The sequence below is a fragment of the Primulina tabacum genome, chromosome 1, assembly GCF_025594145.1.
Source record: "Primulina tabacum isolate GXHZ01 chromosome 1, ASM2559414v2, whole genome shotgun sequence".
NCBI classification, from domain to species: Eukaryota; Viridiplantae; Streptophyta; class Magnoliopsida; order Lamiales; family Gesneriaceae; genus Primulina; species Primulina tabacum.
In genome coordinates, this window is record NC_134550.1 from 31958329 (window position 1) to 32030417 (window position 72089).

Consider the following 72089-nt stretch of genomic DNA (forward strand, 5'->3'; position numbering starts at 1 on the left):
TATTAGAGGCATTTTATGTCTCAATTATGTCAAAGGGAATACAAAAGAAAAGAGTATGCAAAATGTTTGATTTAATGCCCAAAAGAGAGTTTAAATGATTTATTGATTGATAGATACATAGTCAGAGATTGCATGCAATTAGTTGATCAACGACCATAGACTTGTATCCCAACAGAGTATCGATTTATATCGATGGCATATAGGTACAGAGACAGAGATACTATTTAGATATCAATCCATCAGAGAAAAGAGAAATACCATCGTTATTGTTATTCATGCTATGATATTTATGTTTCAGAGTTGATGGTATTTAATGTTTTCAAAGCCATGTTTTACAGAGTATGATATGTATCCATTGCTATGTAAGAGTTCCACTTGCTGAGTTTTATACTCATTTCAGTTATTCATGTGATGCAGATAAGAGTGACGGGCCAGGACGTTGATTGGAGCCGAGGTCATCTGCATAAAAGAGGGAAGAAAGAAGGCTATTTTGTTAGCATTTTGGACATGATCAAAAACGATATTTTGTATTTTGATGCTGCATTTGATTGATCATGTTTATATTTTTAATTGTAAATGTTTTATGTCAAGAGAATTTTAAATCCTTCCTCCCTTCAAGTAAAATTTTAGTATTCCGCTGCTATTTTAATAAAACTGGTCAGAGGTGTTACATTCAGTGCTATCAGAGCAACGTTCTTCGGACCAATGCATATGACTTCGTCTACTTTCAACAGTCCGGGTATGCCTTCTTCTACATCTATTTATTGTCATTGGTTGATATGTACTATGTGAGCATATTGTAGGAGTTAATGCCTCATAAGAGAAAATCTTCAGAGGGTGAGGATAGCTCCTCATCAAGAGTTGTCGGCGAGTTCGGCAAGTTATTGAAAGAGCAAGCCAAGGTTCACAGTGAACAGATTCAGCAGTTGCACCGTTTGCAAGGTACAGGTCAAGGTAGAGGCCAAGGGAGAGGCCCAAGTGGCTCAAGCAGTTGGAACCGATGGAATCTTTACTGCTTTCAAGAGGATGGATCCGCCTGAGTTTGCAGGAAGCACTGATCCATTGGTGGCTGTAGAGTGGATCAAAGCACTTGAGGCGATTTTTGATCATCTCAAATATGAAGACAAGGACAGAGTTGATTGTGCAGTATTTATGTTAGTCAAAGCTGCACGTATTTGATGGAATGCTACCAAGGTAAGTGTTGATGTTCCGGCATTGAAGTGGCAGGATTTCACTAATCTTTTCTATGACAAGTACTTCCCAGATGCACTTCGAGCTCGGAAGGTGACTGAATTTTTAGAGCTTCGTCAAGGAGGTTTGAATGTCGATGAGTACATTCTGAAGTTTGAGGAGGGCTGTCTGTTTGCCCCATATATTGCCTCCAATGACAAAGACAAGGGTGCTCATTTCATTAGAGGTCTTCGAGCAGAGATCAGAAGGGACATCAATATGTCTAAGGCGGTGACATTTAAAGAGATTGTGGCTAAAGCCTTGTTAGCCGAGCAAGATGAGAAAGATATTGCAAGAGAGAGACATGCGAGGCAACAGGCTATTGCTCAAAGAGGTCAGGGTTCGAGCCAAAGAGGGAAAGGCAATTTCAAGGGGAAAGGCAAGATAGAGCCGAGTTCTAAAGCACCGACAGTCCCATTTGATCCAGAGAAGCCGTTGTGTCCCAAGTGCAGTAGGCATCATAGGGGAGAGTGCAGATTTGGTACTCACACTTGCTACCGATGTGGCACTGCAGGCCATATTGCCAAGGACTGTCCGAGAGGATCGAGTAAAGAGAAGGTGCAGGGTCGCATCTTTACCATGACGAAGGAAGGTATAAACCATGATTCTTCTGTGATCTCTAGCACTGTTTTAATTTCAGGCAGAGTAGCTACGACATTGATTGATACAGGTGCTAGTCATTGTTTTATGTCTGAACTATTTTTGAGATCTTTGGGCTTAGTTCCTTCTGTTCTTCCCCTCCAGTTTAATGTTGTATTGCCTTCGGGAGATGTGTTGTGCCCGACGTCTATTGTGTATGCGTGTTCTGTTCAAATTGATGGGCGAGTGGTTTTTGCCGATTTGATTGTTATTCCGATGGTTGCGTTTGATATTATACTTGGCATGAATTGACTATCAACCTATTGTGCAGTGATTGATTGCGTTGCTAAGACGGTGAAATTTGCAGATGATGGAAATAAGGAAGGTATGCTTGCCAGTGCAGGTACTTCGCTGGTCCTACCTTTTATTTCGTGTCTTGAGGCTAAGAAGTTGTTGTTTAGAGGTTGTGATGAGTTTTTGGCTTCGATTGTTGATATGGATAGAATGGTTAAGTTGAATATTGATGATACTGATGTTGTGAGAGAGTTCCCTGATGTATTTGAGGATGATGTGTCGGGTTTACCGTCGGACAGAAATGTAGAGTTTGTGATTGATATAGTTCCGGGTACGGTTCCTATTTCTAAGGCTCCGTACAAAATGACCCCGACAGAGATGAAAGAGTTGAAGACGCAGTTTTCTTGGTTTGGCGGGTTATTATTGTCGTTTTATTTCAGATTTTTCCAAGATTGCCCTACCGTTAACCAATTTGACGAGAAAGATTGTGAAGTTTGAGTGGTCCAATGAATGCCAAAGTGGATTTCAAGAGTTGAAAGATAAGTTGACGTCAACTCCTGTACTTGCATTGCCCAGTGGTTCAGAGGACTTTGTTGTTTACACCGATACGTCGAAGAAGGGCCTCGGTGCAGTGCTAATGCAACGTGGAAAGGTTATAGCTTATGCTTCTCGTCAATTGAAAGATTACGAGAAGAATTATCCTACGCATGATCTGGAACTGGCAGCTGTGGTATTCGCCCTGAAAATCTGGAGACACTATTTATATGGCGAAAAGTGTGAAATTTTCACGGACCACAAGAGTTAAAATATTTGTTTTCCCAGAAAGAACTCAATATGCGTCAGAGACGGTGGTTAGAGCTTGTCAAAGACTATGATGTGACGATTAGTTACCACCCTGGGAAGACGAATATTGTAGCGGATGCATTGAGCCATAAGTCGAGTTCTTCTTTGAGTTCTATGATCCATAAGCCATTGTTGTTAGTATTGAAACGAGAGGAGATAGCTTTGGTAGTCCCAGAAACTATTGCTCGCTTTTCAGCGTTGGTCATTCGGGCTACATTGACGGACAGAATCCGTAGAGAGTAGGCCATTGATGTTCAGTTGATAGAGATGAGAGCCAGAGCAGAGGAGAGAGGTAATTCAGAGTTTGGGATGAATAGAGATGGTTTGGTGACACTCAGAGGCCGTATATGTATTCCTGCTGGTGATGATATTCGGCGAGACGTATTGACAGAGGCACATACCGCGCCATATTCGATACATCCAGGTAGTACCAAGATGTATCAGGATCTTCGTAGACTCTATTGGTGGCCAGGTATGAAGAAGGATATTGCTATGTTTATTTCTCAGTGCCTAACTTGTCAGCAGGTGAAAATTGAACGTCAGAAACCTGCTGGGACATTGCTATCATTGCCGATTCGTCAATGGAAATGGGAGCATATTACGATGGACTTCGTGACTGGTCTTCCCAGAACGCAGAAAAGTTTTAACTCTATTTGGGTTATTGTTGATCGATTGACCAAGTCAGCGCATTTTCTTCCAATCAAAACGACGTATTCCATGAACCAGTATGCCGAAGAGTATATAGCAGAGATTGTTAGACTTCATGGTGTTCCTGTGTCGATCGTGTCTGATCGTGACCCTAGATTTACTTCAGAGTTTTGGAAGAGTTTGCACAGAGCTATGGGTACACTGTTAGCATTCAGTACAGCATATCACCCCCAGAGTGACGGTCAATCAGAGAGAGTTATTCAGATTTTAGAGGATATGCTCAGAGCTTGTACTATCGACTATCCTGGTAGTTGGGATTCCAAATTGCCTCTTGTTGAGTTCACGTACAATAATAGCTATCAAGCGACGATTGGCATGGCACCGTATGAAGCACTTTATGGCAGAAAGTGTAGATCTCCCTTGTATTGGGACGAGATTGGTGAGAGAAATATGTTGGGTCTAGAGTTGGTCCAACAGACAGCTGATGTTGTTGCTGTTATTCGAGAGAGAATGAAGACAGCACAGTCGAGACAGAAGAGTTATGCTGATGTACGGCGAAGGCCGTTGCAGTTTGAGGTTGGCGATCACGTGTTCTTGAAGATTGCACTTCTTAAAGGTGTGATGCGGTTTGGTAAGAAGGGAAAGTTGAGTCCAAGATTTATTGGCCCATTTGAAATCTTGGATAGAGTTGGTGATCGAGCCTACAAGTTAGCCCTACCGCCAGATCTTGATAGAGTTCATAATGTTTTTCATGTCTCCATGCTCAGGAAGTATATTGCGAATTCTTCCCATGTTCTTCGCCACGAGCCATTGGATTTGACGCCGAATTTAACGTACCAAGAGATTCCAATTCAGATTCTGGATCGCAAAGTTAGAGTGTTGAGAAATAAAGAGATCGGCATTGTTAAAGTCCTTTGGAGGAATCAGTTGATTGAAGAAGCCACGTGGGAACCAGAGGATGAAATGAAAGAGAAGTATCCTGAGTTGTTTGCGCAGTGACGTCAATTTCGAGGACGAAATTCCTTTAAGGAGGGGAGATTGTAATAGCCAAGCTTGGTGAACGGTACAGTTTAAGATTTAATATATGTTTATTGACTATTTGGTTAAGTTTAAGTATAGTTTTGATGTTAAGAGTTGCGATTTATGGTTTATAGTATTGTTGGTTATACGTGTTATGTGGTTTTATTGTAGCGTCGTTGCGATTTAATTCATGGTAATTTGTATGTTGAGCCAATTGGTATGAGGTCAATGAGAGTGGTTAGATATGACATAGAGGTTCAACTTTCTTGTGGAGAGTGTTGCCGGATTATGAGGAGAAACGGCGTTGCGATTCGATTTTTAGATGCAAAGTTTGTTGTGGCTACAGAGGTGACCGCATCCGCGGTCAGTTAGACACCGCACCCGCGGTGTTTGGGCAGAGACGACACCGCACCCGCGGTCCAAGAGGCAGCGCACTCGCGGTCGTTCCTTACGGATTTTTGTATGTTGTCTAGTACACTCAGCGCACCCGCGGTGATGAAGCTAGCGCACCCGCGGTGCATGTACAGTAAAAGCGTGTTTTCGAGATTTAAGTGATATAAGACAAGAGTTGGCTCATTATTTCCTCATTCTCTCCACTCTTCTCGGTTTGCAGCTCAAGGACGAAGTTAGGGTTCTCAATTTCTTTCTTTCCTTTCTTTGATTCAAGCTTATTGTTGGATTATTGAAGTGAGAACAAGGTTCTTTTGGGTTCAAGGAGATAAGGTAAGCTTGTGGTTTTGTTTATTCTTGGATTGATGTCGGGAAATCATGGGTTTGTTGATGGTGTTGATTTTATGGCTTTTATGATATGAGTTTGTGATTATTGGGTTGTTGATGGTTCTATTTATGGTTTATTGTTGTAGGAATTCAACCAAGAGTTCAGAATCAAGGTTTCCAAGTGTAGTAAGTGGAATTCATTTCCTTGTGCTCACACGATAATATATGTATGGTGTTTCAGTGGTTTTAACATGTTATTCCCTTTCATTTGATTTATGCTATGTATTAATACACTTTGTTGTATATTAGAGGCATTTTATGTCTCAATTATGTCAAAGGGAATACAAAAGAAAAGAGTATGCAAAGTGTTTGATTTAATGCCCAAAAGAGAGTTTAAATGATTTATTGGATTGATAGATACATAGTCAGAGATTGCATGCAATTAGTTGATCAACGACCATAGGCTTATATTGAATGGGATCGATTTTAGGTGCCCGAATTCGCAACGGAAGCAACAAAATTTTTGAAAATCATATTTTCTAGGATAAAATTTCGAGCACCTCTAGGACTAGTGTGTAGCAAATACAAAAACAAAAAATATGACATTCATAGTGTGTTTAGAAAATATACCTATCAATCTTAAAAGATTGATGATGGCTCCAACTTAGTTGTCAAACAACTAAGCTCTTCAAAGGATGACAATCTACAAGCTTACCCTTGTTCTTGAATCTTTCCTTCAAAATTAGGTCCACCACCAACAAGCTAGAACCACTCTAATTTTGCACTAGAAAAATTAGAGCATTTTTCATTGAGAAGTGTGTGCTTTCATCAACAATTGAAGAAGCAAAAATGGAGGAGAATAGGGCAAGAATTTTCGTCCATGGTGAGGGGAGGAGAGAGGGAGGAGTGTTTTTCTTGGTTGTGAAAAAAGTTAAAGCCAAAAAGTTGCATGCCAAGCCTTGAACATTGAAAAAGTTGTCTGCCAACTCTTCACCTCCCCATGCACATTCTATTTGGGCTTATAACAATTACAAGGCCCATGGACTTTAATTTAATTGTCTCAAACAAATTTGAGACCAATTAAATCTTACTTGATTTTACTCAAGCCCACTAGTTTAATAATTATTTCTAATTGGGCTCTATAAGGCCCAATGTTGTTTAATTAATCCAACACTTGAATCAATTTAATTATTTGGACTCTACTAGGTCCACTAGTGTTTAATTAATTCAACACTTGAATTAATTTAATTTAGTCCATAATAATGTATATGAAAATCACAATTTTCAAATACATTACTCGTTAGGCCAACTTTTAATTTAGGAACACTTCCTCAAATTAAAAGTTACATTCTCCTTATAGAAGTCATACTTCTATTTTATTTACACTTATAAACTCCTTTATAAGCCGTTCAACACATTAAACTATTTTACTTCTCAACGTGATCTAGAAAGTTAGCACTTGTGTGACCCTCAATGGTTCATTGATACAACTAGCCGTGGGTTCCCATCTCCATGTGATTCGGACTAAACTTGTCCTTATTTGAGCATACCCCAATTGCTCCATTCTTACTTATCAACTCCTTGATAATAAGAACGTCAGAACTCAAGTCTGATAGTACCCAACCAATCATGTTAAACGCCTAGCAGCATCGCTTACATGATTCCCTAGGTATCAAATGATAGTGCCTGCAAGAACCATTCAATTATGGTTAGCGTAAAGTACGGTCCCTTCAACTCATATATCCCGACCGATTCGACAACCATTGGTATATCGAGAGTTGTCAATGAATCGATACTATGTGTCATGTTGTAGTTGCATCGATGGTGTAATTTATGAAACCCCTTTACTAATTACCACCATACTCTGATCAGAGATTTCATACTACATACACATAGGATATCCATACCCGAAGGTAAGCGGTGAATCCTCGACTACAATGCATCGACTCCTATATGTTTCGACAAAACACCCAACCTTGCCACCTGATGACCCCTTGAGAGTTGGTAAATAAGTCAAAGAGTAATGCTAGCACATAGAGTCTCAATGTTGTCCCGGGTCATAAGTACTAATGGTGTACAACCATAAACTAGGACGTTTCCACTCGATAAGTGAGAACCACTTGGAAAGTCCTTTATGGAGGGTTGTTCAGTGCACTCTACCAGGAGCACCTATCTGCATGCTCGGACATCACAATGTCCCCTACCAATGAAACATGGTACTCACATCGCAGATACTAGTCTCGAACTCGAGCGGCCTATATCCTTCTTAGCGGCGGCTGAATCGACTAAGCACCTATCTGCATGCTCTGACATCACAATGTCCCCTACCAATGAAACATGGTACTCACATCGCAGATACTAGTCTCGAACTCGAGCGGCCTATATCCTTCTTAGCGGCGGCTGAATCGACTAGGAACTGTTTAGAATATACAGTATTCCAAATATGAGTTTCATGATACTCATCATATGAGCATCTCATATTCTTTCTACTATTTGTACATTCAAGGGCTTTATCTATGCAACTAGCATGTGTATACAGATAAAGATGTGCCAAAATATTAATTTCAAATATTATTAAAATAAAGATTGTTTATACATAGAGTTTCATTGTGAACACTCGGCCAACACTTGGCTCGATGGGCACCTACTCTAACAATCTCCCACTTGCACTAGAGCCAACTACCCATATGCTTCAAACCCATCAATTCACGATGCTACTCGAATAATGGTCCAGGTAAAGGCTTAGTTAGCGGATCAGCAACATTATCTGCGGAGCCGACTTTGTCAATCGAGACATCTCCTCTTTCCACAATCTCTCAGAGGATATGGTACTTTCTCAATACGTGTTTGGATTTCTGATGAGACCTTGGCTCCTTTGCTTGAGCTATAGCTCCCGTGTTGTCACACAACACCAAGACAGGAGCAACTCCATTAGGAATGACGTCCAACTCTTGGACAAAATTCCTTATCCAAACAGCCTCCTTTGCTGCATCTGATGCAGCAATGTATTCGGCTTCAGTGGTGGAATCCGCAGTACTGTCTTGCTTGAATACTTCCAAGAGACAGCAGCACCATTGAGCATGAATACGAACCCAGAGGTTGACTTCGAGTCATCGATATCGCTTTGGTAGCTAGAGTCGGTATAGCCTTCCAATTTCATTTCTCTACCCCCATAGACTAAGAATAACTTATTGGTCCTTCTCAAATACTTGAGGATGTCTTTCACAGCTTTCCAGTGTGGAAGACCAGGGTTCGATTGATATCTACTCACTACACTTAGTGCAAAAGCCACGTCAGGACGTGTAGATATCATCCCATACATGATGCTACCAATAGCAGATGCATAAGGAATGCGTGTCATCGCCGCTATCTCTGCATCAGTCTTGGGAGACATAGACTTGGATAGGGACACGCCATGACACATTGGTAGATGTCCTCTCTTGGACTCATCCATCGAGAACCGCTTCGCGATGGTATCAATGTATGTGGACTGGGTGAGACCAATCAATCTTTTCGATCTATCTCTATAGATCTGTATTCTCAATACAAAAGATGCTTCACCCAAGTCCTGCATCGAGAACTTACTCGCTAACCATATCTTAGTTGATTGCAACATTCCTACATCATTCCCAATGAGTAGAATGTCATCAACATAAAACACCAGGAATGTCACAGCACTCCCACTGACCTTTTTATACAGACAGGGTTCCTCTGGATTCTTAGTAAAACCAAACTCTTTGATTGTACTATCGAATCTAAGTTTCCAACTCCTAGATGCATGCTTTAGACCATAAATAGATCTATGAAGTTTGCATACCATATGCTCACTTCCGACAGATATAAACCCTTCAGGTTGAGACATGTAAATCTCTTCCTTAATATCCCCATTAAGAAAGACTGTCTTGACATCCATCTTCCATATCTCATAGTCATACCATGCAGCTATGACTAGCAATATCCTTATGGACTTGAACATTGCAACTGGAGAAAAGGTTTCCTCAAAGTCAACTCCTTGTCTTTGAGTATATCTTTTTGCCACCAATCGCGCCTTGAAGGTCAATACATTCCCATCCGCCCCAAGTTTCCTCTTGTAAATCCATTTAAACCCTATAGGAACAATTCCCTCAGTGGATCCACGAGATTCCACACTTGGTTCAAATGTATGGAATTCATCTCAGATTCCATTGCTTCAAGCCACTTGGATGAATCGGCATCAGATAACGCTTCCTTGAAGGTCCTTGGATCACATCCATGGTTAGGCTCATCATGGCCCTCTTCAAGAAGCAGACCATACCTCATAGGTGGTCTCGAGACTCTCTCGAATCTTCTAGGAGCTTGTATCTCCTCTCTTGGCTCCTCGGGTGTGGGTTCTATAACTGTGGGTGTCTCTCGAACCTCTTCGAGTTCTATCATCTCTCTTTTTCTATCCAATAGAAATTGCTTTTCCAAGAAGGTTGCATTCCTAGAAACAAACACTTTTGTTTCTTGGGAATGATAGAAGTATTATCCAACCGAATTCTTTGGATATCCCACAAAGTAACATAAAATGGATCGACTATCCAATTTATCTACCACTACCTGCTTCACATAAGCAGACACCCCTATATTCTAAGATAAGAATACTTGGGAAGCTTACCCATCCATATCTCATATGGTGTCTTATCAACTGCCTTTGAATGGACATTGTTCAACAACAGTGCCGCTGTCTCAAGCGCATATCCCCAAAAGGATGGCGGCAACTCCGTGAACCCCATCATAGACCGAACCATGTCCATCAAAGTCCGGTTACGACGCTCCGAAACACCATTCAACTGTGGTGTAGCGGGCGGAGTCCACTGCGAGAGAATCTCATTCTCCCTAAGATACTCTTTGAACTCGGCACTTAAGTACTCACCACCTCGATCCGATCGTAGTGTCTTGATGCTTCGTCCCAACTATTTCTCTACTTCACTTCTGAATTCTTTGAACCTTTCAAAGGCTTCAGATTTGTATTTCATTAAATACACATACCCATACCTCGAAAAGTCATCGGTAAAGGTGATGAAGTAGGCATGTTCATGCTTAGTGGTGATGCTAAGCAGACCGCACACATCGGTATAGATCAAATCCAATAACCCTTTGGCTCGCTCCACATGGCCCTTGAAGGGAATTTTGGTCATCTTTCCTTTTAGACAGGATTCACAAGTCGTGAGAGCATTAATATCAGACATATCAAACATGCCCACTCCCACTAGCTTGTTCATCCTTCTTAGGAAAATTTGTCCTAATCGAGCATGCCATAATTGTGCCGAATTTAGAGTATCTTGTTTTCGCTTGTTTGTTGTTGTTATAGCTTGGACATTGTTTAGTGGAATATCTTTCAATTTTAAGTTATAGAGATCGTTTTCAAGTTCTTCAGTACCAATTAAACATTCATTCTTGTAAATGTTGCAAACAGAATATCCACTTTTATCTAGCATAGAAATGGAAACAATGTTTTTCACCAAATCAGGTACAAACAAAACATCTCTTAAAATCAACTTAAAATCATTGTTCAACAATAAGTAAACATTTCCCACGGCCTTGGCAGCAACTCTTGCTCCATTGTCCAACCTCAAGAAGGTCTCACCTTCTCTAAGCCTCCTACTTCTTCCCATCATCTGTAAATCATTACAGAGATGTGAGCTACAGCCAGTACCCAATACCCAAGAAGTAGAGTTAATTGAAATGTTTACTTCAATATAGAACATACCGTTTCCAGAACTCTTCTGGGCAAGATATTCCCTGCAATTACGCCTCCAAATGTCCAGGCTTCTTGCAGTGATGACAAACATCAACAGTCTTGTCAGCCTTTACTGGTATGGCTGCCACAACGGGATTCAGAGCTTGCCTCTTCAAGGGCACATTCTTCTTGGGACGTTGGAAAGAACGTTTCTTTCCCTTCCCAGGTGGACCAGTCTTCGTACCAGATGAAGAGCCCACATAAAGAACCGACTTCTCATCTTTCATAGAAGCCTGCATATGACACTTGGCTTTCAAGTCATGGTCACACCATTCCTTGTAAGTCTGCAATTCCTCAGGAGTGCAGTCAGTCGGAGCCTCAACAGGGGGCGACTGAGTAAGTGTATATGTTATCCTTTTCGAATTCAAAACGATTTTCAGATTTCTTAGCCAATTGAGGTAATTAGGTCCTGTTAATACGTGTTTGTCGAGTATTACAGATAGCGGATTGCGAATCGAAGACATTGTCAAAAAGTATTGAAAAGTAAAACAGATAAATGTTAATGACTATTTTAAAATATTTAGTAAGATATGAAGTATGGACTTTTACTTCATAAATTTTTACTCCCACTTTTTTGACATCTTTCACTACCCTCTAGTGAAAACGAGAAACTCCTTTCCTCAGTAGATACGCAAGGTCCAATTAGCGAATTATGATCCCGAATAATATCAGCCAATCACAATTCCTGAAAGGTAGTTTCCAATTGCATCTCCATGCAACCCTTTATGTAAACTTTTGTCTCACGTTTGATTAGGACCCAATAATATGACGTTGTTCATCTTTACGTGTCAAGCCTTACCCATCGATGTCGAACCTTAATGGACGGTCTCCATGAGTTCCCTCAATAATATGAGCCGAAATCATGGGAGTTCCACGTAGTTCACATCACCATGTCAATGGATGTCACAGCTTTCCGGCACCCAGGGCCCCCCAATAATATGAGCCGAGCCCCGAGCACGGGTAGCGTTCATCATGCACCCATTGTCGATGGAAGACATGGAAATTATAAACAACTTTATAGTTCCCCTTTTCGGGCTTGATATTAATTTTGAATCTTATTCAAAATGAGGGTTTTTAATTTTGAAAGGTCTCATCATTAATTTTATTTTAAAAAACTCGCCATGTTTGATCGTGTGTTTGCCAGATTCATGCAACTTTGTTATTATCATAATAATAACGCACATACTCATTATTTATAACATATCATGCATATATTATAAACAGTAAACAAAACAAGAATGATCAATCGCCCCAAAACTAACGGCCCGTGTGAGCTAAACACGGGCCTAGGTCCAATCCTAGGGAAATGCAAAGGATGCAAATGCAACTATTACATTAGCTTCCAATATTTACATGTCTTCGATCTTCATAATCATCATGACCACTATCTTCCAATCTTGATCATCCACTATACTAATATTTACAAATAAATATCCATGGCAAATAGGGATACATCTCATGGGGTGGGAACGACCATAAACCAAGCCCACTTGAAATTTGATAATTATTACAATCATTCAACACAAAATATCCTAGCATACACCTAGCAAATTGGGCTTGGGCTTTTGATCATCCTTCATGCATAATATCACATATCATACACCATCAATTAATTATCACAATAATTAATTGACTTAATATTAAATATCTTGATCCAATCACTAACCGTCACGATTATAAACTAAATTAACAAAGTATACAAACTCCTTTGTCTACTTTCTAATTAATTTATTTATAACCGAATTTCTTGTAAATCACCATTTACTATAAATAATTAAAGTCCAACTTCAATTATTTATTTTATGAGAAAATATTTGCAAATTTTGTAAATTTAAACTTAAGGGCCCAAAAAATTCATTTTTCACCAAAAATATTTTGGCCCATTTAAATTTACAAATATGTTAGCCATCTAATGGCCCAACAACTCAAGGCTCATGACACTTTGATATTTCAAAATACCTTTTGAAAACCCTAGTCGTCATCGCCGTCGCCGGAGCTCCGTCGTCGGATTCCGGCCAACATGCAAAATTTTTTTTTTCTTTTTCAAAGGGGCTTTTCGTGCAGCCCCTTGGGCTGCCTTTGCTGCCCGTTTCGGGCAGCCCCTCGGGCAGCCCCTCGGGCAGCCCGAAATGGGCAGCAACTTGCTGCCCAAAAATCGCCCAAATATGCCTTGATTTTTGTTGCAAAAATTTCATCTCATGCGGTTAGAAATCGACCTCAATATAATATTATGTATATGCTACAAAAACTAGTACCCCTTCGCTCTGATACCACTTGAAAAGGATCGATTTTAGGTGCCCGAATTCGCAACGGAAGCAACAAAATTTTCGAAAATCATATTTTCTAGAGTAAAATTTCGAGCACCTCTAGTACTAGTGTGTAGCAAATACAAAAACACAAAATATGACATTCATAGTGTGTAGAAAATATACCTATCAATCTTAAAAGATTGATGATGGCTCCAACTTAGTTGTCAAACAACTAAGCTCTTCAAAGGATGACAATCTACAAGCTTACCCTTGTTCTTGAATCTTTCTTTCAAAATTAGGTCCACCACCAACAAGCTAGAACCACTCTAATTTTGCACTAGAAAAATTAGAGCATTTTTCATTGAGAAGTGTGTGCTTTCATCAACAATTGAAGAAGCAAAAATGGAGGAGAATAGGGCAAGAATTTTCGTCCATGGTGAGGGGAGGAGAGAGGGAGGAGTGTTTTTCTTGGTTGTGGAAAAAGTTAAAGCCAAAAAGTTGCATGCCAAGCCTTGAACATTGAAAAAGTTGTCTTCAACTCTTCACCTCCCCATGCACATTCTATTTGGGCTTGTAACAATTACAAGGCCCATGGACTTTAATTTAATTGTCTCAAACAAATTTGAGACCAATTAAATCTTACTTGATTTTACTCAAGCCCACTAGTTTAATAATTATTTCTAATTGGGCTCTATAAGGCCCAATGTTGTTTAATTAATCCAACACTTGAATCAATTTAATTATTTGGACTCTACTAGGTCCACTAGTGTTTAATTAATTCAACACTTGAATTAATTTAATTTAGTCCATAATAATGTATATGAAAATCACAATTTTCAAATACATTACTCGTTTGGCCAAATTTTAATTTAGGAACACTTTCTCAAATTAAAAGTTACATTCTCCTTATAGAAGTCATACTTCTATTTTATTTACACTTATAAACTCCTTTATAAGCCGTTCAACACTTTAAACTATTTTACTTCTCAACGTGATCTAGAAAGTTAGCACTTGTGTGACCCTCAATGGTTCATTGATACAACTAGCCGTGGGTTCCCATCTCCATGTGATTCGGACTAAACTTGTCCTTATTTGAGCATACCCCAATTGCTCCATTTTTACTTATCAACTCCTTGATAATAAGAACGTCAGAACTCAAGTCTGATAGTACCCAACCAATCATGTTAAACGCCTAGCAGCATCGCTTACATGATTCCCTAGGTATCAAATGATAGTGCCTGCAAGAACCATTCAATTATGGTTAGCGTAAAGTACGGTCCCTTCAACTCATATATCCCGACCGATTCGACAACCATTGGTATATCGAGAGTTGTCAATGAATCGATACTATGTGTCATGTTGTAGTTGCATCGATGGTGTAATTTATGAAACCCCTTTACTAATTACCACCATACTCTGATCAGAGATTTCATACTACATACACATAGGATATCCATACCCGAAGGTAAGCGGTGAATCCTCGACTACAATGCATCGACTCCTATATGTTTCGACAAAACACCCAACCTTGCCACCTGATGACCCCTTGAGAGTTGGTAAATAAGTCAAAGAGTAATGCTAGCACATAGAGTCTCAATGTTGTCCCGGGTCATAAGTACTAATGGTGTACAACCATAAACTAGGACGTTTCCACTCGATAAGTGAGAACCACTTGGAAAGTCCTTTATGGAGGGTTGTTCAGTGCACTCTACCAGGAGCACCTATCTGCATGCTCGGACATCACAATGTCCCCTACCAATGAAACATGGTACTCACATCGCAGATACTAGCCTCGAACTCGAACGGCCTATATCCCTCTTAGCGGCGGCTGAATCGACTAGGAACTATTTAGAATATACAGTATTCCAAATATGAGTTTCATGATACTCATCATATGAGCATCTCATATTCTTTCTACTATTTGTACATTCAAGGGCTTTATCTATGCAACTAGCATGGGTATACAGATAAAGATGTGCCAAAATAATAATTTCAAATATTATTAAAATAAAGATTGTTTATACATAGAGTTTCATTGTGAACATTCGGCCAACACTTGGCTCGACGTGCACCTACTCTAACATATATCCCAACAGAGTATCGATTTATATCGATGAGATATAGGTACAGAGACAGAGATACTATTTAGATATCAATCCATAAGAGAAAAGAGAAATACCATCGTTATTGTTATTCATGCTATGATATTTATGTTTCAGAGTTGATGGCATTTAATGTTTTCAAAGCCATGTTTTACAGAGTATGATATGTATCCATTGCTATGTAAGAGTTTCACTTGCTGAGTTTTATACTCATTTCAGTTATTCATGTGATGCAGATAAGAGTGACGGGCCAGGACGTTGATTGGAGCCGAGGTCATATGCATAGAAGAGGGAAGGAAGAAGGCTATTTTGTTAGCATTTTGGACATGATCAAAAACGATATTTTTTATTTTGATGCTGCATTTGATTGATCATGTTTATACTTTTGATTGTAAATGTTTTATGTCAAGAGAATTTTAAATCCTTCCTCCCTTCAAGTAAAATTTTTAGTATTCCGCTGCTATTTTATTAAAAATGGTCAGAGGTGTTACATTTTTTGTTTTGTTTTACGATATTAAATCATTGTTTAAATTTATTCAATATCATCGTTCCGATCTTCCTCTTTTTCGAATGCAAAATCATCATTTTGAAGTTTTTTACTTCTGGATAGCAAATGAAGATGAAGTTTGATGTATTAGAATAAGTCATGTCATTTTTTGTTGAACTTTGGTTTAGGTTTATAAATAAATTACTTTTTATTTTTTTAATTGAAATTTTAATTTAAATCAAAAGATCAAAAAACTTAAAAACAATAATAAATTAAAGCTCCAACCGCCTAGGGCCGCCTAGACGGCCTTGTCGGCTAGGCTGGCCAACTAGCCTTTTTCTTAGGTGGTCGACTACCGATTTTTAGAATAGTGCAATGAGTGAGTAAAATTATTCTTTTTCTTTGTTTCTAAATTGATTCTCATATAGCATCACGATATTTTGATTTAATAATTATGTTTTCGAAAACAACACAATATTTAGATTTAATATTGAAACTTTAAAATTATCACAAATTTTAATTTAATGCTCTTTAAGTAGTAGCACAAGTGTTTTTATGTTGATGATATGGACATATCTATAACTTTAAATATCAAAATCAAATATTCATCAATTTTAGTGAAGAATACGATATAAAGTCAAGATTTATCTATATTTTTTATGAATATTTACATGAGATTTATAAAATATTCTTCAATATAAGAACAAATATTTGTCAATATTTTTTAAGAATATCAATTTAAGATCTAAATTTTTTCAATTCGAGTATTGAACTTCAATATTCTTGGGAAATTTTAATATAATGAAGCTGAATTTGGGCTAAGAAATATTATTTGAAGTAACAATATGAGATCATTAGGTGTCTTCATCATCTACTTTTCTATGAAGTTTGGTTTTCATGGCTTTGTTGATTTTGTTATTGGTTTCAAGATCTAGTTTTGTGACTAACAATGATTGCTTAATATTTGAGAAGATTTAGGTTGATTTCGTTGCATTTCAAGCCCTTTTGGAGTAGACACAATTTGATTTGATTATAAATTATGTTTACTTTTTTAAATCATAGTATTTGCCAAAATTAGAATGTTTTCATTCAAAGCAGTTAATAATATATATTAATCTAACATAATTTTTGTTTCATATATATCAAGGTATAATAAATACGTTATTTTTTAAAATATACACCATGAGTTTTGTAATTGTTCTCACAAAATCTTTTATGAGACTGTCTCACAAGTCAATTTTGTGAGACGGGTCTCTAATCCGACTCGACCTATGAAAAAATATTATATTTAAATATTAAATTTTAATATAAATATAAACCGAATCTACCCGTCTCACATATATGTCTCCCAAGACCTACTCTTGTTTTGTAGCTCAAAGTGGATTTGTGATATAATCTCTTTGCTATTTGCTTGAGGATATCATATGATTCAAGGACGTGGCTATTTGTGATAGTCAATATCAAATGGCACGTTTAAGAGGTAAATATTCTGAAATTTTATTAAATAACCGATACCTAAACGTTCCTTTCGATGATTTGATATTGTAGCCATACACCACAAAAAATTAAAAAGGGGTCGACGGTTTAAACCGTCGCTAAAACCATCGCAACACGGTTAAAGCGACGGTTCTAGCGAGGGGTCGTTGATCCGTAACCGGTGGGCTCGTCGCCTAACCCAAGCGACGGTTAAACAATAACCGTGACAATTTTGCGACGGTTTTGAAGATAAACAGCGACGGTAACATTAACACCGACGCTATTTGAAGCGACGGTTCATTTCAACTTGTCGCTATATTAAGCGACGGTTTTTCACACAACCGTCGCTTAATATAGCGACGGTGTTGACAACACCGTCGCTTTATATAGCGACTGTTGCTCAAAAATCGTCGCTTCAATTTGTGACGATTGTTTCACAACCGTCGCTTAATATAGCGACGGTTAGAAATGAACCGTCGCTAATCACCAATTTTATTTTTTTAAAAAAAAATAAAAATATATTAAATATATTGTGTTGTATAATTGAAAAAAAATTAACAAAAAAGTTTGAGAAATGTAATCATATTACTAAACTACAAATAAGGATAAAGTGTTTGATACAAATATTCATAAAAAAATTAAAAAAAAACGTAGCTACGGTGACTGAGTCTCGTCGTCGTCGTAGTTGTCGCCGTCGCTGTCGTCCTCTTCCCCGTACCCTTGCGTCGGAGGAATATAACTCTGTGATAATCTGTTGATACGAGATGAAGAACCAACTGCTGTGTCACGGGATCGACCCCTGTGAGAAGTGCCTGGTCCAGGCAGCGTGCGGCCTGATGTATGCGCAGTAGCTCCCTGTGACATGCCTGCAACCAGGACTCGGCCTCATGTGTTATATTTTGAAGCCTACAAGTGCTTAAATATTTATATTTAATTAAATTATATTATCAAAAACTATACAACGAAAAATTAAATAAGTATCTACAATTCTAACATAAAATTAATGTTACAATTAAAAAAAATCATGCATGATTTATTAATAATGTTACTTCGAAGTAAAATGCGTTTGGTTTGGCTTAATCTTGATCAAGAAGAATGTTTTGTGAAAAATAAATCTTGCAGATGTTGTATCTCGGTTTTCTACGCACCCAAACGCAACATAAGTTTTAAAATATTTAACATATTTTGACAATCAAAATATGTTTATGTTTGGGCACTTGTATGATTTTAAGATAAACATTCATAGGGCGTTATAATTGTTATACCTTTGGTGAATAAATCACGTGGCTCCAACTAATCCGGTATATACGGATTAGCTTTTGATGAATCCCTACGAACTTTCTTCGATGAACTCCTTGTTTGATCCTTCTATCAAGTCCACGACTAGATCGCTTGATCCTCTTCCAAATTGCACTAGAGAATATGAAAGATATTTTACGTAGGATATCAAAATATGAGAAGCGGCACAACCCTCTTTGCAAGGGGAAGTGGCCGAAAATATTTGAGGTGGAGGAGATGCAATTTTCAAAAATTGCTATGATTGTGTGCTAGGGTTTAGCTCATCAACCATTATTTATAATTAAGTGATGACCTAATTACCATAAAATAATATATGAGCTTTTTAATTAACATTAATGAGCTTGATTAATTAATTGAGCTAGTCCAACTAGTTTAATTAATTAATCAAAATCCATTAAGAACTTTAATTATTTAGTATGTTTGACTTGTACTCCTACAAGCCCATTAAACATACTTCCCACCAATTTTAATTTAATATTTAATAAACTCAACTTTTGAGTTTAATAAATTAAATCAATTATAAATTCAACATTTGAATTTATTATTTAAATTATAAATTCAACTACTTGAATTTTATCACCTCCAAAATTTAATATATAATAAAACCAACTTTTGTGTTTAATAAATTAAATTCTCAAATTTTATAAATTCAACTCCTTGAATTTATACTCTCAAAATTTAATTATAATAAATTCAACTACTTGAATTTACTATATAATATAAATTCAACTTTTGAATTTATTCTCTCAATGAGAACAAATGATCCAATACTTGTGTGACCCTCAATGGTTCAGGGATACAGCTAGCCGTGGGTTCACAACTCGTGATTTAGGACATAATCCTTTATGCGGGCTTACCCTTATTTGCTCTATTCTATGTATCATCAATTGATCATGAGAATGTCAGAAATCATATTTCTGATTAAACCCATCGGATCATGGTAAGAGCGTCTAGTAGCATCGCCCCATGATCCCTTAGGTATCACTGATAGTGCCTGCAAGAACCAGTCGATTATGATTAACGTACAGTACGGTCCCTTCATCTCATATATCCCGATCGAATCTGCAACCATTGGTTCATCGAGGGTTGCATATTAATTCGATCACTATGTGATAACTATAATAGTGGCATCACGTGTACTATTGAAGAACTCCTTCTCCAACGTACATCTCATACTCTGGCCAGAGATTCCATGCACTATTATTGCATCAGATCACATAGAATATCCACACCTGTAGGGGAGCAGTGAATCCCCGACTACAATGCACTGGCTCCTATATGTGTTGCAACTATACCCAACCTCACCACCTGATGACTCTGCTGGAGCTGGTAAATGAGTCAAAGCACAGCCCTAGCATATAGAGCCTTAGGGTTGTCCCGAGGCGTAAGGACTAATGGTGTACAATCATAACCACAGACTTATCCTCTCGATGAATGATAACCACTTTGAAAATCCGAGGAAGGGTTGTTCGGTATAATCATCATATGACTACCCATCTGCATGTTTGGACATCTCTATGCCCTTACCAAGAAATGCAGTACACAACATCACAGATGCTAGTCTCGAGCTCAAGCGACATTTATCCATGTTTTAGGCGGCTGAATCGATTAGGAACGAATTTAGATCATACAGTGTTTACAAACGAGTTCAACATCGAATTACGTTTCATTTGTATTAAAGTATAATCAAGGTCTTTATCTGTGTTTGATAACATGGGTATACAGATAAAGAAATAACAAACCATGAAATAATGAATTATATTAAAATAAAGATTGTTTATTACAACTGAGTCAATAAAATCCCTAGCCAATAGTTGGCTTGCAGGGCATCGACTCTAACAATCTCTCACTTGCCCTAGAGCCAACTACCCATAAACTTTAAACCCATTGCTTCGCGATGCTTTTCACACAATGGTCCTGGCAAGGGCTTCGCAAGTGGATCAACAACATTTTCTGCAGAGGGGACTCTTTCGACTGATATATCACCTCTTCCCACAATCTCTCGGATGATGTGAAACTTCTTCAGTACATGTTTGGATCGCTGATGAGACCTTGGTTCCTTTGCTTGCGCAACGGCACCAGTGTTGTCGCAGTACATCGGGACTGGATCAACTCCATTAGGAATAACGCCCAACTCTTGGACAAAATTCCTCATCTAAACTGCCTCTTTGGTTGCAGCAGATGTTGCAATGTAGTCAGCTTCAGTGGTGGAATCCGCAACGGTGTCTTGCTTGGAACTTTTCCAAGAGACAGCCGCACCATTAAGCATGAATACAAAACCAGAGGTCGATTTTGAATCATCTACATCACATTGGAAGCTAGAATCAGTGTAGCCTTCCAATTTTAATTCTCCACCCCCATAGACCATGACCAAGTTCTTAGTGCTTCTTAAGTACTTAAGAATATCTTTCATGGCCTTCCAAAGTAGTGGACCAGGGTTCGCTTGATATATGCTTGTAACACTCAAAGCGTAAGCAACATCGGGACATGTCGATATCATACCATACATGATACTACCAATGGCTGACGCATATGGAATACGTGTCATCATCTCTATCTCTTCATCGGTTTTGGGACACATTGCCTTAGATAGAGAAACACCATGACACATTGGTAAGTATCCTCTCTTGGACTCTTCCATAGAGAACCGCTTTATAATGGTATCGATATAGGTGGCTTGGGTGAGCCTCAACATCCTTTTTGATCTATCTCTATAGATTTGTATTCCCAATACATAGGATGCTTCACCCATGTCTTTCATGTAGAATTTACTTGCTAACCATACTTTAGTTGATTGCAAAAATCCTACATCATTCCCAATGAGCAAGATATCATCAACATAAAGTACCAAGAATGTCACTGAACTCCCACTAACTTTCTTGTACACGCACGGTTCCTCAAGATTCTTAGCAAAACCAAACTCTTTGATATTGCTATCAAATATGAGGTTCCAACTCCTTGATGCCTGCTTGAGACCATATATTGATCTCTGAAGTTTGCATACCTTATGCTCACTTCCAACTGATGTGTATCCCTCAGGTTGAGACATATAAATTTCTTCTTTGATGTCTCCATTGAGGAATGCAGTCTTTACATCCATTTGCCATATCTCATAGTCATACCATACTGCTATGGCCAGTAGTATTCTAATGGACTTAAACATAGCAACTGGTGAAAAAGTTTGCTCATAGTCAATATCTTGCCTTTGAGTATAACCTTTTGCAACCAGTCTTGCTTTGAAGGTCACTACCTTCTCATCCGCCCCAAGCTTTCTTTTGTAGATCCATTTTTATCCTATGGGAACGATTCCCTCAGGTGGATCCACCAATGTCCAGACTTTGTTTGAATACATAGAGTCCATTTCAGACTGCATGGCTTCAAGCCATTTGGTTGAATAAGTATCAGATATTGCTTCTTTGAAATTAATTGGATCACATCCAACACAATGCTCATCACGACTTTGTTCATGAAGAAGCGTATATCTTGCAGGTGGTCTAATAACCCTATCAGAATTTCTAGAAGCTTGTATTTCAACTACTGGTTCTTGGGAAATGGGTTCAACTTCTATAGTTGAGGGAGTATCTTGAATTTCTTCAAGTTCTATCATCTTACCTTTTCTATCTAATAGAAATTCTTTTTCCAAAAAGGTGGCATTTCTTGAAACAAACACTTTTGCTTCATTGGGATGATAGAAATAATATCCAACAGAATTCTTTGGATATCCTACAAAGTAGCACAAAGTGGATCTACTATCCAATTTGTCTCCCACTGTCTGCTTCACGTAAGCAGGACATCCCCATATTCTCATGTAAGAATATTTGGAAGTTTTTTCCATCCATATCTCATATGGTGTTTTATCCACTGCTTTAGTATGGACATTATTCAACAACATTGCCGCAGTTTCAAGCGCAAAGCCCCAAAACGATGTAGGCAACTTAGTGAATCCCATCATGGATCGAACCATGTCCATCAAGGTTCGATTTCGACGTTCAGAAACACCATTCAATTGTGGTGTTGCTGGTGGAGTCCACTGTGAGAGAATCTCATTCTCTTTTAGATAACCCAAAAATTCTGCACTTAAGTATTCTCTACCTCGATCAGATCGAAGTGCCTTAATACTTCTTTCCAGCTGATTTTTTACTTTAGATCTGAATTCTTTGAACTTTTCAAATGCTTCAGATTTGTGTTTCATCAAATAAACGTATCCATACCTCGAATGGTCATCAGTAAAGGTAATGAAGTAGGAATGCCAAAATTTTGTGCTAACACTTAGCGGGCCACAAACGTCCGTGTGGATCAAATCCAGTAGACCATGCACACGTTCCACGTTTCCATTGAATGGAGTTTTCGTCATTTTTCCTTTTAGACAAGACTCACAAGTTGGTAGAGAATTTATGTCTGACAAGTCAAACATGCCTTCTCCCACTAGCTTGTGCATCCTTCCTTGGGAAATATGACCTAGTCTAACGTGCCATATTTCTGCGGGATTTGGGTCTTCTATTTTTCTTTTTTTTGTTGTTGTTTTTGTATGCGCTTGGATATTGTTTAACGGAATATCTTTTAATTTTAAGTTATAGAGATCGTTTGCTAATTCTCCAGTTCCAATCAAACATTCATTCTTGTATAAATTGCAAACGCCTTTAGCAAAAACACAAGAATAACCATCCCTATCAAGCATAGAAATAGAAATAATATTTTTAACCAATTCAGGAACAAATAAAACGTCTCTAAAAAACAACTTAAAATTATTGTCCAAAATTAAAGTAACGTCTCTGTAGAGGCCCGTATTTCGTATTTGAAAATTTTGCGGAATAATTTAAAATTTTTCTCTTTAAATAAATAACATGCCTCATCCATAAATAAACCGATAAAAGATTTAATGTTTAAAGTAGCAGCAAAAGTAAATAATGTTTTCAAAACCACAACTTAAAATAATTCTTCAAAGTAAAAACTGAGTTTGGACAAAAATAGTAAATGATAAACATGAGGTCCTCGGATTCCTACTACTGCCGACCAAAGCTAGCTCACTGGTCCCCGCCCTCGGCCTCGACCTCATCAATACCTACAACAATCAAGTCTAGTGAGTCTAAAGACTCAGCATGCATATATCGTGAATAACAAGTAAAATATATCATAAAATTTCATGCCATGTAAAGATATCATATCGTAAAGCGTGAGGTAAAAATCCTGTCATGGATAATTATAAATACATGCATATTTGAAAAATCGTACGTAAAATGTTTGCTCGTAGAGCCCTATCATAAAATAGCATATCATAATTTTCAGTTGAGATAATGTTCTACGCAAGTGGCCCATAACATATCATAACATAACATGCACGTCTGATCAGACTAAACCAAAGTATACTGGGCGGTAGAGATAATCACAGCCCTTGGACTGGATATCCGTACCCATACATTAACATGAACCAATCGTAAGTAACCGGATGAAGTAATAATCCCATAAGCTGAATCCTATAAGCGTGAGGTGGCCACATGACATATCGCATATATCTCAAAAATAAACATTTTCTATTTTTTTTATGCACGTGATATAATTAAAATCACATTTTTGTATCGAATGAGTTGAATCGTTCCCAGGCTCGCTGCAACCTAATTCTAACATGAGACACATGCAAATAATCTCAACTTGACCAACAAATCATAACCGACCCAAAAACGAGACAATTACGCCCAACAAACTTAGTATCTAACCATGACTCCGTATCAACCCGAACAAACATCGAACCATCGTTTAGTCATGGAGGCCAAATTCATGAAATGCTCTTTGTGCATGGAGGCCAAAATCATGAAACGCTCTTTCGAGAGTCACTTTGGCACATCACACCGTAATTTCTCGTACGACCTCTAAACTAAACCAAATCACAAACGGCCAAAAACATGACCTTCCTAACCCAATGAGGTACTGTCTAGTCCAAGGCCATAGGCTAAAAGCCAACCAAGAACTCGGAACAAGCCTCTGAACCAAAGCCCAAGCTACTGTAAAAAAGAGTGCAACAGCAGCTGCTGAGCTTTCTTGCTTCGTTTTCAAGGCTATCGGCCATTGGGGCTTGAAACACTGACTAGAGCCTCTTACCAACATCCTATGGTATGGTTTGAACCATGGATAAGGTCTCTAGGCCAGCCAAAATCCAAGCCAACACCCAAGACAACCGAAACTTGAAACCGAGAACACCAAAAATCTGTACTATGATGCCTTGGTTCTCTTGCTGTCTTTCATCATTCCAGTGGCCATACGATTGACCATGTATCAATCTAGACATCATGAGGTATTGTGTGAACCATGGCTAAGGGCTAAAAAGCCAACCAAGATCCACACAAATCCCAAAAGTCGAAACCACAAACGCAGGAAAAGAAAGGGGATCGAAGGGGGCGCTTGTCTTGTTTTGTTTTAAAACCGATGAGACTATGAACCAAGCCATGAAAGGTCATCTTGGTCACGTCCTAGAAATGCTAAGGGAGGGTTCTAACCATGGCTACGGCCCCTAGTACAGCCATGGTTCGAACACACACCTTAGACAAGAACCATAGAAAAATCGAGACTCAAAAATGCACTATGGAGAGTTGCTGTCATTTCGTGTTGCTGGGGAAAAGGGGCTCAAACCAATGGGCTAACACCTTCCTAACACACTCTATAACGTGTCTAGATGCAGCCGTGAGCGCCTGGAACTGAGCCAGACCCTGATACCACAAAAACGATACCAAACGTGAAGTGCAAGGAAGGGCCAAAAATCTGTGCAGAATTTTTATAAAACGTGCAGTCAATTTTCGATTTTTGCTCCATGAATCATGATCATATTTTGTTTTAAATTATTTATATGGCTTGATTGAAGAGAAAAGAAACATATATACATGCCTGGAGTTTGTTTGCAAAGAAAACAAACTATTACGATGGACGCGGCGCGGCGGAGACGGAGTTCTCTTTTCTTACTTGTTTTCCCTCTTATTTCTCTAGTGTTCCTCACGATTTTTTTTTCTAAAGGTTAGCTACTGATATTTTCGAGAGAATGGAGAGGAAGGAAGGCTAGGGAATGAATGAGGAAGTTGCAAAATAAATGGAGAGTTCAAATAGCAAATCAAATCCTTCTATCCTAGTGCTTGAGAGATAAGGAAATTATATCATATATTGATGAATTGAGGGAGATTTGATGGGGTGATGACCGATTGTTTCTTATCAAAATTGGGTAGAATAATTGCTTAATTATTAATTATTGATGATTAAATGTGAGGGGATTATCTACCAAGAATGGATAAGAAAAAGAATAAAAGAAAATGAGTTGTCAAACTTAATCCAAATCCTTAAGGGGTGGCCGAAAATTGCTTAAATAAATGGAGAAAAATATTGTTTAAATTATGAATTTTAACTCTTTAAAGTTTTAAACACTTATTATGTATTTTAGTGAATTAATAAATTAATTTAGGATAGTAATTATCTTGCATGCATGGCTAATTCTTTAAAATAAATTACTAACATGTTAAGTTACAATTTTTTAAATAAAATAAGCCTAGATTAATTTATATCAATTGGTCATACATTTTAATTTAGGCTTTTAATTAAATTATTGGACATAAGGGAACTTATTTACTACTTAACTCCAATTAATTAATTAAATCCCTAAACATTATTTTTCATTAAAATAAATTATTCTTTATCTTAAATTAACTTCAGGAATATTTTTTTATTATTAAATTCTATCTCAATATTCCAACTCCAGCCTGACCTCGCTTATTTAACTGAAAATATAATAACTAAACTACTGCGTAAAATAAATAATCATAACTCAACCAATTTTAAAAGAATGAACATATATACTCATGCATAAAAAGATCATTTTAATTTAAATAATAGTAATTATGCATGGCTTATACGTAGTCTGGTTTAACAGGTTCTACAACTCTCCCCCCCTTAAAAGAAATTTCGTCCTCGAAATTAAAACTTACCGAATAACTCGGGGTACCGACTCCTCATCTCTGGCTCAGATTCCCACGTAGCTTACTCCTCTGAATGATTAAGCCATTTGACTTTCACTAGCTTCACCATTTTGTTCCGAAGCTCTTCTCCTGTCTGTCTAAGATCTGCACTGGTCTTTTTTCATAAGACAGGTTCGAAGTGAGCTGCAACGGTTCAAAATTCAGGACATGCGAAGGATTTTCCATATACTTCCTCAGCATAGAGACGTGGAACACATTGTGTACTCCGGCCAGATTCAGCGGAAGAGCAACAGGATAAGCTAACGTCCCAACCCTGTCGAATATGTCAAATGGTCCGATGAATCTCGGACTGAGCTTTCCTTTCTTCCTAAATCGCATGACACCTTTCATAGGTGCTATCTTCACAAAAACATGGTCGCCAACGGCAAACTCTAGATCTCTCCTCCTCTGATCCGCATAACTCTTCTGTCGACTTTGAGCAGTCTTCAACCTATCACGGATCTTGAATACTACATCGGCAGTTTGCTGAATAATCTCCGGACCCAATTCTGATCTTTCCCCTACTTCATCCCAATGAATTGGAGATCTACACTTACGACTGTACAGTGCTTCATACGGAGCCATACCTATAGACGACTGAAAACTGTTGTTATACGTGAACTCCACCAATGGCAACTTCGAGTCCCAACTCCCTGAGAAGTCGATGACACATGCACGGAGAAGATCCTCCAAAATCTGGATAACTCTCTCTGACTGCCTATCTGTCTCAGGGTGGAAAGCTGTGCTAAACAACAACTTTGTACCCATAGTCGAATGCAAACTCTTCCAAAATGAGGAAGTGAATCTAGGATCTCGGTCAGACACGATAGAAACGGGGATACCATGAAGTCTGACTATCTCTCGGATATACAACTTGGCATACTGAATCATGGTGAAAGTCGTCTTAATAGGCAAGAAGTGCGCTGATTTGGTAAGACGATTAACAATCACCTAGATAGCATTAGATCCTCTGACTGACTTTGGCAAACCAACAACGAAGTCCATGGTAACATTCTCCCACTTCCACTCGGGAATAGGAAGAGGCTTGAGTGTACCTTGTCACGCCCCGAGCCCGGGTCCGCGGCTGCGTGATTGCACAATGGGCCCCTATAGCAACTACTTCGTATTCGTCCTCGCTTTACGAAAATGATTAATCCAAGTTGCTATAGAAGTCCATTGTAAACCATTATAAACTCATTTTAAATCTTTCATTTTTCAGATGTGGGACAAAGGTATCACAATCACCCCTCCTTCAGAACGCGACGTCCTCGTCGCGGCCTGATCCCTTGATCCATCAGCGTCGAGCATCTAGAGGTGGCTTCTACAGGTTCAAGAGGTGGCTCCCGTCATGTAGCATTTTGCCCCGTAGGTTTAAGAGGTGGCTCCCATTCACGTAGCACTTTGCCCCGCATAGCACTTATTTCTCGGTGTTCCATGCCGGTGACCGGCTCTGATACCATTCTGTCACGCCCCGAGCCCGGGCCCGCGGCTGCGTGATTGCACAATGGGCCCCTATAGCAACTACTTCGTATTCATCCTCGCTTTACGAAAATGATTAATCCAAGTTGCTATAGAAGTCCATTGTAAGCCATTATAAATTCATTTTAGATCTTTCATTTTTTAGATGTGGGACAAGGGTATCACATACCTGCTGGTCGCTGATGCTCCGCTTTCACTAGCTGACACGTCAGACACTTGGATACAAAACGTCTGATATCCTTCTTCATTCCGGGTCACCAATACAACAACTGCAAGTCCTTGTACATCTTCGTACTCCCAGGATGAATATAGTACGGCGACATGTGGGCCTCTGATAAAATATCTGCTCGAATATAATCGCTGCTCGGAACCCACATTCTGTCTCAATATCTCAGAAACCGTTGCTAACTATATACAAGATACTGCCCTTGGCCTCATCTCTCTGCCTCCACTTTTCCAACTGCTCATCTGCTGACTGTCCACTGCGAATACGGTATAGAAGAGAAGACTGAATCGTCAAAGTAGATAGACGGGGAACTCTACCTCGAGGATATGTGTTGCGACTTTGATTGTTGCACTCCCAAGAGCAGGTTGTCCACAAGTAGTATAATTCGGTGAGTCTGAATATCGTATCCACATGGAAGCTAAGGTAATTACAAGTCCACTACAATGTCTTTTTGTTTTTGTTTTTGTTTTGAAATGTATTCCACTATTATTTTTTTATTTTCATAAGTACATTAACTATTCGTCTATAATTCTATGTAGGACATGACAAATTCTAGCTCCAGCTCTTACATCATCGAAAGATGACAAATGCTAACGCATAACGAACGTGAAAGGATACATTCTATGACCCAACAACGACGACAATCTTACCTTGCTCGACATCGATCAAATTACCAAATTAGAAGAATGGAATTTACTTCCTCTATTTCTACTTCAAACCAGAATGGTATAATACGTAGTTCAAAAAATATTTACATGGTCTATAAGTGATACTTTTGATGAGTGGTAGATGCAAAAAAAACTTACAAAATGAATATATTGTTCAACAGATCAGCAAATAAATTGGAGATTGGCTCAACGTACCAGACGAAAATCAATGAATGAGGATGCAAGGAACTTGGAATTGGCTAGCCGTCGTACAAATTATCGAAGGAGACAAGATAATGAAAGATCATCAATTCCAGATGAGTCTAATCTTGGTAGTAGTGATTTTGTTGCACCAACTACAATGATTCAAGAATCAACTCATAACATCAGTGAAAATCGTAAGTATCTTTTACAATATTTGGAATTATATTCACAATGTAAGGTTAAACAATATTTTCTTGGCAAAACAACCATTAATTTACTTTGATGTATTGTACAAAATATCCCAAATAGTTCTCATTCTCAAATACTACTACGAAGTTTAAAAAAGCTCCATATCTATTGTTCATGACAGTTGTTGATGTGACTACAGTGCGACAAACATATCGCTCAAAGCCAATATGTGGGGACCCGGACGCTAATTCATTCCTTAATCGTCTTTAAGAATCATTCAAACAATTATAATAAACAGGGTCTAAATTTTTTTTTAAAATACAAAGCGGAAACGTAATGTAATTCAATTCAAATTACATATTAAACATAAACATACAAATCTTGTATTGTCTACAAGAATTCAACTAGGTTCAACTATATGACAGTGCTGAATCCTAAGTTGCCTCAGAGCCCGGATCTCCACGCTATCTAGTCCAGCCTCGTTCTTTTATTGACCCTGATCCTATCCCACTTGTTGCCATGCACACATACAAACAAGACAACAGTCGGATAACTCCGGTGAGAATTACATTCTCAGTATAAATCATGTATACATGCAATCATAAAAACAATATAAACGCATATAACAGATATTTCTAACATGTATCCAAATCAGAATATAAATCAATATCAAGAATAAATCCTATTCTAAACATGTACCATCATCAGGAACATAATTCATCATGTACCATATTCAGGAACATAATCCACATAACTCAATATAAACTGTCAATTAGACTCATGACTCCACATTTTAGACTAGACTCAATCCTAGTCTAGGGATCCCGGTTCCAGATGTTAGCATTCCATATCGATCACCAGTAATAGAAGAAATATCGATTCTATCCACATCGATAGGGTATCGATCACCAGTAATAGAAGAAGCTCGGATTCTATCCACATCGGTATAGTATCGATCACCAGTAATAGAAGAAACTCCGATTCTATCCACATCGATATGATATCAACCATCGGTAATAGTAGAAGTTATGATTCTATCCACATCGATACGGTATCGATCACCAATAATAGAAGAAGCTACAATTCTATCCACATCGATAGCCAAACATCCGGTGACAGACTTTGGCATCCCGCCACTATCAGGCACTTCTGTCACAAGATTACTCGTCTAATACCTGCTATCTATAAATCAAGAGAACAAGTACATCAATCAAATCAATGCAATAAGGTAAAGCATGTGATTTAGGGAAACTCGAGCCAAACCTCACTCGAGTTGTGCAATCCCAACTCAACATTAATTTATACCTTTATCTTCTCGGTCCGACGAATATGATGTCCCGAATTCAACTCTGTCCATACCCAATCTGATAATGACAATCGAATAGATACAATATCAGTACATAACTCAGTTCAAAGTCTTTTCTGATCAATACTCAAATCAAAACATAATCGGATCAATGCCAATCGACATATGATACCACAATACCATCTAAATGAATACCGAATCTGATCAATATCAATCAACTGATGTTTCGACGGCATAATAATACAATCTCGATAACCCCGTCAATTTCAACATCACAGATATAATACCAGAACTCATAATTAATATCGGTAGAAATCAGAATCTCAATGATGATATAAATCTGATATCGATTCTCAATCAAATCGACTCCAAAATTCATAACAATTACATAAACAGTCTGTTTTTCATTCTGACTTCAAATATACGATGTCTACTGTATCAGAAACACCATATATGATTCCTATTCAATTCTGACAACATCATAATTTCAAATCGTATCTAAACGTAACAAAACTTACGTACAGTTGTAGCCTGCGTTAATAGGAACCCAGTACTAAAGTCGGATTACAATTCAGACGGGCGGATTGCTCGTAACTTAAATCTTCTATGAAGCTTCCCTCAGCTTTTCTTCTCTCAATTCTGAGGAATGAATTGCTTGTATATACATATATATATATACACGTTGCACCTAAAAAGACAAGTGGCTTGTTCTTGTTCTGCATGTCATGCGCGCATATGCGCCGGTAGTTCGAACCAGAATCTTTTGTCTGCTCGCGCATATGCGCTGATCAATTCCGCGCATATGCGCCGAACATTATGCCCATCACGCGCATGTGCGCCATCTACGTCGCGCATATGCGCCGAACTCTCTGGAGTTCTCCCTCGGCTCCTCGCATGGCTCGCGCATATGCGCGCACACTTTCCGCGCATATGCGCGAGACCTTCTGGTCACGCACCACCAGCACTTCACAATACAAAATCCAATTCCAACGTGTCCCATCTAAATCACATCAAGTAATCAATAAATCATTTCAGATTAATCTCAGATTACAGTAATTAAAATCTCGGGCCTTACATTTCTCCCCCTCTAAGATATGATTTCGTCCTCGAAATCACATACAATCAATTCAGATAAAGAAGAAATGTATAATAGAGATTAATTCAGGAAACTTATTCTATAAAATCATTTTGAAATCTTAATCTTATATCAGATTCTGTCTCTTTTAATGCCTTGCTAACTTTACCGTATTTCCAACAGCAGAATAGTCTTCATTTTGAATTTTCATTCTTTCACGCATTCTTGATTTCAATCTGAAGAAGAATTCAAGAAGTATAATATCATCATACTACTTAAGATCATTCTGATAAAATTAATTGCAAATACTGGCTATACAACATCCGTATATACCAATCAATAGCTCCTCAACTCAATCTCGGCTTCAAATACCAACAGTCATCACCTGACGTCGGCATATTTCATATCAAATTCCGAGCTACCTTCCTTTGCTTCTGAATCAGTTTCATTTTCTTTATCAGATCTCTGATCCTATCAATCCAATCTCAGGCATCACCGCAGTATCATCCCCATACGAAGGAAATCCGCAGTTTTCACAGTAAAATACCTCGACTAGAGCTATCTCGATACTCATCTAATAGCTATTATTGTACAATAATTCATAAGGTGACAAGACATCAGGTAACTAGTGCCAAAATCCAGCACTACAGTTCCTGGATATCCTCCAGTATATAGATAGTTCGCTCCGACTATCCGTCAATCTATAAACCATAGATAAAAAATCATGCTATACATTCTGCCAAAAGTATAAAATCAACCAAAATCACGGTATGATATAATTAACTCTGGCATTCAATACAATCTGACCCCTTTTCTGACATACCTCTCAGTCGTCTTGTCATATCTGTACGTCATCCTGTACAATATACATATGCAGATTTGAACAATCGTTAAATCATAACCACATCCTGGTACATTCTTGGCACGATTTCGGTAAGTCTATCACCAGATCCCTAGAATTATACTCCTATTTCTATTCAGGAATCGATAATCTGTATATTCAATCTCCTGGTTTCTATCTTCCTGTCCTCATCTGTCAGCGATTTAGACATTTCAATACAAATTCTGACATAACTGATTTCGTTTATTTACATCAAAAATGTCCGTTCGAATTATCACACATTTCCTGTTACAAGAATAATACTGAATCTACTACTGTGTGCCTCTGACAATACCTGTTATTTCAAATTCGAAATATCTGGCACAAAAAAATCAGCTAATTATATAAAATAAAGCATTACCTACCTGGTATTCTGATTGACACACTGTTCTGACTATCGAAATCAAGTTCTGAACAATCTGATCAAACTTCGGAACTGCTGTAATTTTCAACATCAGCTCAGAGCCAGCTTGAACGTTCTGAAGTTCTGCCATTATCAATGTCGTTTTCAGCCACTGATCACTGTCTCAACTGTGCTACAATCAATCAGTATACTATCTTCAGATATCACAGACTCTGAATACAATCTGTTGCAATCTGGATTCATAGCCGAACAATTCTGTATACAACAATCTCAGTTCCCAGAATATTCAATACAAATTTCAACTGTTCAATTCAATCAATCATACGCTGCGAGTATATCAAAATATCATAGATAAAACGAGCATAAGGTCATCAGAACACTTCGGAACACAGGATTTATCAACCCATACACAGAACTGAAGTATTTCCCAGAGAAACACATAATCAGATGTAACTCTAACTCTCAGGCAGTAAATCTTCTAACTGACATTTCAATTCAATCAATATCATTCTGTACAGAAGTCTAAAATGAAATCCATACCTGATATCAAATCAAGGCTGAAGTCGCTCTCCCTGATATAAGACAAACCCGGAATTTCATCTGGAACGACTATAGCAACTCTCCTGCTACTGACAAATCATTCCCAGATAGGCTTAACTTCAGTAATCAACTGAATACATAAGGAATTACTCCATTCTTTTCGATAATCATCGAATCATACATAATACGGATATCAAGGAATTCAAAATCGAGAATCCTTACCTCATATCATTCGTTCATCGGCCATTTCAGGTCCGAATCTTACCATTTCTGGCAAGAATCTATAATAGTTCTGTACTTGTTAGCATATTAATATCAATAATGTAGTCAGAATCAGATAACACAAGTACAATACAATCTAATTCAATCTCATTCTCTTTTTACTGCAGTACACAATATATCACAAAATTCACTGATATCAATTCCTCTCCCCAAAAGGTACAAAGATCAATACTACAGTAATACAGACCCAACAGGTACCACATATATCAATACAACTCAGTCAAAGATAATCGTAGGGAATGCATTAGTATATATCAATACATATGCAACATAATCATAAAAGATTATTACCTGCCACTATATCATCACGTGTGTCCTGGGTCTGTTCCTCGATCACTACCACCAGATGATTCTGCTCCCTGAAATCTTCGGGAACCTCTCTATGGACAGACTTTACCAAAGTGTCCTGGTTGTCGACAAACATGACAACTATCAAGTACACCTCGGCATTGTTCTGTGGGATGCCTTCCTCCACAGGTTCTACAATAAACTCCGGTGTAACTTGGGCTAGAACCACTGGAGCTAGATGAACCGCTCCCAAACTTCTTTAACTGTTTCTTTTGAGCTTTCAGCAAATCTTGCTTCCCACTCGTACTGCCACTATCCAATCGGAGAGGGAATTGTTGTGTCTGGGGTTGCATTGCACACAACCTTTCTTGTTGTCTAATCAGACTCGCCTCAGCTCTTTTTGCTTTATTCAAAGCATCAACAAACTGATGGGGTCGTTCTACCTTTATCAAGGCAATTGTCTCAGAATTTAATCCATTGATGAACTGATCAGCTACAGCTTCATCATTCCCAGCTATCTGAGGAACAAAACGCAGTAAAGTAGAGAATTTAGCAACATATTCTTCAATATTCAGTTGGCCCTGTTTCAAATTGTGGGGACCCGGACGCTAATCATCTTTGGGATTTAATTATCAATTAAGATAAACAGGGTCTAAAAATTTTTCTTTTTAAAATGTAAGTGCGGAACGTAATGGAATTTAACAAATATATATCTTAGTATAAAAGTACAATAATGTACAACAATTATTCAAACTAGTCTAAGGTTCAACTACTAAATTTCAAGTATTAAACCAAGTCTACAATAAGTCCGGAATCACCACTCTAACTCATCTTCTCTCATCATCTTCTTGACCCCGATCCTGCCCAACCTGTTGTCATGCACACATACAAAACAAGACAACAGCCGGATACTCCGGTGAGAATAAATCCCAGTATAAAACATGGTATACATGCATATACACAATATAAATCATAAAGCATATTATCATGCGTAAAATCAATAACAATAGGTTTCATAGTCTATGAAACCAAATCAAAATAAGCATGCAGTAACAATGGGTTCCATAATCTCTGAAACCAAAATAAAATAAGCATGCAACTCAATTCAATTCATATCTTAACTCAACTCAACTCTAACTCTAGGGATCCCTGTGTGAATAAGACGTCACTGTCTGTCACCTACCCTCCCAATCGGGGTGACTGTACGTCTTATTCCTAGACTTTGGCCATGTCTGTATCGAATATCTACAATCGGAGTGACTCTGATCCGAAGCATCGATACCACCGAACATCTAGTAATTTGGCGAATCTACCAAATGACTTTCCTATCTCAAATGCTTGAATATAAATCTATAAACAAAGCATAATCATATAAAAAGAAAAACAACAATTCTAGTATGTGATTTTGTTGGGAAACTCAAATTGAATCTCATTTGAGTTGTGTCTTCCCCAAACAAAACATGAATTATACCTTTGTCTTCCCGGTCTGACAAAGACGAAGTCTTGTATTCCAATCTGTCCATACCCAGTCTGGCAATGACAATCACATAAATACAATATCAGTATATAATTCGATTCAAAACCTGTTCTGATCAATACTCAAATCAGTATATAATCTGATCCATATCTGAACAAGGTACAATCTAATTCATATCAACGATATCATCGAAATCATTACTGAATCTGATCACTCTAAATCAACTGATGTTTCGACGGCATAACAATACAGTTTCGATATCTCCGTCAATCTCAACTTCACAGATATAATATCAGAATTCATATTCAGCATCAGTACAACTCATAATCTCAATATCTGTACACTTAAGATCAGTAACAACACAATTCTGATATCAAATCCCAATCAATATCTTTCGAAATTCATAACAATTGTATAAACAGTCTATTCTTTAATCTGACTTCAATTATACAATGTCTACTGTAGCAGAAACACTATATCTGATTCATATTCAATTCTGACAATATCATAATTTCAAATCATGTCTAAACGTAACAAAACTTACGTCCAGTTGTCGCTGTCGACGAGAGGAGTACAGTACCGTGTCCAGATTTAAAAACAAACGGACGGATTTTGCGTAACACTCAAATTCTCACCCGAAAGGACTTGGAGCTTCTCGACTTCCTCCTCTTTCTTCTGAAAATTGGCTTGTTCTTATATATATATACACCTACACGTCGCATATAGAGACCAAGTGTCAAACTTTCCTTCTTCATGCCTCGCGCATATGCGCGCCTAAGCCCCGCGCATATGTGCGAGATTTATTATCTCGGCGCTTGTGTCTCAACTGCTCGCTCATATGCGCGCCCATCGTCGCGCATATGCGCGAGACCTACTATCTCGTGCATCCACTTATTCGCGCATATGCGCGCCTTCCGTCGTGCATGTGCGCCGAACTCTCTGGACGTTCCGCACATGTGCGCGCATTCAAGCCGCACATGTGCGCGCATGGTTCTGTCTTCCCCACGCATGTGCGCCCATACATGTCGCGCATGTGCGCTGGGACTCTTCTTGCACCTCATGTAAAATCTTCTTTCGGCTCTCCCGGTCTGATCCGTTTCGTCTATAATCATCTCAATTAATAAATAAATCATTTCAGATTAATCTCAGATTACAGTAATAAAATCTCGGGCCTTACATTTCTCCCCCTCTTAGATCTGAGTTCGTCCTCGAACTCGCAAGTAATCAATTCAGACATATCAGAAGGAATGTATACAGAGTTTAAATCAGAAACTCATCTCAATGAATCCATTTTGAAATCTTAATCTCATGACAAATTCTGTCTTTCAAATAGTCTCTTTGATGCCCTGTCAACTTACTGTATTTTCAATAATAGAATAGTCTTCATTCTGAAATATCTTTCTTGTACGGATCTGTGATTCTAAATTGGAATAATAATTCAAGAGCATAATATCATAATACCCTTTGAAATAACTCTGAAAGAATCAATCTCACAATACTGGCTATACAACATCCGTATATACCAATCGTCACCATCCGACGTCGGCATATTAAGTCTGTTCATTCGAAGCTGGTTTTCATTCTTTTCTGAATCAGCTTCATTTTCTTTATCAGATTTCTGCTTTTATCAAATTCAATCTCAGATATCACCGTAATATCATTCCCATTCAGAGGAAATCCGCAGTACTCACTATACAATGTCTCATCTGTAGCTATTTCAATACTCGTTTGATAGCTATCATTATACAATAATTCATATAGTGACAATATGTCATGTCAACTAGTGCTAACATCCAGCACTACAGCTCCATAAATATTTTTTAATATTTGGATAGTACGCTCTGGCTATCTATCACTCAGTGGATAATATATGAATGAGTTCATGGTATGTTCTGCCACAATTACAAACTCAATCAAAATTCACAATCTGATATAATCTATTTCAACATTCTGGTCAATCTGACTATTTCTTTGACATCGATCTTTGTCATCTGGTCATGTGTGTACGTCATCTTGTACAACTACTAGATATAGATTGAACAATCTGTCAATCACAATCATATCATATCACCATCTGGAAAGTATTGTAGTGGTCTCATTACGAAATTCATCGAAATATACTCCCCATGTCTAGTAAAAAATATACCAATTCTGTAATAACTCTTCTGATTTCTATCTTTCTATCTTCATTTATTGGCGATTCAGACATTTCAGTACAAATTCTGCCAACATTTCAGTACAAATTCTGTCACAACTGATTTAATCTGTCTATGTCAAAACTATCTGTTCGAATATCATACATTCTCATCACCAAAATGAAAACTAAATCCACTATTGTGTGTTTCTGATATTATCTGTCATTTCAGATTCGAACTATTTGGTACAAACAAATCAGTTAATAATATAAATTAAAAAAATTATCTACCTGGTATTCGGTTCTGACTATCGATATCAAATTCTGTCGTGCAAATCTGACACATTTGACATCATACAATAATCATTCTCATACAGTAAAAATCACATATCTGTCACTCTGATCGATGCTCTGCTATGATTATCGAAATTAAGTTCTGAACATTCTGGTTAAATCTCTGAACTGCCGAATTCTCGAATTCAGCTCTGATTCGGTTTGAATAATTGATTACATCTTCACGTTGCTCAGATCAACTGCTATATTATCTGCAAAGATGATATGCCCCCAAACCATACAATCTGTATCAAATACTTATCTAGAAGCTAACAATTCCCAAGCAGTTCAAAACATAATCGGATAAGATAATCTGCCAACTCAGACAAAAATAAATTTCTGACATTTCTGAAATTTCTGATCTTTCTGATATCGGTATCGTTCTCAGTCACTGATCACAATCTCAACTGTGTCAAAATCAATCGGTATATAACTTCAGATATCGCTTATTCTGAATACAATCTGTTTCAAGCAAGATTCTTATCTGAATAATTTCTGTATACAATAATCACAGTTCTCAGAGTATTCAATACAATCTTCAGATGTTCGATTCAATCAATCAGATGCTGCAAATATATCAAAATATCATAGATACAAAGAGCATGAAATCATCAGAATACCTCTGAATACAAGATTTATCAATCTATAGACAGAACTGAATATTTCCAAGAGAAGCACTAAATCAGATGTAACTCTTGGTCAGTATTCTTCTACCGATATTTCAATTCATGCAGTGACATTCTGTACATTCAATATTATTCTGTACTGAATTCTAAAACACAAACAGTACCTGGTATCAATTCAATTCTAAAATCTATCTTCCTTATACAAAACAAATCTGGAATCTTATCTGGCAAACATCAGCCAACTCGTACATCACTGGCAAATCTGCCAACGCTAGGCTCGATTTCAGTACATCTACTGAATACATAAGGATACCATCTGCTCCTTTCTGTATCAATCGAGTCATAGACAATACAGATATCAAAGGAATTCTAGATCTAGAATCCTTATCGTGGAATTTCTACTCATCAGCCCTATCTGGTCTGAATCTTATATTTTTCTAGAAGGAATCTACAATAGTTCTGTACTTATTCTGCATATTAATATCAATAATGCGGTCAAATCAGAAACACAAGTACATTATCATCTAACTCGACCTCATTCTCATCTTACTGTAGTATACAATATTTCACAGAAATCTCTGATATCAATCTTTCTTTCCCAAAAAGTAAGGGAATCAATACTACCGTACAAACAGACTCAACAAATACAGCATGTCTCAATGCAATTCAGTCAAAGATAATCGTAGGGAATGCATTAGTATATATCAATACCTATGCAATATAATCATAAAAGAACAGTACCTGCCACTATATCATCAGGTGTGTCCTGTGTCTGTCCCTCGGTCTTTTGCTCCCTAAAATCTTTGGGAACTTCTCTGAGGACAAACTCTAGCAAAGTGTCCCGGCTGTCTACAAATATGGCAACTACCAGTCACTCCCTGGCATTGCTCTGTGTGATGTCTCCCTCCGCAAGTTCTGCAATATACTCCAGTATAACTCGGGCTGAAACTACTGGAGCTAGACGAACCACTCAGTCCGCTCCCTAACTTCTTAAGCTGTTTCTTTCGAGCTTTCAGCAAATCTTGCTTTCCACTCGTACTGCCTTTATCAAGTCTAAGAGGGAGTTGCTGTGTCGGGAGTTGAATCACATCCAATCTTTCTCGTTGTCGAATCAGACTCACCTCAGCTCTTTTTGCGCTACTCAAAGTATCAGCAAAATGGTAAGGTCGCTGCATATTTATCAATGCAACTATCTCTGAATTCAATCCTTTGATGAACTGCTCAGCTACAGCTTCATCATTCCCCGCTATCAGAGGAACAAAACGCAGTAGAGTAGAGAATTTAGCAACATATTCTTCAATATTCAGTTGGCCTTGTTTCAAATTCTCAAACTCTGCTCTTTTGTCTTCTCGGTATGAAACTGAGAAAAATCTTTGATAGAATTCAGCTTTAAAGACTTCCCACGTGATCACAGTACCACGTTGTTCTAATACTCCCTTGATTGTAATCCACCAACTCCTGGCGGCCTCTCGTAACTGGTTGGGCACCAATTTAATTCTCTGTTCATCTAAATAATCAAATAAATCAAACAATAGTTCTATGTCATCTAACCAATTCTGACACTCTTCAGACATCTCAGTACCCCTCAAAATCGGCGGTTGAAACGACTGAAATTTCTTCAACTGTACTTCCATCGGAGTTTCTGATATATTTATCTGTTCAACCGAAGTACTGCCCCGTTCTGGAATTCTTCTAGGAGATATATCTGATTACCAAAACTATTAATAACCCAAATACTACAAACCTGTTCCATTCTTTCTCGGATCATCTTACTGCTGATCATGAATCAGATCTGATTCATACTCAATAATACATAATATCAACTCAAATCGAATAATCAGGTAAACATGTATTTCAAAGCAGTAAATCATAGTATCATGCTAGCATACATAATGTAAATCAACATTAAAATAAATCTCATGCTAGCAATCACATGCAAGGAAAGAAAACTCAATCTACCCCGCTCATTCTCTTCTATCTCAGTCTAAATGATCTATCGCTCTGATACCACCTGTTGTGGGGACCCGGACGCTAATCATCTTCTTAATCATCTTTGTGATTTAATTATCAATTAAGATAAACAGGGTCTAAAAATTTTTCTTTCTAAAATGTAATTGTGGAACGTATTGGAATTTAACTAATATATATATTAGTATAAAAGTACAATAATGTACAACACTTATTCAAAGTAGTCTAAGGTTCAACTACTAAATTTCAAGTATTAAACCAAGTCTACAAAAAGTCCGGAATCACCACTCTAACTCATCTTCTCTCATCATCTTCTTGACCCCGATCCTGCCCCACCTGTTGTCATGCACACATACAAAACAAGACAACAGCCGGATACTCCGGTGAGAATAAATCCCAGTATAAAACATGGTAGACATGCATATACACAATATAAATCATAAAGCATATTATCATGCATAAAATCAATAACAATAGGTTTCATAGTCTATGAAACCAAATCAAAATAAGCATGCAGTAACAATGGGTTCCATAATCTCTGAAACCAAAATAAAATAAGCATGCAACTCAATTCAATTCATATCTTGAGTCAACTCAACTCTAACTCTAGAGATCCCGGTGTGAATAAGACGTCACTGTCTGTCACCTACCCTCCCAATCGGGGTGACTGTACGTCTTATTCCTAGACTTCGGCCCTGTCTGTATCGAATATCTACAATCGGAGTGACTCTGATCTGAAGCGTCGATACCACCGAACATCTAGTAATTTGGCGAATCTACCAAATGACTTTCCTATCTCAAATGCTTGAATATAAATCTATAAACAAAGCATAATCATATAAAAAGATAAACAACAATTCTAGTATGTGATTTTGTTGGGAAACTCAAATTGAATCTCATTTGAGTTGTGTCTTCCCCAAACAAAACATGAATTATACCTTTGTCTTCCCGGTCTGACGAAGACGAAGTCTTGTATCCCAATCTGTCCATACCCAGTCTGGCAATGACAATCACATAAATACAATATCAGTATATAATTCGATTCAAAACCTGTTCTGATCAATACTCAAATCAGTATATAATCAGATCCATTACTGAACAAGGTACAATCTAATTCTTATCAACGATATCATCGAAATCATTACTGAATCTGATCACTCTAAATCAACTAATGTTTCTACGGCATAACAATACAGTTTCGATATCTCCGTCAATCTCAACATCACAGATAAAATATCAGAATTCATATTCAGCATCAGTACAACTCATAATCTCAATATCTGTACACTTAAGATCAGTAACAACACAACTCTGATATCAAATCTCAATCAATAGCTTTCGAAATTCATAACAATTGTATAAACAGTCTATTCTTTAATCTGACTTCACTTATATAATGTCTACTGTAGCAGAAACACTATATCTGATTCATATTCAATTCTGACAATATCATAATTTCAAATCATGTCTAAACGTAACAAAACTTACGTCCAGTTGTCGCTGTCGACGAGAGGAGTACAGTACCGTGTCTGGATTTAAAAACAAACGGACGGATTTTGCGTAACACTCAAATTCTCACCTGAAAGGACTTGGAGCTTCTCGACTTCCTCCTCTTTCTTCTGAAGATTGGCTTGTTCTTATATATAAATATACCTACACGTCGCATATAGAGACCAAGTGTCAAACTTTCCTTCTACATGACTCGCCCATATCCGTGCCTAAGCCCCGCGCATATGCGCGAGATTTATTATCTCGGCGCTTGTGTCTCAACCGCTCGCGCATATGCGCGCCCATTGTCGCGCATATGCGCGAGACCTACTGTCTCGTGCATCCACTTATTCGCGCAGATGAGCGCCTTCCGCCGCGCATGTGCGCCGAACTCTCTGGACGTTCCGCGCATGTGCGCGCATTCAAGCCGCGCATGTGCGCGCATGGTTCTGTCTTCCTCGCGCATGTGCGCCCATACATGTCGCGCATGTGCGCGGGGACTCTTCTTGCACCTCATGTCAAATCTTCTTTCGGCTCTCCCGGTCTGATCCGTTTCCTCTATAATCATCTCAATTAATAAATAAATCATTTCAGATTAATCTCAAATTGCAGTAATAAAATCTCGGGCCTTACACAAATTCTCAAACTCTGCTCTCTTGTCCTCTCGGTACGATCCTGAGAAGAATCTTCGATAAAATTCAGCTTTAAAGACTTCCCACGTAATCACCGTACCACGTTGTTCTATTACTCTTTTGGTTGTAATCCACCAACTCCTAGAGACCTCGTGTAACTGATTGGGCACCAGTTTAATTCTCCGTTCATTTGGATAATCAAGTGAATCAAACAGTATCTCTATATCATCTAACCAATTCTCACACTCCACTGGCGTCTCATTACCCTTCAGAATCGGCGGTTGAAACGACTGAAATTTCTTCAACTTTGTTTCCATCAGATTTTCTGACACATCCATCTGATCAGTCGAAGTACTACCCAATTCTCAAATTCTTCTTGGAGGTATATCTGATTACCACAAGGGTTAGTATCACATGAGATACATCAATCTTAGTCCCTTTCTGAGCAGCTTACCTTCTGATCAAGAATTGGTTCTGATTCATTTTCAAATCAAACACATTACCAAATCAACTCAGATATTCAGGTAACATGTATTTAGAAGCAGTAAAACATAATATCATGCTAGCATACACAATGTAAGTCAACATTATAATAAATCACATGCTAGTAATCAAAAGCAGGAAAGAAAACTCAATCTACCTCGCTCATTCTCCTCTATCTCAATCTAAGGAACTTACAGTTCTAGAACCTACTGTTCTAAAACCTAATGCTCTGATACCACGTGTTGTGGGGATCCTGACGCTAATTCATTCCTTAATCATCTTTAAGAATAATTCAAACAATTATAATAAACAGGGTCTAATTTTTTTTTTAAAATACAAAGCGGAAACGTAATGTAATTCAATTCAAATTACATATTAAACATAAACATACAAATCTTGTATTGTCTACAAGAATTCAACTAGGTTCAACTATATGACAGTGCTGATCCTAAGTTGCCTCAGAGCCCGGATCTCCACGCTATCTAGTCCAGCCTCGTTCTTTTCTTGACCCTGATCCTATCTCACCTGTTGCCATGCACACATACAAACAAGACAACAGCCGAATAACTCTGGTGAGAATTACATTCTCAGTATAAATAATGTATACATGCAATCATAAAAAAAATATAAACGCATATAACAGATATTTCTAACACTACAAGAAAAGTGGGTTTCCGCGGCGTGCAATATGCGCCGCGGAAAGGTATCCGCGGCGTGCATGGCACGCTGCGACGCACGCTGTAAAGTTGAATTGGTGTATCAGCAGAACTTGTTTTCTCCTTGAGTAAGAAGCATATAGAAATATATGAAAAATTCATTAGGAACATAATTCAAAAAAAGTATCATTACAATTAAAAATAAAAACACTTAGAGAAGAACTTTTCATAAGGTTTTTCAAATAATAACAATTACCATGATGTGAGCCAAACGGGCATAACTTCTCCTGGTCATTGTGTGGTTGTGTATTTGCTTTCCTCTCATCGCCTTAAATTTTTCACTCTTTTCCTGAAAATAAAAAACATATAACATATTCATATATAATTGATTAGTCATATGATTGCTAAAAATTAAAGAATTGATCCAATGCATTATTGTCACATAATGGGTATAAATGAAAAATGAAAAATGAAAAATGAAAAATTAAGATGATACAGAAAAAATAAGTGCGACAGTTGAGAAAAATAACTATAAAGGATTAAAGGTTAACTTTTACACCAGTCAACCAATTAATCTAGTGGTGTTATGTGTTAGAATATTTTAAGTTTCACCAAGAATCTCAAGTGATGCAGTAAGAAGAACATTATCTATTGTGTGATTCGTTACTTCTTGGAATTATTAAATTTAAGCCCGAAAAGCATAACAATTATATGCATGTATCAAACAGTCAAAAATCCATAAGAATGAATTGATACTTACTTGAAATGGTGATGATCGTGTCTTCTTTACAAACAAGTCCCATTGGTTTTCATCCAAAAATTCGGGCTTCAAAAGACAAAGATCTCGTCCAGCCACTCGACCATCATCAACTTCTCGTATACTTATTTGGAGTTTGGACTTTCTATCACGCCACAATTTACCTAACTTTTGAAAGATTGAATGTTTCTCCCATTCCTCAACTTTATAGTTCAACTACACATTAAGAAGCATAAAAATATTTTTACATTTTGTAATAAAATAGGAATAAAAAAACAGTGATAAGTATTACCTGAAGACAACACCACATCTTATTCTTCATTTCCTCGTCTAAGTCTTTCCATCGATCTAATGTGTATGGCACAAATTCTTTTACCATGCAACCTAGAAAAGAGGCGTACTTGACCGAATTATCTCCAACTGCCTGTCCAAACTCATTACGTTCCAGATCTTTGGGCTGTTGTTGGCCACTACCCAAAATAAACTTTGATGGACCTCGTCCTTTTTTCTTATTAGTTTTGGCGTCATCAACTAGGTCTTTATCACGCAAATATTCTGATGAATTAGGTGGAGTGTTGGAGTCCACTCTCGATAGCTTATTTGCTATATTTTCCTACAAAATAGCACAAAGAGATATTATCATATAAAATTGAGACATCATTAAAATTAAAATAAACCAAAATCTACAAAATAATAAAATATCACCTGAACTTCACCTACAGATACCTTGCTGCGTTTTTGGCCCAATCTGCTCATTTTTTAATGTTGTATATGAAGAGATAGTCAAACATGTAATATAACATGATAATTCGCTGAAAATAAAAAGAAAACAGACAAATATATTGCAACAGTAAATAAAGTGTAATGGAACCTTTTAAATTAACTACAAACTCTACAACCGAAAATTTCAATCACGGATCAGTCACGTCAATTCCCTCACACTCATTTCTCGCATACGGTTCTTTCTCAGTGATGTTAATCTCAAGTGTGGACACATCAAGAGGTGTGAATGATGTATAGGCTTCCTCTTCAAGCAAATTCATGTTATGCATACCTTGAGGCGGCGCTTTCAGCAACACATACCAGTTTGATTCGTCATTGTCTCTAGGATAGAATACTTGTTTTGCTTGTGATGCTAAAATGAAAGGATCGCCTTCAAAAGTTCTTAGACCTTGGTGTAAGTTGATCAGTGTAAAACCATCTTCCATTTTGATTCCAGTTTCATGATTTGCCCAATCACACCAAAAACAGGAACTTTGAAAGAATAGTAGTCTAGTAAAACAATATCTCGTATAACTCCATAGTATAATACTCTTCCAACGGTATGTGAATAATCATTCGCACTAGACTGACAAACAGTATCTGCTTCAATTGAAACACCACTATCTTGTGTCGACCTTTCAACATCAATTGTGTGGAATCGATATCCATTTATAATATAACCCATATAAGATACATGTTTTCTTGGACCATGTGCTAGCCATTGAATTATGTCTGATGAGTTATCAAAAACATGTTTTGATAACCATTGAGCAAATGTTTCCATATGTCTCTTCTGTAACAATGTTTCATTAATTAAGAAACGACGATTTGTTTGTTTCAGCTCCTCAATGTGCATCCTATTTAAAATCATTAAAGGGTCATTATTAGAATATATGAATTATGTAATACACAAAGGCTAATATGATATGTAATTAACTATACTCACTGTAAGTAAGGCTCAACTTCAGCAGTATTGAACAACACATATTGATGTGCAGCTTGCAACACATGGTCTTCTAAAATTTTTTCTTTTCCTTGAGAAATTGGGCGACCTTCCACTAATCCATTGTCCAAATCCTGATTCCGATTAGAACGGATACCAATACCAGCCGCTTTTTTATATAGGCACTACAAAACCGCATTCGTTCTTCTGCAAGGTAACACTCAGCTATGCAACCCTCTGGCCTTGCTCGGTTCTTCACATACTCTTTAAGTGTTTTCATAAATCTAAAGAAAAAAACAAATTTCACATGAAACTAGTGTTTTTAGCAAATTTAAATTATTTGTATAACATAATATTGGTCTAAAAATAAATTAATATCTATTACCTTTCAAATGGATACATCCAACGGAATTGGACAGGCCCACACAAGCGAGCCTCTCTTGCTAAATGAATTGTCAAATGAACCGAGATAGTGAAGAAAGCGGGTGGAAAGTACCTTTCCAACATGCATAGAGTTTCAGCAATATTCTCCTCGAGTTGTTCTAAACGGTTCCTGTCTAACACTCTTTGACATAATTCATTGTAAAATGCACACAATAGAAATAGAGCACTACGTGGACCTTTAGGTAAAAGACTTCTCAATGCTATTGATAGCAGTTGTTGCATTAGAACATGACAATCATGAGATTTCAGCCCAATAAGTTTATGCTCTTCTAAAGAAACACAGTTACCAATATTTGAGCTATAGCCATCGGGTAACTTTATTTTCTTCAATCTAGAGCAAAATACATTCATCTCTTTTTTAGACAATGTGTAAGGTGCAGCAGGCAAGTGATACATATTTTCCCCTTTCTCTTGAGGATGTAATTCTTTTCTAATGTTTAAGTGCATCAAATCTTTGCGAGCATTCACACCATCTTTGGATTTTTTCTTCACGTTTAACAATGTGCCTATGATATTTTCGCAGACATTCTTTTCAACATGCATCACATCTAAGTTATGACGTAGCAGCAGTCCCTGCACATAACAATTAACACATTTCATAGTATTAGTTCATGATTCATAAAAATTTATGAACAAAAAAACAAATTTATAAAACTTGACGAATATAGTGCGAAATAACTCACACTCCAGTATGGCAAACTGAAAAAAATTGACTTCTTCTTCCACATTTGATCTGATTTTTGTACATTTTTTGAACTATCATGCGTCTTTCTCTTTCTCTTTACATTATTGATATTCTGACTCTTTTTTTTTCCCCCAGTCATTTTCAATGACTTTTACCGCATTGAGAATTTCTAAACCAGTCAAAGCCCTCGGTTTTCCTTTTCTCTCTTTTTTTCCATTAAACCACTTCTTTTTCTCACGAAATGGATGATCAGGAGCAAGAAATCTTCGATGGCCTAAGTATGAAAATTTTCTACTGTACTTAAGCCACATAGAACAAACGTCTTCACCACATATTGGGCAACCGAATTTTCCTTTTGTGACATATCCAGCTAGGTTTCCATAAGCTGGAAAATCATTGATTGTCCACATCAAGATAGCCTTCATATTGAACATTGACTTGTTAAATGCATCAAATGCCTCCACACCTATGTCCCACAACTCCTTCAAATCTTCCACAAGAGGTTCCAAGTACACATCTATATCATTTCCTGGTTGCTTTGGACCTGGTATTAGTAAAGTTAACATAAGATTTTCTTTCGACATGCACTTCAATGGAGGAAGATTGTAATTGACCAAGATAACCGGCCAACAACTATATCTAGAACTAAGGTCACCAAAAGGGTTGAATCCATCTGTTGCAAGACCAAGACGAAGATTTCTAGGATCTGATGCAAAAGCAGGCCACTTGTGATTTATTGTATCCCAAGCTACTAAATCAACTGGATGACGCATCATATGATCTTGACTTTTGTGGTTAGAGTGCCAAATCAAATCTTCGGCCATTTCTTCTTATTTAAACATCCTTTTAAATCTTGGTATCACAGGAAAATACCTTAGCACCTTTTCAGGAACTTCTTTACGAACTTTTAAGGTAACTTTGTCCACCTTCCATCTTGAGTAACCACACTTTGGACATGAGTCTAATTCTTTGAGCTCCTTTCTAAATAGACAACAATCGTTTGGGCAAGCATGAATCTTCTCATATCCTAAATCAAATGGTTTCAACAACTTTTTCATCGAGTAAACACTTTGTGGAAGTGTGGTTTTTTCTGGAAGCATGTCACTTAAGATCTTAAGGAGCTCATTGAAACTACTGTCAGTGTGACCATTGGTAGACTTGTAATTGTATAATGTGACAGATGCTGACAACTTTGAATAAGTCGTACATCCAGGGAAGAGAGGAGTTTCTGCATCTTCTAATAAATCAGTAAACTCATAATCTCTTGCGTCAGACCTAGTGTGTCCAACCTCTTCATCTGAGACAAATGCATCCCTATATAAGTGAAATGCCTCTCTACTTTCATCATCCGCTTCTTGAACTCCTCCTAAACTACCTTCACCTTCAAAGTGTGAGGTATCAGTTTCACCATGGAAGAACCAAATCGTGTAAGAAGGATCGAACCCCTTGAATATTAAGTGCTCATACACTTTGTCAAATGTCATATACTTCTTATTTTTACAACGTATGCAAGGACATAATATTACGTCACGTGTTTTGGCGTAGTCCTTGGCTTGTGCAAGAAATTTTTGAACCCCTTCTTCATACTCGGGTAGAAGTCCTGAAGGCAAATGAATCCATTCTTTATCCATTTCGTAAATGAACCGAACCTTAACATTCAAATTAATATATGACGTCAAATAATTTTCATTACTTCATAAATAAAATGAGAAAATGAGAAAATTAATTGGCCCATAGGTTGTGGAAACAGGGGATGGGAAGTGCATGCTTTTATGATTAGGAAATCTATTTTTTTCAACCAACTAAAGTTTCACTTTGTCAAATTTTTTTTTTAAAAAAATTAAGGCATCAACAGAGATGAACCACATGAAACAAGCATATATAAATCTCTTTTTCAAAAAGGCATTCATTCATAGTCCAAGATAACATTTTCCCATGCATGAAGGGTGTCGATTTTTTCGACTTTTAAGGAGGTTCTTTTTATTTAGTGCAATACAATAGAGTTCTTTTCAATGTAAAGAAAGAAGGATCACATATTTATCTTTCTTTTTGAAGTGGAAGATGTAAAGCAAATATCTTTAGACCATGCTTTACTTTTTGGCCCTCTCTTTAGAACTATTCCATATTCTAATAAAGCTCAAATATACAATAATATGCTGTGAATTGGGCCCAATTTTTCATGGATTTGTCAATTTCGATCAATTATAAAAACATTAAAAGGTTTTGCAAATGATCTCCGAGCTGGACACGAGAGTAATAACTTAGTTCCTTTTGGTATCGGAACTTACATCATCAAGACTAAACAATAATTTAACGGTAAAATGTAGAGAAAAATGTGAAAAGATAACGTGAAAGATGTGTAACAAGTTTCTTGTTTTATACTGCCTTTTGAAACCAAACAAAATTTATCCAAGGGAATATTCAGAATCTTGGCATCAATTATGCCACCAAAGACATTACTAGCTGCTTTGAAATAAATTTTGAATAATTTGGTTGAATTTGATATATGTTTATTAATTCATAAGAAGCAAAGAACCCTCTAGGCTTTCTAAAAGAACTTAATGCAAAAATGTCCAAATCCAAATCATATACAGGTACACAACTCCATCTCAGAAACCAAACATAAAAGTTTTTGAAATTTTCTATTTATGAAAAAGTTCAACATTTAGAACTATAAAGTAATCTGAGTTGGGTGCTTATTGTGACCTTTCCAACCTCCAACCACTACGAGTCGACAAATTCTAGCCTTTAATTAAAATTTTAGGACACAATTAGGTTTTCATGAAAATGTGACATCTACATTTGCAATTCAACTTATATATTTTAATTAAAGATAGGCCCCATAAAGTTGACTTTCTTTTATCTGAAAAAAAGGGTTTAATGCACGCCGTTAATGTCGTGCCGCAAAAAACCATTTTTCTTGTAGTGATTTTTTCTCTTTTACTATAATAAATTTCATTTACACCACAAAAGTTAATTAAATAATCATAAATCAGCGAAAAGTAAGCAATAAATAAGAATGGAACCTGTGTTTCTGGGAGAGCAGCTTGTTCCCGTTGATCTTATGCGCTGCCACGAGTTGAACTAGAACTATAATGCAAGCAAACAATGTCTTTTTAACTATTGCAATAGTTAAAATAGCTTACAATATCAAACAATTGCAATATCTTTAAACACAAATTAAAACTGGTAACAAACAATAACGGAAAGAGCATTCAATCCCACCGGTAGAAGTAAAAGAAAGAAATCTTCGCATATAGCATATAAAACCTCCGAACAACCTGCCAGCAAGATTTTTCTTGTTGTCCATTTCAATTTTTTGTCGAACCTATGATACAGCAAATTCGGTAGAAAAATGCCAACGGAATTTAAACATACAGCTCCAAGCATAATTCTCAACAATCATCAGGAAAGTTCATCCACAGATATACATGGATATAAAAGTAAGAGAAAAGAAGTCATGTCAAATTCTGCGGCTACTGATCAAAGCCCTTGTTGCTTGGTACACTTAAGCCCATGGTGATGGAACCAACAAAGGCAGAATGTTTGCTCCTTATCTCAAGCATAAAGGACAATCTTAAAGTATTTATCTATACAATATATATATATATATATATATATATATATATATGTGTGTGTGTGTGTGTGTGTGTGTCCAAATTTTCAACAAATATCGAAGCATACATATGGTATCTACGTTTATATTGAATATAAACACAAATGATGAATTAAAACTTAAACATAAAATTTTAATTAAAATGTTATGTATTTTATAAAATGATAAATCATAAAAGACGAACAGATCTGCGTGAGTAGGCACAATTCCTAATTTGATCCAAGCTTGGAAGCTGGATCCAAATCTGGTTTTTGAACTTAATGCAAATACACCCTTAGATTGAGTTTGGATTATAGGTCTCAAATTTGAGTAACGGATTTGAGCTGGATTTTGACAGAAACCATACTGAGGTAGATTTGAATCCATCATAATACAAGTAATAATTTCATTCAAACACACATGCGAAATACCAGTCACACACTTCACTTGCACACAGAAAAATTGATCAAGATCCAAGCCAAACAATAATACAGCAGATTAACAGAGGAAATCTTCCGAAAAAACACGGCAAAGAAAAATTAGAATGTCATCTCCAAAAGAAAAGGAGTCCAATGTACAAGTAATAATAATCATCAATGCACTAACGCATAGGTATTTTCTGATCTGGTTGGTGAACATGCAGTATACTTTCGTCCCTCTTGAGTTATTGGGATGGATTAGGTGAAAATATTTAACAAACTACAGCCAGCTCAACATTTAATGGGGGCAATATGCATTAGAAAACTTGTATTCTCTCGAGAATTGAAAGCACACTTGCTGAAATTAGAGCCATTCTACTGAACTATGATCACAATCTACAACTAAAGGGATTACAGTGCAAAATATTTTTTTAAGGAGTATAAAAAAAATTGCCATGGGCAATGGCTTCTAGCATTACTAACTAACAGAACTTAAACCTAAAAACTAATCCACTTAGCATGTTCAACCATGTTTCAACATAAAACTGAAGGATCTATGATTTTTGACCACATCTAAAAAGAAAATCTTCTAAACCAAAAACAACAATCTTGCACACAAGGATTCAAGAGAAAAACAAATATTTTCTGGGAAACGACTAAAGAACCTGAGAGAAAGCGAGATTCTGAGCGAAATTGATATGATAAATTGTGAAAAAAAAACAGAAACGCCACACAGCTAAATGATTGTAAGAAGCAAAGTGCTTGGAAAGGCGTAACCAGAGCATACACATGAACATGGAGGGTCAGGGCGAGTGGCTCGCGGTTGCAACTTTTGCGGCGTCTGATGGGATAGTAGATGGAGCAGCGACGGAGGTTGGATGGGTCCTGTAAACAGAAGGCAAAGAGGCTGGCAGTAGGCGCACGGTGAGACGGCGGTGGTAGAAGGAGCCGACGATGACTAAAGCTAGGAAGAGGTGCGATGAAAAATTACGAATTTGGGGAAAATGAGAAGAAGATTGGAGGGTTTTGATCGGGGAAAAAAAGAAAGGCGCGATATTTGGGGATTTGGCGCCTCAATTGTAAAGTATTAATTTTATTCCCAATATTAACAGCATGCATTGTGCGTCGTAAATATAATTTTTAACAGCTTACTAAATGCACGCCGTTGAAACAAATTACTTTAACGGCATACTTTCCGGTACGTCGTTGATAAATATATTTACAGCGTTTTTGTTCTGCACGCCGTGGTTTGTGTAAGGTGCAACGACATTAACAGCGTGCATTTAAAGCACGCCGTTAAAAATTATATTAACGGCGTGCTTTTAATGCACGCCGTTAATGTCGTGCCGCAAAAAACCAGTTTTCTTGTAGTGTAACATGTATCCAAATCAGAATATAAATCCATATGAAGAATAAATCCTATTCTAAACATGTACCATCATCAGGAACTTAATTCATCATGTACCATATTCAGTAACATAATCCACATAACTCAATATAAACTGTCAATTAGACTCATGACTCCACATTTTAGACTAGACTCAATCCTAGTCTAGGGATCCCGGTTCCAGATGTTAGCATTCCATATCGATCACCAGTAATAGAAGAAATACCGATTCTAACCACATCGATATGGTATCGATCACCAGTAATAGAAGAAGCTCGGATTCTATCCACATCGGTATAGTATCGATCACCAATAATAGAAGGAACTCTGATTCTATCCACATCGATATGATATCGACCATCAGTAATAGAAGAAGTTATGATTCTATTTACATCGTTATGGTACCGATCACCAGTAATCGAAGAAGCTACAATTCTATCCACATCGATAGCCAAACATCCGGTGACAGACTTTGGCACTATCGCCAATACACTATCTTATGACATCGTGCAATGTGCCCGTGGCGATCCCGCCACTATCAGGCACTTCTGTCACAAGATTACTCGTCTAATACCTGCTATCTATAAATCAAGAGAACAAGTACATCAATCAAATCAATGCAATAAGGTAAAGTATGTGATTTAGGGAAACTCGAGCCAAACCTCACTCGAGTTGTGCAATCCCAACTCAACATTAATTTATATCTTTATCTTCTCGGTCCGACGAAGATGAAGTCCCGAATTCAACTCTGTCCATAACCAATCTGATAATGACAATCGAATAGATACAATATCAGTACATAACTCAGTTCAAAACCTGTTCTGATCAATACTCAAATCAAAACATAATCGGATCAATGCCAATCGACATATGATACCACAATACCATCTAAATGAATACCGAATCTGATCAATATCAATCAACTGATGTTTCGACGGCATAATAATACAATCTCGATAACCCCGTCAATTTCAACATCACAGATATAATACCAGAACTCATAATTAATATCGGTAGAAATCAGAATCTCAACGATGATATAAATCTGATATCGATTCTCAATCAAATCGACTCCAAAATTCATAACAATTACATAAACAGTCTGTTCTTCATTCTGACTTCAAATATACGATGTCTACTGTATCAGAAACACAATATATGATTCCTATTCAATTCTGACAACATCATAATTTCAAATCGTATCTAAACGTAACAAAACTTACGTACAGTTGTAGCCTGCGTTAATAGGAACCCAGTACTAAAGTCGGATTACAATTCAGACGGGCGGATTGCTCGTAACTTAAATCTTCTATGAAGCTTCCCTCAGCTTTTCTTCTCTCAATTCTGAGGAATGAATTGCTTGTATATACATATATATATATATACACGTTGCACCTAAAAAGACAAGTGGCTTGTTCTTGTTCTGCATGTCATGCGCGCATATGCGCCGGTAGTTCGAACCAGAATCTTTTGTCTGCTCGCGCATATGCGCTGATCAATTCCGCGCATATGCGCCGAACATTATGCCCATCACGCGCATGTGCGCCATCTACGTCGCGCATATGCGCCGAACTCTCTGGAGTTCTCCCTCGGCTCCTCGCATGGCTCACGCATATGCGCGCACACTTTCCGCGCATATGCGCGAGACCTTCTGGTCACGCACCACCAGCACTTCACAATACAAAATCCAATTCCAACGTGTCCCATCTAAATCACATCAAGTAATCAATAAATCATTTCAGATTAATCTCAGATTACAGTAATTAAAATCTCGGGCCTTACATTTCTCCCCCTCTAAGATATGATTTCGTCCTCGAAATCACATACAATCAATTCAGATAAAGAAGAAATGTATAATAGAGATTAATTCAGGAAACTTATTCTATAAAATCATTTTGAAATCTTAATCTTATATCAGATTCTGTCTCTTTTAATGCCTTGCTAACTTTACCGTATTTCCAACAGCAGAATAGTCTTCATTTTGAATTTTCATTCTTTCACGCATTCTTGATTTCAATCTGAAGAAGAATTCAAGAAGTATAATATCATCATACTACTTAAGATCATTCTGATAAAATTAATTGCAAATACTGGCTATACAACATCCGTATATACCAATCAATAGCTCCTCAACTCAATCTCGGCTTCAAATACCAACAGTCATCACCTGACGTCGGCATATTTCATATCAAATTCCGAGCTACCTTCCTTTGCTTCTGAATCAGTTTCATTTTCTTTATCAGATCTCTGATCCTATCAATCCAATCTCAGGCATCACCGCAGTATCATCCCCATACGAAGGAAATCCGCAGTTTTCACAGTAAAATACCTCGACTAGAGCTATCTCGATACTCATCTAATAGCTATTATTGTACAATAATTCATAAGGTGACAAGACATCAGGTAACTAGTGCCAAAATCCAGCACTACAGTTCCTGGATATCCTCCAGTATATAGATAGTTCGCTCCGACTATCCGTCAATCTATAAACCATAGATAAAAAATCATGCTATACATTCTGCCAAAAGTATAAAATCAACCAAAATCACGGTATGATATAATTAACTCTGGCATTCAATACAATCTGACCCCTTTTCTGACATACCTCTCAGTCGTCTTGTCATATCTGTACGTCATCCTGTACAATATACATATGCAGATTTGAACAATCGTTAAATCATAACCACATCCTGGTACATTCTTGGCACGATTTCGGTAAGTCTATCACCAGATCCCTAGAATTATACTCCTATTTCTATTCAGGAATCGATAATCTGTATATTCAATCTCCTGGTTTCTATCTTCCTGTCCTCATCTGTCAGCGATTTAGACATTTCAATACAAATTCTGACATAACTGATTTCGTTTATTTACATCAAAAATGTCCGTTCGAATTATCACACATTTCCTGTTACAAGAATAATACTGAATCTACTACTGTGTGCCTCTGACAATACCTGTTATTTCAAATTCGAAATATCTGGCACAAAAAAATCAGCTAATTATATAAAATAAAGCATTACCTACCTGGTATTCTGATTGACACACTGTTCTGACTATCGAAATCAAGTTCTGAACAATCTGATCAAACTTCGGAACTGCTGTAATTTTCAACATCAGCTCAGAGCCAGCTTGAACGTTCTGAAGTTCTGCCATTATCAATGTCGTTTTCAGCCACTGATCACTGTCTCAACTGTGCTACAATCAATCAGTATACTATCTTCAGATATCACAGACTCTGAATACAATCTGTTGCAATCTGGATTCATAGCCGAACAATTCTGTATACAACAATCTCAGTTCCCAGAATATTCAATACAAATTTCAACTGTTCAATTCAATCAATCATACGCTGCGAGTATATCAAAATATCATAGATAAAACGAGCATAAGGTCATCAGAACACTTCGGAACACAGGATTTATCAACCCATACACAGAACTGAAGTATTTCCCAGAGAAACACATAATCAGATGTAACTCTAACTCTCAGGCAGTAAATCTTCTAACTGACATTTCAATTCAATCAATATCATTCTGTACAGAAGTCTAAAATGAAATCCATACCTGATATCAAATCAAGGCTGAAGTCGCTCTCCCTGATATAAGACAAACCCGGAATTTCATCTGGAACGACTATAGCAACTCTCCTGCTACTGACAAATCATTCCCAGATAGGCTTAACTTCAGTAATCAACTGAATACATAAGGAATTACTCCATTCTTTTCGATAATCATCGAATCATACATAATACGGATATCAAGGAATTCAAAATCGAGAATCCTTACCTCATATCATTCGTTCATCGGCCATTTCAGGTCCGAATCTTACCATTTCTGGCAAGAATCTATAATAGTTCTGTACTTGTTAGCATATTAATATCAATAATGTAGTCAGAATCAGATAACACAAGTACAATACAATCTAATTCAATCTCATTCTCTTTTTACTGCAGTACACAATATATCACAAAATTCACTGATATCAATTCCTCTCCCCAAAAGGTACAAAGATCAATACTACAGTAATACAGACCCAACAGGTACCACATATATCAATACAACTCAGTCAAAGATAATCGTAGGGAATGCATTAGTATATATCAATACATATGCAACATAATCATAAAAGATTATTACCTGCCACTATATCATCACGTGTGTCCTGGGTCTGTTCCTCGATCACTACCACCAGATGATTCTGCTCCCTGAAATCTTCGGGAACCTCTCTATGGACAGACTTTACCAAAGTGTCCTGGTTGTCGACAAACATGACAACTATCAAGTACACCTCGGCATTGTTCTGTGGGATGCCTTCCTCCACAGGTTCTACAATAAACTCCGGTGTAACTTGGGCTAGAACCACTGGAGCTAGATGAACCGCTCCCAAACTTCTTTAACTGTTTCTTTTGAGCTTTCAGCAAATCTTGCTTCCCACTCGTACTGCCACTATCCAATCGGAGAGGGAATTGTTGTGTCTGGGGTTGCATTGCACACAACCTTTCTTGTTGTCTAATCAGACTCGCCTCAGCTCTTTTTGCTTTATTCAAAGCATCAACAAACTGATGGGGTCGTTCTACCTTTATCAAGGCAATTGTCTCAGAATTTAATCCATTGATGAACTGATCAGCTACAGCTTCATCATTCCCAGCTATCTGAGGAACAAAACGCAGTAAAGTAGAGAATTTAGCAACATATTCTTCAATATTCAGTTGGCCCTGTTTCAAATTGTGGGGACCCGGACGCTAATCATCTTTGGGATTTAATTATCAATTAAGATAAACAGGGTCTAAAAATTTTTCTTTTTAAAATGTAAGTGCGGAACGTAATGGAATTTAACAAATATATATCTTAGTATAAAAGTACAATAATGTACAACAATTATTCAAACTAGTCTAAGGTTCAACTACTAAATTTCAAGTATTAAACCAAGTCTACAATAAGTCCGGAATCACCACTCTAACTCATCTTCTCTCATCATCTTCTTGACCCCGATCCTGCCCAACCTGTTGTCATGCACACATACAAAACAAGACAACAGCCGGATACTCCGGTGAGAATAAATCCCAGTATAAAACATGGTATACATGCATATACACAATATAAATCATAAAGCATATTATCATGCGTAAAATCAATAACAATAGGTTTCATAGTCTATGAAACCAAATCAAAATAAGCATGCAGTAACAATGGGTTCCATAATCTCTGAAACCAAAATAAAATAAGCATGCAACTCAATTCAATTCATATCTTAACTCAACTCAACTCTAACTCTAGGGATCCCTGTGTGAATAAGACGTCACTGACTGTCACCTACCCTCCCAATCGGGGTGACTGTACGTCTTATTCCTAGACTTTGGCCATGTCTGTATCGAATATCTACAATCGGAGTGACTCTGATCCGAAGCATCGATACCACCGAACATCTAGTAATTTGGCGAATCTACCAAATGACTTTCCTATCTCAAATGCTTGAATATAAATCTATAAACAAAGCATAATCATATAAAAAGAAAAACAACAATTCTAGTATGTGATTTTGTTGGGAAACTCAAATTGAATCTCATTTGAGTTGTGTCTTCCCCAAACAAAACATGAATTATACCTTTGTCTTCCCGGTCTGACAAAGACGAAGTCTTGTATTCCAATCTGTCCATACCCAGTCTGGCAATGACAATCACATAAATACAATATCAGTATATAATTCGATTCAAAACCTGTTCTGATCAATACTCAAATCAGTATATAATCTGATCCATATCTGAACAAGGTACAATCTAATTCATATCAACGATATCATCGAAATCATTACTGAATCTGATCACTCTAAATCAACTGATGTTTCGACGGCATAACAATACAGTTTCGATATCCCCGTCAATCTCAACTTCACAGATATAATATCAGAATTCATATTCAGCATCAGTACAACTCATAATCTCAATATCTGTACACTTAAGATCAGTAACAACACAATTCTGATATCAAATCCCAATCAATATCTTTCGAAATTCATAACAATTGTATAAACAGTCTATTCTTTAATCTGACTTCAATTATACAATGTCTACTGTAGCAGAAACACTATATCTGATTCATATTCAATTCTGACAATATCATAATTTCAAATCATGTCTAAACGTAACAAAACTTACGTCCAGTTGTCGCTGTCGACGAGAGGAGTACAGTACCGTGTCCAGATTTAAAAACAAACGGACGGATTTTGCGTAACACTCAAATTCTCACCCGAAAGGACTTGGAGCTTCTCGACTTCCTCCTCTTTCTTCTGAAAATTGGCTTGTTCTTATATATATATACACCTACACGTCGCATATAGAGACCAAGTGTCAAACTTTCCTTCTTCATGCCTCGCGCATATGCGCGCCTAAGCCCCGCGCATATGTGCGAGATTTATTATCTCGGCGCTTGTGTCTCAACTGCTCGCTCATATGCGCGCCCATCGTCGCGCATATGCGCGAGACCTACTATCTCGTGCATCCACTTATTCGCGCATATGCGCGCCTTCCGTCGTGCATGTGCGCCGAACTCTCTGGACGTTCCGCACATGTGCGCGCATTCAAGCCGCACATGTGCGCGCATGGTTCTGTCTTCCCCACGCATGTGCGCCCATACATGTCGCGCATGTGCGCTGGGACTCTTCTTGCACCTCATGTAAAATCTTCTTTCGGCTCTCCCGGTCTGATCCGTTTCGTCTATAATCATCTCAATTAATAAATAAATCATTTCAGATTAATCTCAGATTACAGTAATAAAATCTCGGGCCTTACATTTCTCCCCCTCTTAGATCTGAGTTCGTCCTCGAACTCGCAAGTAATCAATTCAGACATATCAGAAGGAATGTATACAGAGTTTAAATCAGAAACTCATCTCAATGAATCCATTTTGAAATCTTAATCTCATGACAAATTCTGTCTTTCAAATAGTCTCTTTGATGCCCTGTCAACTTACTGTATTTTCAATAATAGAATAGTCTTCATTCTGAAATATCTTTCTTGTACGGATCTGTGATTCTAAATTGGAATAATAATTCAAGAGCATAATATCATAATACCCTTTGAAATAACTCTGAAAGAATCAATCTCACAATACTGGCTATACAACATCCGTATATACCAATCGTCACCATCCGACGTCGGCATATTAAGTCTGTTCATTCGAAGCTGGTTTTCATTCTTTTCTGAATCAGCTTCATTTTCTTTATCAGATTTCTGCTTTTATCAAATTCAATCTCAGATATCACCGTAATATCATTCCCATTCAGAGGAAATCCGCAGTACTCACTATACAATGTCTCATCTGTAGCTATTTCAATACTCGTTTGATAGCTATCATTATACAATAATTCATATAGTGACAATATGTCATGTCAACTAGTGCTAACATCCAGCACTACAGCTCCATAAATATTTTTTAATATTTGGATAGTACGCTCTGGCTATCTATCACTCAGTGGATAATATATGAATGAGTTCATGGTATGTTCTGCCACAATTACAAACTCAATCAAAATTCACAATCTGATATAATCTATTTCAACATTCTGGTCAATCTGACTATTTCTTTGACATCGATCTTTGTCATCTGGTCATGTGTGTACGTCATCTTGTACAACTACTAGATATAGATTGAACAATCTGTCAATCACAATCATATCATATCACCATCTGGAAAGTATTGTAGTGGTCTCATTACGAAATTCATCGAAATATACTCCCCATGTCTAGTAAAAAATATACCAATTCTGTAATAACTCTTCTGATTTCTATCTTTCTATCTTCATTTATTGGCGATTCAGACATTTCAGTACAAATTCTGCCAACATTTCAGTACAAATTCTGTCACAACTGATTTAATCTGTCTATGTCAAAACTATCTGTTCGAATATCATACATTCTCATCACCAAAATGAAAACTAAATCCACTATTGTGTGTTTCTGATATTATCTGTCATTTCAGATTCGAACTATTTGGTACAAACAAATCAGTTAATAATATAAATTAAAAAAATTATCTACCTGGTATTCGGTTCTGACTATCGATATCAAATTCTGTCGTGCAAATCTGACACATTTGACATCATACAATAATCATTCTCATACAGTAAAAATCACATATCTGTCACTCTGATCGATGCTCTGCTATGATTATCGAAATTAAGTTCTGAACATTCTGGTTAAATCTCTGAACTGCCGAATTCTCGAATTCAGCTCTGATTCGGTTTGAATAATTGATTACATCTTCACGTTGCTCAGATCAACTGCTATATTATCTGCAAAGATGATATGCCCCCAAACCATACAATCTGTATCAAATACTTATCTAGAAGCTAACAATTCCCAAGCAGTTCAAAACATAATCGGATAAGATAATCTGCCAACTCAGACAAAAATAAATTTCTGACATTTCTGGAATTACATTGCTTGACTTATTCTGATTATGTTTTATAGTCTATAAGATGTATTGTTGTTGATTACATTCATGATAGTATGTTCATGATTTATATTGTGTATATGCATGTATACATGTTTTATACTGGGATTTGTTCTCACCGGAGTTTCCGGCTGTTGTTGTGTCTGTATGTGTGCATAACGACAGGTGGGACAGGATCTGGGTCGCGACAGAGATGAGAGATCGAGATAGTGTGGAGATTACGGGCGTAGAAGAAGATTACTAGTGGTTTCTTACTAGACATGTACTACATGTGGTTTGTAGTTGGCATTGAACACTAGTTTGTATACCTTTGAAATGAAACAAGACATATATTTAGGTTTGCTGAAATAAAAGAGAGAAAGTTATTGTGTTTGATTTATATACATTCGATTTAATGTTAAAAGCAAAAATTTGACCCACATTTTCTAGCAATTATCCAATTAATCCCAAAAAAAATTGAGTTAGAGCCCGGGTCCCCACAACAGGTGGTATCAGAGCTGTAGGTTCTATATACTGAAATAGAATAGAATGAGCGGGGGGTAGATTGAATTTCCTTCCTTGCTTTTGTTGTGTTAGCATGATTTATTGATTTCCCTATTACATGTTATATTGTTATCTGAGTTGATTACAGCATGTACTTGCAAAGACTGAATAAGAACCGATTCTGGATCAGAGGTATATGATCAGAGGAGGACTGAGACAGATTGTATAGATTGTGTACTAATCCGTTTGATAATCAGATATGCCTCCTCGATGAATACCGCAACCAGTAGCAGGCCGGGTACCAGAACAGGGTAGTACATCCAATGATCCGATGGATGTGACTGCTACACCGATGGAAACTTTGGTGAAAAGGTTTCAGTCATTTCGACCACCGACACTGAAGGGCACAGAAAATTCAATTGAGTGTGAAAGTTGGCTCGATGATATAGAGATGTTATTTGAATCTCTTGACTACCCCGACGAACGACGAGTGAAATTGGTTGGACATCAACTGCAAGAAGTGGCCAAGAATTGGTGGTTGACTACGAAAAGAGCATTGGAGCACCGTGGCACACAGATTACTTGGAAGGTGTTCAAGACTGAGTTTTATCAGCGATTTTTCCCCGTGTCCTACCGAAAAGACAATGGTGCTGAATTTGCCAATTTGAGACAGGGACAATTGAATATTGAGGAGTATGTTTCTAAGTTCTCTGCATTGCTCCGATTTGCTCCTCATGTTGCAGACAATGACGAAGCCATTGTGGATCAGTTTATCAATGGCTTGAATCCAGAAATCTTTACCTTGGTGAATACCGGTAGGCCCAATAATTTTGCTGAAGCATTGAACCGTGCCAAGGGGGCAGAAGCTGGATTGCTTAGGCAACGAAACACTTCCTATGTCGCTCCTACTCCGAGACCGCCACAACCTTCAGTTCAACCCCCTCTCAGATTTGAGAGCGGTGGTAGCAGCAGTGGAAGGAAAGACCTGTTGAAAGCAAAGGGAAAACAGTTTAAGAGATCAGGGAGCAGTTCGTCGAGCTCCAGTGGGTCTCGACAGAGAGGTCCTGGCCAGATTACAGAGTATACAGGGGTATATTGAAGTTCCTATGGAGGTCGACATGCCACCAAGCAGTGTTAGGGTGTTATGGGTCGCTGCAACATCTGCAAACAGCAGGGACACTTTGCCAGAGTTTTTCCCCAGAGAGGTGTACAGCAGGCTCAGAGTGTAGGAGCATCTGGTTCAGTAGCTCAGCCTGAGAGGCAAGTTTCATCTGTTCATTCCTTTCAGCCCACTCCTATACAGACACAGCCCAAAGCCAGAGGTAGCCAGACTGTGAGCCAACCTCCAAGACAGCAGGCTCGAGTATTTGCACTGACTGAAGAACAGGCCCAAGATGCACCAGATGATGTGATTGCAGGTAACTGTTTTCTTTGCGGTTATCATGCCTATGTATTGATAGACACGGGTGCATCTCATACTTTCATATCTGAGCGTTTTGCATTGTTGCATTCATTGCCTGTCGAGTCATTATCTGTTGTAGTGTCTATTTCTTCCCCGTTGGGAAGTGGTCTTATATCTGTGACTTCAGTTAGACATTGTATACTACAGTTTGAGGGTCACGAGATTGATTTAGATTTTATTGTGCTTGGGTTAGCTGATTTTGATTGTATTGTTTGGATTGATATGTTAACCAAGTACCGAGCCACTGTAGACTGTTTCCAGAAGATTGTCAGGTTCACACCAGAGAGGGCTGACGAGTGGAAATTCTACGGTAAGGATTCCAGACCTCGAATTCCCTTAGTATCTGCTTTGACTATGAGTAGATTGTTGCAGAAAGAAGCAGAGGGGTTCCTTATATATTCAGTAGATTTACTGAAACCGAGTCCGTCATTGGCAGATCTGCCAGTGGTACGTGAGTTTGCCGATGTATTCCCCGACGAGATTCCAGGGCTACCTCCAGCTTGAGAGGTAGATTTTAGCATCGATCTCATTCCAGGTACTGTTCCTATATCTCGAGCTCCCTATAGAATGGCGCCTATTGAATTGAAAGAATTGAAAGAACAGCTCGGAGATTTATTGGCCAAGGGTTACATCAAACCGAGTGTATCTCCTTGGGGTGCTCCGGTATTATTTGTTCGAAAGAAAGACGGTTCGATGAGATTGTGTATTGATTACCGAAAACTGAACAAGGCAACAGTGAAGAACAAATCTCCATTGCTTCGTATCGACGACTTATTTGATCAGTTGCAGGGATCCTCTGTCTATTTCAAGATCGATCTGAGATCTGTATATCACCAGCTGAGAGTCCGAAATGTTGCTATACCGAAGACAGCGTTCCGAACCAGGTATGGAAATTATGAATTCATTGTCTTGCCTTTCGGTTTAACAAATGCGCCAGCAGTATTTATGGAACTATTGAATCAGGTTTTTCAGAAGTATCTGGATGAGTTTGTTATTGCTTTTATTGATGATATTTTGGTATATTCCTTGAATGAAACTGAGCATGCCAGACATTTAAGAACTGTGCTGTAGGCATTGAGAAATGAGAAATTATATACTAAACTGTCAAAGTGTGAGTTTTAGCTGAGACAGGTTGTCTTCTTGGGTCATATTATATCCGGAGACGGTATATCTGTGGATCCGAGTAAAGTTGAAGCTATGATCAGTTGGCCGAGACCGACTTCTGTGCCAGAGATACGCAGTTTCATGGGTTTAGCAGGGTATTACCGACGATTTATTAAAGATTTCTCCAGTATAGCGAAACCGATTACCCAGTTGACATAGAAGAATGCGCCATTCGTGTGGTCTGAAGCCTTTGAGTCTAGCTTTTTAGAGTTGAAGAGACGACTGACCAGTGCTCCAGTATTGACGATACCTTCAGATACTGGTGATTTCGTTGTATATTGTGATTCATCTCACAGAGGGCTAGGATGTATTCTTATGCAGCGAGGACATGTGATCGCATATGCCTCAAGACAGTTGAAGCCACACGAGACTCGCTACCCAATCCATGATCTTGAATTGGCGGCCATTGTCTTTGCATTGAAGATCTGGCGTCACTATCTTTATGGCGAGAAATTTGATATCTACTCTGATCACAAAAGCCTGAAGTATCTGTTTTCTCAATCAGAGTTAAACATGAGACAGTGTAGATGGCTCGATTTGCTGAAGGATTTTGATTGCGAGATCAAATACTATCCAGGAAAGTCGAATGCAGCAGCGGATGCCTTGAGTCGAAAGGTATGTTCCCTATCCTTATCGACGATAGGTGTTTCGAATATGATTGAAGATTGCTGTTTGTCTGGATTAGCGTTTGATATAGATAGTAGACCACTACGACTTGCTACGATTCAAGTTGAGCCAGATTTGATTTTGAGAATTAAAGCAGCACAAAGAACCGATCAGAGTATTCAGAAGTCGATTCAGATGGTCAGATCAGGACATCAATCAGAATATCAGGTACATGATCATATTTTGTATGTGAATAACCATCTTGTAGTGCCAGATGTTTCAGATTTGAAACAACAGATATTGTCAGAAGCGCACTGTAGTCGATTCAGAGTTTAGCTATTCCTGAATGGAAATGGGATCATATTTCCATGGATTTCGTTACGAAGTTACAACGATCATCCCGGGGTTGTGATGCGATTTGGGTCATTATTGACAGATTGACCAGATCAGCTTGTTTTATTCCGTACAGAATGACATACCGACATGATCGGATGGCAGAGATATATGTCAGAGAGGTAGTCAGATTGCATGGTGTGCCGAAGTCTATCATATCAGATCGTGATCCCCGATTCACTTCGCATTTCTAGCACAGTCTGCAGCAGGCTTTAGGTACGACATTGCATCTAATCACTGTGTGGGGACCCGGATGCTAATCATGTTCTTAATCATCATTGGGACTAATTAATGAATTATAAAAACAGGGTCTAAATTTTTTTTTTAAAATGCGGAACGTAGTGAAATAAACGTATATACATCTCAGTATAAAAGTACAAGTCCTGTACCACATACATTTATTCAACTAAGGTTTAACAGCTAATATCACGTGTCTAACCCTATCTCTAATCCAAGTCCGGAGCCTCCACTCTAATCACGATCTCTCTTCATCTTCTCAACCCTGAACCTGTCCCACCTATTGTCATGCACACATACAAAACAAGACAACAGCCGGATAACTCCGGTGAGAATAAATCCCAGTATAAACAATGTAAACATGCAATCATATAAAAACATATACAAAAGCATATAACAAATATCATTCACAATGCAGCCAATCAACAAACATGAATGATATAAAACTGTAAATCAACTAGTCATCACAGACTCGACTCAAACAACGCGTCGTCTCAGACTCGACTCAACTCTAACCTAGGGATCCCAATGTCTAGATATTGATAATTATATCGAATCTCAGTCGATAGGAATGAACAACCCTAAACGGCATCGATATAATTCATATATCCAGTGTCTGGACGAAACAGCCGCAGAATTGATGAATCAGTCAAGAATTAAGCGAATCAGCTAATGGCTAGACGAATCAGCCAGTAATTAAGCGAATCAGCCAAAGTTTAGACAAATCAGTCGATAACCAGACGAATCAGCCAATAACCAGACGAATCAGCCGGTGACTAGGCGAATCAGCCAATGACTAAACAATCAGTAGTCAATACATGCAGTGATTATAAATCAATAGACTACAAACATCAATCTCATCAATTACAAATATCAATGCAATAAACTAAGTATGTGATTTAGGGAAACTCGAGTCAAACCTCACTCGAGTTGTGCAATCCCAACTCAACATTAATTTATACCTTTCTTTCTGATACTCTGACTCTGTCGAAGTCTCGAACTCAAAGCCTGTCAATACTCAATCTGACAATAACAATATTGAGGGTACGGCATCAATACACCACTCAATCAATACTGGATATAATCAGAATTAAATCAAATTCTGTTTCAACAATATAATGTCATAATTTCAATATAACCAGCACTACCATATCAGTCAGATATCAATTCCAACACCTCACAATTCTGATATCAAATCGACACCAAAACTACTCCGAAAATCATAACAATTTCATATGGTATCTGTTCTCCAGTCCGGTTTCGATTATACGATGTCTAACATGACAATAACATCATATATGAATCATATCAGATTCTGACAATATCATAATTTCAATTCATATCAAAACGTAACGAAACTTACGTCCAATTGTAGCCTGCGTCGGTAGGAACATAATACCGAAGTCGGATTCAAAATCTAACGGACGGATTGAAATATAAAGGCGTAAGGATTTTCGGAACTTCTCTGAATCTTTATTCACGATTCTTTCCTTCGTTTTCTTGTTTTTGACTGAAGGAATCATGTATATATATATATATACATACTCGTACATGCAAGAGGACGAGTGGCTCATTCCGCCTATTAAACGTCTCGCGCATATGCGCGACATCAACCGGCGCATATGCGCGAGACCTTAAGTCTCGGCGCGTGTCTTCCCAACTGCTGGCACATATGCGCGACACATTTCCGCGCATATGCGCCTAACTCTCCGGACTTGGAATTCCTGAATACACCTGCTCGCGCATATGCGCGTCATTTCTCGCGCATATGCGCGCCTTTCTCCGCGCATGTGCGTGATGCCTACTTGTTTTCAACCTTTGTTCATGCTATCCCATGTCCTCTTCCATGTCATATCATTCTCAATTCATAATTCAATCTCCTTTTCGGATATCCTAATCTGATCCATTTCGTCTATACTCTCATCAATTAATTAACGAATCATTTTAGATTAACAACACCTCAAATCTCGGGCATTACATTTCTCCCCCCCTAAGATACTATTTCGTCCTCGAAATCACAGGCAATCAATCATATCATAAGAAGGCATATAGAAGAAGCTAAGTAAACCACTCACCTTAGTGAAATAAAACTGGGAACCTCTGTCTCATATCAGACTCAGTTTCCTAAGTAGCTCTTTCAATGCCATGTTAACTCCACCGAACTTTCACAGATTAGAGATGAGTCGAGTCCGAGATGACGAGTCCAGAGTTTATTTACAGCTTTATATCGATACATTTTTTTCTGATTTGATACATGCTATTGATATCTGTTTCATGCTTTTATATTTGTTATATGATTGCATGTACTCATTGTTTATATTGGGATGTATTTCTCACCGGAGTTATCCGGCTGTTGTTGTGTCTGTATGTGTGCATGACAACATGTGGGACAGGACCAGGATCAGGAAGAGGATGAGAGATTATGGTTAGCGTGGAGATCCGAGCTCAGAAGTAGAATAGGATTCAGCACTTGATGTATAGTTGTTGAACCCTAGTTTGAGATAAAGAGATGTTGTACAAGACTTGTACTTTTATATTGACATGTATATCCGATTGATTACATTATGTTTCCCACTTGCATTTTAAAAAAAAAAAATATGTCCCACACTACTTAATTGTTATATTGAATCTAAATAATGATTCAGAAAATGAATTACTGTTCGGGTCCCCACAACTAAGCTGCTATTCAGTACTGCCTTCCATCCTAAGACCGACGGACAGTCAGAGAGGGTGATTCAGATTTTGGAATACCTGCTCAGAGTTTGCATGATCGACTTTCAGGGCAGTTGGGAGCCGAAGTTACCTCTTGTGTAGTTCACTTACAACAACAGTTATCAGGCATCTATCGGTATGGCTCCATATGAGGCATTGTACGGGAGGAACTGTATGTCTTCAATGTATTGGGACGAGGTAGGAGAGGCATTGTGCGGGAGGAAGTGTAGGTCTCCAGTGTATTGGAACGAGGTAGGAGATAGGGCATAGATAGGGCCGGATATTGTTAGTCAAACTGCAGAGTTAGTCATCGAGATCCAAAACAGGATGAAGACCGGTCAGAGCCGGCAGAAGAGTTATGCAGATCTTGAGTTTTCCATAGGGGATCATGTATTCGTGAAGGTTGCACCGATGAAGGGTGTGATGAGATTTAGGAAGAAGGGCAAGCTCAGTCCTAGATACATAGGGCCGTCTGAGATCCTGTAGAGAGTTGAGATAATCGCTTACAAAGTTTCATTACCGCCGAATCTGTCGGGAGTTCATAATGTGTTTCATGTCTCTATGATACAAAAGTACATGTCGAATCATTCGCATGTGCTAAACTATGAGCCACTTCAGCTGACACCGAACAAGTCTTTCGAGGAGAGACCCCCACAGATATTGGATAGACAGGAGAAGAGGCTCTGAAACAAGGTGATCCACATGGTCAAAGTCAAGTGGTTGAATCATTACAAGGAGGAGGCTACTCCGTAGACGGAGGCCGAGATGAGGAGTCGCTACCCAGAGTTATTCGGTATATTTTAGTTTCGAGGACGAAATACAATTTAAGGGGGGAGAAATGTAAGGTCTGGGAAATTTGAACTACGTAACCTGAATGCATGCAATCTAGGGTTTTATTTAAAATATGTGTTTAAAGATTTTTATGCATTTAATGCATGATTATTGCATGGTTAGAGTTTATTTCATGATTATTTTAAAGTTTCATGCATTAGGGTTTTAAGTTGCATTTCGCCCTCGAATGAGTAACGAAGCCCGTGGATAATCAAGAAAAATATTTTTTACTAAATAATTATTTATTATTAATACGAGGTGTTTTTAAGTATGATTTTTGAAAATGGGCCTTGGTTGGGTATTTTTACTCGCCAGATTATATTTTTAGCCGGTACGCAATTACTATCGATTTGGAAGAATTTTTGAGGGTGTGGGCAATATTTTCAAAAAACTACATAAAAGAATTATTTTTCGGGAGTGTATTTGAGCTTGACGAGCTTATTTAATCGCATAATGGGCCTAAAACCTTTTTAAACTCTTTTAATTATTATTTTATGCCCATTAGTGCACAAATTTTCTACTTAAACCCTACCTGTGGGGACCCGGACGCTAATCATCTTCTTAGTCATCTTTGGGATTTAATTATCAATTAAGACAAAGAGGGTCTAAAAATTTTTCTTTTTAAAAATGTAAGTGCGGAACGTAATGGAATTTAACAAATATACATCTCAGTATAAAAGTACAATAATGTACAACGATTATTCAAACTAGTCTACAATAAGTCCGGAATCACCACTATAAACTCGTCTTCTCTCATCATCTTCTTGACCCCGATCCTGCCCCACCTGTTGTCATGCACACATATAAAACAAGACAACAGCCGGATACTCCTTTGAGAATAAATCCCAGTATAAAACATGTATACATGCATGTCATGCTGTTTAATACAAATCATAACACATAATCAGTAATTATGACACATCAGTGAATACAGATAAAACAATCTGATTCTTACTTTTTAACTTGACTCATATCTAAGTCTAGGAATCCCGGTGTGAATAAGATGTAACAGGTCTCCCACCTACTCTCCCAATCGGGGTGGGGTTACATCATATTCCTAAACTTCGGTCTGGTCTGTATCGAAATCTACAATCGGGGTGAATCTGATCCGAAGCATCGATATCACCGAACGTTTAGAAAATTGGCGTATCTACCAATGACACTCCTATCTCAGTACATATATAAATCAATATAAAGTACAAACAGAACAAGTATGTGATTTTGTTGGGAAACTCAAATTGAATCTTATTTGAGTTGTGTCTTCCCCAAACAAAACATGAATTATACCTTTCGTCGCACAATCTCTGTCGATGTCGAAGTCTCGATGTCAAAGTCGCCAATATAAATCTGAAATGGCATCATCAATGTACATTCTATCATGCTCTAGTACACCTCAATACACATAGAAATCAATATTTCATTTCAATGCATTTCGACGGCATAACGGCGGATTCTCGATATACCGATCAACTCATATAACAATAATCAATAACCATAATCCAAAATCTTCATGAATCACATGTACTATTCTGAAATCTGCACCATCTCAATTCCATACATGCTGGAAAATTATAACAATCACATATGGTATTATTTCTTGATGTGATCCCGCCCACGAGATCTTTGATTCTTCCCGATCTTTGAAACAAGTAATTGATAGGTGTGAAAATCGCCTCTAGATCACGCGGTCTAGCAACAATTCATCAACGATAGAAACAATCTCGTTCCAGAGAACCTCCAAAGAACCCGTCCTTGGCAACCCTCGTGATATTCGATTGACAAACGCCACAAAAGATAAATCTTTTGATAAGTTTGATTTGATACAACGCAAAAGTTATAACGAAACTTAAGCTTGTTTTTGAGAGAATTCTCAAAGAAAGTTTTTATAAACTCAATCAGTAATGAACAAAAGTTGTTTTCAATCAATAAAATTCGTCTATATATTGATACCAAATCAAAAAGATATGAAATCTACTTGCCAAGATAATAAAAACTCTAAAATAGGAAAGTATGAATTTTCTTCACGCAACTGAATCGCGCTCGGGCGCGATATTTCTACTGCTCGGGCGCGGGGTCTTCTGGACTGTTCGCGCTTGGGCGGTAATGTTTTATCGCTCGGGCGCGAGGTACGCGCTCGGGCGCGACTTTTTTACCGCCCTAGCGCGGAGCTCGGGTCAGGAGTCTTGTTTTGGCTTCCTCTTCATAATTTTACACTTGAATAACATTGAAGTATCTTCCAACTTCATTGCTATGCATCCAAATTCTTTGAAGGTTCGAATCGCCAGATATAGCACGTCCTGCCCGGCCAGATTCATATCATACTCCCCTTCTTCAAAAAGATTTGTCCTCAAATCTTGGCTACCTACGCAACAACGAAGCAAGTTAGTAATAAAAAGAATTAAATTATGAACATGCTTACCTTTCAATTTAAGTTTGTAGGTGCTATCATTTTCCTGCTCCATCCGCACTGGAAACCCCAACATCACCGCTGCCTTTCCTCTAAACTCCTTAACTTCGCCACATACCAATTAATAAATGACACCAAATAATAACAAAAAGATATCATTAAGTATCACCAATATCAGATTTCTCCCCTTCTTAGACCTAGTCAACACCAACATAATATCCATACACGTGTACGACCATAGCTCACTAGGAATAAGAAATACTTCAAGAAAATTATTGAAATCAAGCTCAGGTGCTCTCTCCCTATAGGCAATGCACTCTTCACTATACCATTTAACATACCTCTTCATTTGCAACCAACACATGTAGTCATGTAA

The 72089-nt window shown here is 37.6% G+C and overlaps 2 protein-coding genes and 1 long non-coding RNA gene across 4 annotated transcripts; 1 reads left to right on the plus strand and 2 right to left on the minus strand.

Annotated features, from left to right (window-relative positions):
* The first annotated feature begins 28936 nt into the window (after positions 1-28936).
* Positions 28937-29670, plus strand: LOC142518700 (uncharacterized). 2 transcript variants are annotated; one of them, XR_012813623.1, is made up of 3 exons: positions 28937-29127; positions 29231-29446; positions 29623-29670. It is a non-coding gene; the product is annotated as an uncharacterized LOC142518700 (long non-coding RNA). The 2 variants fall into 2 exon arrangements; XR_012813624.1 differs by having other exon boundaries at positions 29236-29446.
* Positions 29671-44211: 14541 nt separating this feature from the next.
* LOC142507812 (uncharacterized) lies at positions 44212-45965 on the minus strand. The gene is made up of 4 exons (XM_075619512.1): positions 45436-45965; positions 45023-45343; positions 44734-44946; positions 44212-44322 (listed from the first exon to the last, which is right to left on the minus strand). Exons 1-4 carry the CDS (start codon positions 45484-45486, stop codon positions 44212-44214), a joined length of 696 nt encoding a protein of 231 aa, XP_075475627.1. The 5' UTR covers positions 45487-45965.
* A 362-nt stretch (positions 45966-46327) lies between these two features.
* Positions 46328-48156, minus strand: LOC142543700 (uncharacterized). The gene is made up of 3 exons (XM_075651106.1): positions 47563-48156; positions 46821-47452; positions 46328-46719 (listed from the first exon to the last, which is right to left on the minus strand). The coding sequence occupies exons 1-3, from the start codon at positions 47701-47703 to the stop codon at positions 46551-46553; spliced, it is 942 nt and encodes a 313-aa protein (XP_075507221.1). The 5' UTR covers positions 47704-48156; the 3' UTR covers positions 46328-46550.
* Positions 48157-72089: the final 23933 nt, after the last annotated feature.

Coding starts and splice junctions, on each gene's coding strand:
- LOC142543700 (XM_075651106.1), bottom strand. CDS start 47,703: ATGACTGGGGGAAAAAAAAAGAGTCAGAATATCAATAATGTAAAGAGA. Junction 47,453..47,562: donor TCAGTTTGCCATACTGGAGT/GTGAGTTATTTC, acceptor TGTTATGTGCAG/GGACTGCTGCTACGTCATAA. Junction 46,720..46,820: donor TGGATGTATCCATTTGAAAG/GTAATAGATATT, acceptor TTTTTTCTTTAG/ATTTATGAAAACACTTAAAG.
- LOC142507812 (XM_075619512.1), bottom strand. CDS start 45,486: ATGAGCAGATTGGGCCAAAAACGCAGCAAGGTATCTGTAGGTGAAGTT. Junction 44,947..45,022: donor AGATGTGGTGTTGTCTTCAG/GTAATACTTATC, acceptor CTTAATGTGTAG/TTGAACTATAAAGTTGAGGA. Junction 44,323..44,733: donor CACGATCATCACCATTTCAA/GTAAGTATCAAT, acceptor TTTTATTTTCAG/GAAAAGAGTGAAAAATTTAA.